Here is a 72,089-nt window from a genome sequence, read left to right as displayed (position 1 = left end):
GGCATGCCACACACTCTGTACTCAGGCAATGGGTAATAATCTAACAGATTCTCGTGTTTTACACAGCACACTCTCTCGGCTGGCTTAATACTGTAAACACCCATGTTAGGAACCAGTACAGCCTGATATTCCTGGGTAACAAAATGAACAGATGAACCCTGATGAACAAGAACTAATTTGATCTTTCCAACTACAAGCTCTTCATCATCTGAGTCTCTGATCAAAACAAACATGTTTTTTTTGTATTTTGTACCTCTCAGTGTAATATCATTGGCAACCTCAGTGTTTACAGCCTCAAAATTCATATGCAAAACTGCCGTTTTGATCTCCTCACTGTATTCAGTCGAATAAAATTCTGTGCTTTTTTCGAGAACAATATCTGGTGGAAAGAAGTTGCCAGCAGAAAGGTATGCCTGGAGAAGCTGATGTTTCTCTGCAAGTGTTCGACAAAGATTCTTGAAGTTATGTGATTTCCGAGCACACTGCTTGAAATATGTATGCTTGCTTTCAAATCTTAGCGTCCACAAACGGATTAAAGGGCCAAAGTGGAAAATCAGTTCAGGATAATGAGTAATGTAGTGGTGCTTTGGTTTCAGTGTGTGATTTGGAAATGCTTTACATCTAGTGTGCAGGTACTCATTAATCAAAACTTCTAGGTAGGCTATCTGCCCTGCAGAAATAGCTGGTGCACATATAAGCTCTACTATTTGTCTAAGCTGTAACACCAGCTGCCACACCTCATTTTCAGCTGGACTTTCAATCTTATCTCCAATCAAAACTGGAAGCATCCTAAGGAAACACCAGTTTTGCACTGCATGACCAGACAGTTTATCCCCCCCTGGAGCAAGCTCAGCAGGTTTGTCATTGGAATCACAGCCAAAGTATGAGAACTGACTTATTCTGCGATTTAATTCCTGGTAAGTGAACTGCTTATCCACAGTCACAAGGTGTTTTATGTATAATGCTACATCATATGACGCAACACCTTCAAATATGTCATGGCCAAGACAAGGTGGTAATCCAGGTTGGCATACATGAAAGTAACTTAGACTATTGAACAAAGAGTCAAATTTGATTCCTTCAACTGCACATGAAGTGGAATCACTCTCAGCATGCTCTCTATATGAATCAACAGTGCGTTTAGTACCTTTGGATAGAGGAGCTTCTCGAAAGGTCTCTCTTTCAATGTTGCAATATCTGCAGAAATGAATACTCTTGGAGAAATTCTCTACAAATCCACCTATGCAGTGTGAGCCCAGGTTGTCCCCACAAATTGCAGTTAATGTTCCCAAGAACACTTGTCCGTCAGGCAAAGTAACACCACTTATCTCAAGATCTTTAAGGTCTTTGATGAGTGCCTGGAAGATTTTTTCTTGCCCGAAAAACTTAAAATCTTGCTCCCTGCAAATCATAACAAGTTGCATCTGGTCAATGCTTGACCTATGATGCGGAGGAATGTCTGTAAGGGTGGCGTATACACAGAGTAATTTGTGTTTTTTCCTGCCAGATCCAAGAGGGTTGGCAACTTCTAATGCATCCTGGTAGAGAATTATGCCAAAGGATGAGGGCTCATTTTTGAGCAAACTACTTTCTCTCATACCGTTGCCATCCCACACGTCCCGAAAAACATCTTTACGAGGAACACTGTAGTACATTTGTTTATGGTGTTCCCTTACTGTGTCAATTTGTAACAGAGAGCTGACAGTTTCCCTGATTGGCACATATGGTGCAAAACACTCTTTGCCTGCCTCATTTTCTCCAAGACGGACTGGAACTGGTGCTATGTGGTGAAAATTACTTTTGAAGTAGGTTTTTCGTCTCTGGTCAGTATAAAGTACCTGTGAATTGTAAGTCTGAAAGAGGTCATCACTTCGCAAAACATCAATAATAGCACATATATCCCTTTCAGCAAGCTGTAATGCAACTAATTTGTCTCTTAACTTGAAAAGCAGGTGTTCCTTACTCATGTCATGAATTTCTTGAAAGTGACTAACAATTATTTGAATTACAGATGATGGAAGTAGACATTTAGCTTGTAATTTGAGATAAAATAAAGCAAGATGTCTCAAAAACAATGCTTCGTCAACACTTTCTGCATTGTCATCTTGTTCCATACTATGGCTTTCATCACATGGAGCCTCATGTAGGACTTCTGACAGGTGGTCAGAGCTCTCAGACAGGCTACCAGGATTAACAGAAACAACCAGATTTCCCTCAGAACAATCACGATGTTTTCTAGACAAGTGTGCAGTAAATGTGGAAACGTTGGAAAACACCCTGCCACATCCCTGAAATGGACATGGAACTATTTTTCCCTCCTTAATATGCAACTTTATATGCATGTAAAAGCTTTTCAATGACTCACACCTGACCCGACATAACTCAACATGACATGTTAGGTCAAATGAGGTGAAGGACCTAGCACTATACTCCGTTTGGCCCTCTCCATGTCTATAGCTGTGAGACTTAAAGGCTTCAAACTTTCGAAATGTTTTGTTGCAACCAGGCAGAGCACAACTAAAAGTTATATTAGAAACATGCCTGTGAATTCGCATGTGCCTTACAAATGCACAAATGGTACTGCATGCTTGTGCACAAAGTTTACAAGTATACATGGCGTATACTCACCAAAGATTAGGGCTGTGTATGGTCTCAGTAAAACATTAACATCAAGTGAATGATTCCTAGAAAAAAAGAAGAAAATAATTATTTCGAAATCTTTAACCAAGCAAAGAAATTCGACGTCAGAGCACGGAGAACATTGAATAGTGATGTCTCAGCTGCTGAGATTGAACTGTCTGTCAGCAAAAACGCGTTTCGCGCCTAAAAGTGCAGTCAATAATATCCACCTCGTCTTTCAAAAAACAACCTCTTTGACTTTTTAATACTATGTGCAAGTGAATCTCACAAAAACGCAGGTACTAGCACCACTAAATCGAATATATCTAACGCTATTTTGCTTTTGGGAATTTTAACAGCTTTACATTATTTGCATGGGAACTAACGTTAAACAAATTGACCACTACATTTTAATTACTATAATGGATCTGGCTATTTCGAGTAGTTTTATAATTATTCTCCATCTTGTGCATGATATTATGCGAATAAAATTAATGCATCTGGTAATTGCTAAGAAATTCGACGTCAGAGCACGGAGAACATTGAATAGTGATGTCTCAGCTGCTGAGATTGAACTGTCTGTCTGCAAAGACGCGTTTCGCGCCCAAAAGTGCAGTCAAAAATAGCCACGTCTTTCAAAAAACAACCTCTTTGACTTTTTAATACTATGTGCAAGTGAATCTCACAAAAACGCAGGTACTAGCACCACTAAATCGAACATATCTAACGCTATTTTGCTTTTGGGAATTTTAACAGCTTTACATTATTTGCATGGGAACTAACGTTAAACAAATTGACCACTACATTTTAATTACTATAATGGATCTGGCTATTTCGAGTAGTTTTATAATTATTCTCCATCTTGTGCATATTATGCGAATAAAATTAATGCATCTGGTAATTGCTAAGAAATTCGACGTCAGAGCACGGAGAACATTGAATAGTGATGTCTCAGCTGCTGAGATTGAACTGTCTGTCTGCAAAGACGCGTTTCGCGCCCAAAAGTGCAGTCAAAAATAGCCACGTCTTTCAAAAAACAACCTCTTTGACTTTTTAATACTATGTACATGTGAATCTCCCAAAAACGCAGGTACTCGCACCACTAAATCGAATACATATATATAAATATCTAACGTTATTTTGCTTTTGGGAATTTTGACAGCTTCACATTATTTGCATGGGAACTAAACAAATTGACCACTAAATTTGAATTACTATAATGGATCTGGATATTTCGAGTAGTTTTGAAATTATTCTCCATCTTATGTGCATGATATTATGCGAATAAAATTAATGCAGTAAGATTCGCATCGTGTAACGTTAGGCTACTGAATCAGAAATTAATTTTTAATCGAGGTAAGGGTTAATACAAAAGAAAGCCAAACTAATTTATAAATGGTAACTTAACTTTAACCAAGCAAAGAATTCGCAGTAATAATTGGAGCTCAGAGAACATTCATGAGCAGGCGAAAGGCCTCGACCGTTGAGAGCTCTGTCTGCAAAACGCGATTCGCACTCAGTAACTTAACGTTAGCACAGTCAAAAATACCTCGTGAAAAAGGCGATTTTACAGGTTGGGATCAACATAATAGAATAACAGCAAATAAATAAACTTACCTTAAACAGTGTCCTTCTTTAAAACAGCCTAGAGGAGTGCTGCGAAACAATTCTGCTCTTTGACGAAAATAGACGGCGTTGAATATGCCCCTCCCCCACGTGCTATTTTTTTACAGTCCAAGACTGTTTTTTCCAGGAAAAAAAATGGGTTTACACGTAAATGCTGTAAATTAACCGCAGGTAATTAATTTATGGAACATAGACTGTAAATTTACAGGATTAAACTGTTTACTGAAATAACAGTATTTTACTGTCGGAAATTGGCTGTATTTTTACAGCAATTTTGTTTTTTCCAGGAAAAAAATGGGTTTACATGTAAATGCTGTAAATTAACCGCAGGTAATTAATTTATGGAACATAGACTGTAAATTTACAGGATTAAACTGTTTATTGAAATAACAGTATTTTACTGTCGGAAATTGGCTGTATTTTTACAGCAATTTTTAACAGTGTATATATTAGGTATTTTGCATATTTTGCATTAATCTGTGCAATTAATTTTGTTGGTTTGCTATTATAATTTGCAAAGTGCTATTTTTTTATTTGTAAATTAGCAACTGAACTTTTTAACCATTGCACATGTCAGAACAAATTTAAGTTGATATTTTCCTTCACATTATGGAATTTTTAAAATAAAGTCTGTATGTTGTTATTTTGTAGATGTTTGTTGTAACTAAATATGGCTTCAATGTAATTCAAGATAATTTAGTAAAGCCATGGTTAATTTTTCTAAGGGCTGAGCCTGATACCATAAACCAGGCAATTGACTATGTCAGGGTTTGTGAAAGATGGTAACATTGGTGCTTCTGGGTCTTTCGTCCATTCTGTAGCTGGCAGGTCGTACATTCTTGATGTCAAGTAGTTTCTCTAAATAGCGCTACCTGACGTTGTTTTTTATTCTTTCTTGATAGAGCCCCTTTCCTTTTGCTTCCTCCTTCTCCATTCATTCCCAATAAACTGCGCTGTATCGCAAAATACAAACTAATATCAAGCTGCTCTCTCTCCTCCGCTATTTCTCTCGGTCTCACTGTTCTGTTGAAGTAACCATGGCAACGGGTAGCATATATCCTGCCTTCTTTTTTTTCTTTTTAATTTTCAAAAATTACAGAATTAGAAATTAAGTTATTGATACATTTCTTTTACAGATTTTAATATTAGGTAAACTTGAAACAACAATGGTGACGCCTTCTTGAAATGCAAAGCGGAGTGAAACGCGTGACGTCACATTCTCTATAAACTAATCACTCGTTGAAAAAGACGAATTGACAAACTAATGTGAGCAAAAGAATTTAACTCAATATTATTTCATTAGACAAAATTACAGTACACTGATACTGTCAGGATTCCATCTCCACCACGATCATCATCACCGCCCACTCATTCGCTTTCATCCAATCGGACATTTCCCCGTTCATTATCCCCTGATTACTAATCACCGTCACCTGTGTCCCATCACCCACATGGACTATAAAAAATTCATTCTCACTGCAGTCACTTGTCTGGTCTCGTCAATTCATGGCTCACAGACTCTCAGATTACCTACCTGTTACCTTCCGTCAAGCTCTATCCATCTGTTCTGAACCTCCGTCAAACCACCTACAACAAAGAGAAAGAGAAGAAGGACTTTATCCACAGCTAAGCTTCCTTTATGTTTCTGTGCCATTGATTTATCACCTGTTATCTCTGACTGCGATCTTTGCTGCAATAAAAGCACTAATAACTTACCACCCTGTCTGCTTCTTCTTAGAACCCTGACAGAAGACCAGACCACAATATGCAGAGCCAATCGGAGCCTGAAGAGGATCCCTCACTGAATCATCCACCGGTCGCTGCAGCGATCTTTCCACCACCTCCACTTCCGCAAGCTCCCGCTGCTTCGTTCACTGCCTCTGTGAGTCCCATGGCCCGGCCAGCGACATACTCGGGTGAGGCGGAGAACTGCAGTGGGTTTCTGTTGCAAGTATCCTTGTACATCACCATGAATGAGCATCAATTCCGTAGTGACGAAGCCCGTGTGGCTTTCATTATATCATTGTTATCTGGTCACGCGCTTCGGTGGGCTCAGTCTTTATGGGATTCAGATTCACCGGTGGTCAAATCCTTTTCTGCTTTCAAACAGCATTTCAAAGAAGTTTTTGGGCAAACAGTATCTGAACTGTCCATTCATGACCAGCTATTTAACCTTCGTCAGGGAAATTCCTCTGTGAGTTCTTATGCCCTTCAGTTCCACACTCTCGCCGCGTATAGCGGTTGGAATGAAACTGCCCTGATCTCAGCCTTCCGTCACGGAATGAATCCCAATATCCGCCACCTGTTGGTCGTGTATGAAGACAGCATGGGGTTAGAGAATCTGATTCAGACGACAATCCGGACTTCCTAGCGCCTCACTGCTTGTGATCGGTTTGTACCCACTGTAAGTTCTCCGCCTCCGGCTCCATCTGTCACTCCTCCAGCACCAGTTCCTATGGAAATAGACTCCACTCACCTTTCCGCTGTTGAACGCCAGCGCAGATTTCAACATTCCCTCTGTCTATACTGTGCGTCAGACAAGCATCTCATCAGTTCTTGCCCTGTACGTCCTCCGCGGCAGGCGGTAAGTTCTATCCAACTCACCCCGAAGATTGAATCCCTAACGCGAACCAGTGTGCATATCTTAACCTCCTGTGTTTGTCTCCCATCGCAAGCCCTCGTTGACTCCGGGTCAGCGGGGAACTTCATATCATCCCAGTTCCTCCAAAAACTGAATATCCGGCGACGTCGGCTGGTTCAAGATCTTCCCGTCCAAACCATACAAGGCAAGCCACTAGGTCGAGGTCGTATTCGCCATTATACACCCCCTCTAACTCTTTGTGTTGGCTGTTTACATTCGGAAGAGATCTCTCTTATGGTGCTGGAGGAGTCCACCGCGGATGTCATCCTGGGACGCCCCTGGTTAGTTCAACACAGTGTTCGTTGACGAAAATAACGACGAAAATTATTCGTCAACGACATTTTTTCACAGACGAAAACGAGACGATAACTAAATAAAACCTAGTTTTGGAAGACTATGACGAAAATATATTGACATTTTCGTCAACGAATAAAAACTAGACGAAAATGTTAGATAGTGACGATTTGGGAAGCGATCCGTCAGAACTGATGTCCTGCGTGTGTGGTAGATGCGCACATTTGTAGGCTACTGTAACATGATCTACCCCGCGGTCATAAAACGTTAAAAAATGTGAACGTCTGGGAGAATGAGTAGAGCAGACATATAGATCTGAATAAGAGTGACGATGCAAAAAGGAGCTCTATTCGGTGCGGACGGTTTTCTGTGCGCACACACCTAACCCGAAGCGTGCAGTCATGCACAATACACCTACAGCGCGCGAGTAGGGTACTGAATTGAGCTCTCTTTCGTGTCTGAATGGACAAATACACACAACAGTATGTCTAAATGTCCGTTTTGGAGAGTATTCATGTAAACTATGCTGGTTATGTCTTAAACTGTGAGTGTATCGGATGTGCATCAGTGCAATTGTATCCGCATGTCATTGGACATGATCCGACATCTTAAAGTGACAGTGGCAATAAACCTAATGCGGTCCGTGTCCTTAATTTTGATCAAGCAACAAAAGAAAAAGAGAAAAGCATTCACTGTTTGTTAATAGCTTTAATAAGGATTAATTATATTTAATTCATACAAATAAATATGTCTGCTTGAAAGAATAAAGAATGATGTGCAAGTAGTTATAAGGAATGCATATATCATTCATTGTAAAGAAGACTGTGTTGTACTTTAGGAAAAGTGGTCTTATTTAATTTTAAGATATTTTTTAAGTAACAGCACTTAAATCTGTATCTGTATTGCATGTTCAAACTTAAAAATCATTCATATTAATAGGTTAATAGATATTTTCTCCGGGAGTACATGGGTTTGGAAATTTTAGAGAAATTCTAAATTAACGCATTACAATTGAACTAAACCCATTATATTTTAGTCGACTAAATCTACTGTAGATTTAGTCGACTAAAATGTTATTGTATTTCGTCGACTAAAACTAGACTAAAACTAAAACAATTCAGATGACTAAAATATGACTAAAACTAAATGGCATTTTAGTCAAAAGACTAAGACTAAAACTAAATCAAAATTTGCTGACAAAATTAACACTGGTTCAACATCAGCCAGTACTCCACTGGGGAACTGGGGAAGTACTCCGTTGGGGTGGAGGTTGCCCTGTATCCTGTCTCAAGTCCATTCAGAAGAACCCTCCTTCGTCTCGTTCCAAGTCAACTACGGGTGAATCCAGAGTTCCTGTCTGTTCAACTTCGGTGGAAAGCCCTGAAGTCCAGGTTCAGGTCGAAATCCCAGTGGAGTACCGGGCGTTCCAGGACATCTTCAGTAAGGAACTGGCAACTAAATTACCACCACACCGGCCATGGGACTGCGCAATCGACTTGCTACCCAGAGCAACCCTTCATAAAGGTCGTATTTACCCTCTGTCCATCCCGGAACAGAAGGCCATGGAGGAGTATGTGGAAGAAGCTCTTAATCAGCAGTTTATTCGACCATCTACCTCCCCTGCCGCTTTGAGCTTCTTTTTTGTGGCCAAGAAGGACGGAGGCTTGGGGCCGTGCATCGATTACCGTCATCTCAACTCACAAACCGTCAAATTCAGCTATCCCCTTCCTCTGGTCCCTGCCGCCCTGGAGCAGCTGCGTGGAGCACGTGTCTTCTCCAAACTGGACCTTAGGAGTGCATATAACCTGATCCGAATCCGGCGTGGGGACGAGTGGAAAACTGCCTTCGTGACCCCCTCAGGCCACTACGAGTATCAGGTTATGCCTTTCGGATTGCCCAACGCCCCTTCCGTCTTTCAAGGGTATATGAATGAAGTCCTTCGAGAATTCCTCAACCGTTTCGTAGTCGTCTACATTGATATACTCATATACTCGTCTTCAATGTCAGAATACGTGTGATTGCTTTTGATTAGTATATATATGTATATATATATTTTTTTTTTTTCTATTTCACTGTAACCTATTTTTGGTATGGTACGTATATATTTTTGTGTATATATTTTTGTCTGTATATGAGTTTACTTGTGTTTAGTTGTGTGTTTTGGTACATATGGTATTGTTTACTTTATTTAGGGAGGAGTGTGTCACCTTTTGGGTGTCTTGTATGAATGAATGTCTTGTTTGTATGGTTTTTGGTTTATATATTTAAATACTTACTATTACTGTAACGCATGTTTTTTTTTGTTTTGTTATTTGTTATTACGTTTATTTGACTGCTGCTGCAAGGTGAATTTCTGTATCTAGAATCGAGGACCCCCTCGAAAACGAGATGGCTCATCTCAAGGGGCTATTCCTCTTCAATAAATAAAATGTCAAATAATTAAAGATTCTGTGTGTGTGCGAGGCATGAACAGTCAGCTCCTGAGGGTGCTGGCTGTGTTCATTGAGAAATATTTCGACGCGCACAGCCGTGCGTTTTCGGGTGTTTCAGCCTCGCGGCCGTTGATTTTCTTCTCGAGAGATGAAAACCAAATATATTGTGAACGACTCGAATCTCGCGTTTGCCGAGGCAGCGCGTAGAATACGGGTCTGCAATGAAAGGTACACACACGATCTGTGAAATAATACTGTTTGGCTTGCGAGGCATTCACAGTCAGCTCCTGAGGGTGCTGGCAGTTGTTCATTGAGAAATATCTCGACGCGTATATCTGTGCGCTGTCGGCTGTTTCAGCCTCGCACGTATTGACTTTCTTCTTGAGGGATGAAAGCCAAATATATTGTAATGACTCGAATCTCGCGTTTGCCGAGGCAGCGTGTATGAGATCATATAACACAAAACAGTATTCTCTGGTAATTATGGCTGCATTTAATTTTAAGAAATTAAAATTATGAAATATTATCTGACTTTAAGGAAGTTAGATATTTTAATTCAGCCTACCACTCAGACCGTGTTTTCACATGCAGTGTTCCTTCTGCACATCAAAAATCGTTTTTCGATTTTTCCCTGCCGGTCCTCCGCTTCAGGGTCGAAAACGAGACAAAAATAGCAGGGCTATCCCCCCCGTGGAGGGACGAGCGAGAATCGCTCCTCCGCGGAGCCCTCAGGAAATCGATGCTTGTATCCAGCGTCAAGTGCGCTTCGGGACACATCGGTTTTCAGCGAATGCACGCTGCAGTGTCCGCCCCAAGGGCTTGCGGCCAGGCAGTGCTCGTGTTCGCCCATCGGGAACGGTTTTCGATTATTCCCTGCCGGTCCTCCGCTTCAGGGTGTCGAGAACGAAACCGAAAGAGCCTCCCTTCAGGGAAGCCCTCAGGAAGTCGATGTCTGTATCCCGCCGTTAAGTGCGCTTCGGGACACATCGGTTTCCAGCGAACGCACGCTGCTCTGTCTTCCCCACAGGCTTGCGGCCAGGCAGCAATCGCGTCCGCCCATCAAAAATCGTTTTCGGTCGAACCCTGCCGGAGATCCGCTTCAGGGGGTCGAGAACGAATCCCGATTAATACCCGAAGCCAGCCTCGAGAGGTGGTTCCCTTAGTAGATTATCTCGGCGCATGGTCATGCCTTCCGAATATATCTGCGTGGGCCCTGCGTACTGTAGAGCTGGGTTACAGGCTGCAGTTCAGCTCCCCTCCCCCGAAGTTCAACGGGGTGGTCTGGACTGTGGTCGGCCCAGAGCAGGTTCGGGTTATGGAACAGGAAGTTCAATCCCTGTTGGTTAAGGAGGCCATAGAACGTGTTCCTCTGCCAGACAGGGAGTCCGGGTTCTACAGCCGGTACTTCATAGTTCCCAAGAAGGATGGGGGGTTGCGTCCAATAATAGATCTCAGGCACTTGAATCGGTCTCTGAGGAGATTCAGGTTCAAAATGCTCACAATTCCAGCCATCGTGAGTCAGATCCAGTTCGAGGACTGGTTCGTCACGATAGATCTGAAGGACGCATACTTCCATATTTCCATCCTTCCATGTCACAGGAGGTTCCTGAGGTTCGCTTTTGGGGGCGAAGCGTACCAATATCGGGTTCTTCCGTTCGGCCTAGCTCTCTCCCCTCGCACTTTTACAAAATGCATGGATGCAGCTCTAGCACCCCTGAGGCTCGAGGGCGTCAGGGTGCTCAACTACATCGACGACTGGCTGATACTGGCCCAGTCGTGAGAGCTGGCGATTCGGCATCGAGATGTCGTCCTCGCCCACATCCAGAGCCTGGGGTTGAGACTCAACACAAAGAAGAGTGTGTTGACGCCCTCCCAGAGGACTACGTTCCTGGGAGTTGTATGGGACTCCACGACGATGCGGGCACAAATGTCTCCCGCACGCATGGAGTCCATACGGGCGATGGTCTCCAGAGCGAAGCTAGGCCACAACCTCACTGTGAAGCAGTTTCAGAGACTGCTGGGGTTCATGGCAGCAGCGTCCAGTGTTATACCTTTTGGCCTGCTACACATGAGACCCCTACAGTGGTGGTTGAGAACCAAGGGATTTTTCCCGAGGGGAAATCCGTTCCGTATGATCAGGGTAACGCGCAGATGCCTTCGTTCTCTCGTCATATGGAGGAAACCTTGGTTCCTGTCCCAGGGACCGGTGCTGGGAGCATCATGTTGCCGGAAAGCCGTTTCAACAGATGCCTCCCTCACTGGTTGGGGCGCGGTCATGGACGGCCGCTTTGCGAGAGGTCTGTGGGAGACCCGGCATTCTTCCTGGCACATCAATTGCCTGGAAATGCTGGCGGTCTACAAAGCTCTGAGGAGTTTTTTCCCGGACCTCTGCGGTCACCATGTCCTGATACGCTCGGACAACATGTCCGTAGTCGCATATCTGAATCACCAGGGAGGTCTGAGGTCGCGCCCTCTATGCAGACTGGCACACCAGATCCTTCTGTGGTCCCAGGGGAAACTGTCGTCTCTCAGAGCGATGTATATCCCCGGGGACCAAAATCAGGGAGCAGACGTCCTGTCGAGGCAGGGGCTGAGGCCCGGGGAGTGGCGACTCCACCCCGAGGTGGTGGAGGCCATGTGCGTGAGATTCGGCCCAGTGGAAGTGGATCTGTTCGCGTCTCGAGAGACGTCCCACTGTCCACTGTGGTTCTCTCTCAGGTATCCAGCTCCGTTGGGGCTGGACGCTATGACACAGACGTGGCCGAGGCTGCGTCTGTACGCATTTCCCCCGATCGCTCTGCTCCCGGGAGTCTTGGAGCGGGTCCGCCGGGAAGGGATCAGCCTACTTTTAGTAGCACCCCGCTGGCCGATATGGTTCTCGGACATTGTAGCACTGCTAGACGGCCTCCCGTGGCAGGTCCCTCTGAGGAGGGATCTGCTGTCTCAGGCAGGGGGCACAATATTTCACCCCCGGCCAGAGCTGTGGAACCTCTGGGTCTGGCCCCTGAGGGGGCTCGGTACTTAGAGGCTGGCCTGTCAGCAGGTGTTGTCGAGACCCTACTTAGCTCCAGGGCTCCTTCCACTAGGAGACTGTACAGCCTAAAGTGGAATGTGTTTTCCACTTGGTGTAGAGAGCGTGAGGTGGACCCAGTTAACTGCCCAGTGGCTTCAGTGCTGGAGTTCCTCCAAGATCGTTTCCCCGCCGGTCTTTCCCCATCCACACTTAAGGTGTATGTGGCTGCCATTGCGGTTTTCCACTCACCTATAGGTGCTGGGCCTTTGGGAAGGCACCATTTGGTTGTACGTTTCCTCCGTGGGGCTCGGAGGATTAGGCCTGCGGCTTGCTCCAGAGTCCCAACTTGGGACCTGGCGGTGGTTCTTGAAGGGTTGGCTGAGGCCCCCTTTGAACCACTGGAGTCGGCTGAGGCAAAGAACCTGACCTTCAAGGTGGCATTTCTCCTTGCCATCACTTATCTGAGGAGAGTGGGGGATCTCCAGGCCTTGGCTATATCGCCAACTTGCCTGGAGTTTGCCCCTGGCGGAGTTAGGGCCATCTTACATCCTAGACCGGGCTATGTGCCCAAGGTGGTCAGTGGTTCTTCAGGCCTTCCATCCTCCACCTCATGGGACGGCGGAAGAGGGGAGACTTCACCTGCTCTGCCCAGTCAGAGCCCTAAGGGTTTACTTGGAGAAGTCTTCTCAGTGGAGGAAGTCAGACCAGTTGTTGGTGTGCTTTGGTTCTCCCAAGAAAGGGCTGCCTGCATCTAAACAGACAATCAGTAATTGGATTTTTTCAAGGCTATAGCCACGGCTTATCAGGTGCGCAATTTGCCTTCACCTATGGCCGTGAGGGCACATTCCACCAGGAGCATGGCCTCCTCGGTTGCCCTCCTTTCTGGCGTCTCGCTTCAGGAGATCTGCGAGGCGGCCGGGTGGGCCACCCCGCACACCTTCATACGTTTTTACAGTCTGCAACTCCCCGTGACGCCTGGCGCCAGAGTGCTCGCGTCCTAAGTGTGCCTGGTCTTCCAGCTTCACACTAGGGGCGGGCGTGATTACGGTGTGGCATAGTGGGTATTTCGTTCCCCAAAGTGTCACAACGATGACGCAGTTCGAGTTCCCTCGAAGGGGAACGTCTCGGGTTACGACTGTAACCCTTGTTCCCCGAGAAGGGAACGAGACACTGCGTCTCGTCGCCACACCTATCACAGGCAGAGCGCTAGCTTCATCGCAAAGAGCTAGTGTTTGTATTTGCCAGCGTACCTTTGTATCTTCTGGTTATGCCGTCATCTACTACGTCATGACGCAGCACCAATCAGGATTGGACAGATTTCATTCATGCTTCAGATGCGCTACGCTGGGGGCGTTCCCCAAAGTGTCACAACGATGACGCAGTGTCTCGTTCCCTTCTCGGGGAACAAGGGTTACAGTCGTAACCCGAGACGATCACTTAAGTGTAAGTTGAGGGTGAGTATATGATGACAGAATTTTCATTTTAAAGTGAACTATCCCTTTAACTCTCATTTAGAAAGAGTCTGGAGGGCAATGATGCTTATATGCACAATCATTTTCTCCCTCATACAAAGGTACCTAAACCTAAACCTATCATCACAGAAAACATTTTTGTGTTTTTACATTTTCAGAAAACATCATTCTGTATGATTTATAAGATTGTTTCCATGTAATTTACTGGTATTACTATACTTTTGGGGTAATTTGGTCCCCATAACCTAGGGATTACCAGTACAAACGTCATTTTAGAAGCAAACACACAGTACATCAAACACACAACCCATGAATTAATACAAACAAAATGTGATGTGACGTTATACTGCAAAATGTGAACACTAAGATTCAAACGGGTAATGCTTTACAACAAGGTATTATTAGTTAACTCCTTCAGTTAACATGAACTAAGAATGAATAATACTTTAAGCATTTATTAGTCTTAACTAACTAACTAGTATTAACTAACTTTAACAAACTATATTTTAATTAACTAATATTAACAAAGATTCATAAATACTGTAAAAATATGCTCATTTTTAGATCATGTTGGCTAATACATAAACTAATATTAACAAATGAGACCTAATTAAAGTGTTACCGAACCTTGTTAATTTTAGCTCTTAAACCTTTTCATAGCACCAAGATTAAACAGGACAAAATGCTTACTCCAGCATTACAGTGAATATAAGGTTGTCTAAAAAACAAAAACAAAACAAAAACTGAAGAAATCTAAAGTCACAAAAACAAGAAAACCAAAATCATTTGTCACCAAATGTTTTGAAGTAGTTGGAAACTGCTGTTTATGTCAATGTCCCGGTGCTCTCCAAAGTATATGTGAATGGATTTGTTCCAAAGAGGCAGGAAAGTCAGAAAAAAATACCTTGAGAAAAAAAAAAGTGAAGGAAAACATTTGTTTATAAAACAGATCCAGTCCATTATTATATTTGGCTCAAATGAATGAAAGTGATAGATATTTTCCCGTTAAAGTTTATATACACCTTGCAGTATCTGCACAATGTTAGTAATTTTAGCAATAAGAGGGAACACAAAAATGTATATGTTCTGTTTTTATTTAGTACTACCCTGATGAAGCAGTTTATTCTGCAAGGTGTACGTAAACTTTTGACTGCTAACTGTTGATGTGATGAATTACCTCATCAGGGTCACACCGAAGTAGAAAGCTGGGCAAGGTTCCTCTATTTCCCACAAACACCAGGATTGCACTGACCACGCCATCTTCACTGACACTGGGCTTAAAGTTATTAAAAATAGAGAACATTTATTTAGCTACTTTACAAGGAATTAAACATAACTTTATCAATTACACACATATAGGTTAATGACCCATGCAAACCCAAGACCCATGCAAATTGAAAAAGGTAATCTTGAATTTTAAGCTTGCCGCACGTATCTTCATGAAGGATGTTCCTGTATTTACCACGGTTGACACAGTAATGCGGCAGCCTTTTTCATTTGGTTTGTTACCTGTAAAATATATGATGATTATAGGGGCATTTGTAAATGCACAGGTGGGAATCTATAACTTGCAAATGGAAAAGATACAAAGCATTAAAAGCTATAGGGATACTTGGTGACTTGATAGCAGTGTTTTAGCTTGGTGTGCTGGCTGGGCAAAAATTCATAATAAATCTTGTAACATCACCTCATCAATACAGGTCTGTGATTCCACACCGCTTGCCCTGTATCTCCAATAACAAATGTGAACTGATCCTGCAAAATGAATGTTTAATCCAGATAAGCACAAAAATATTACATATTCCAAAACAAATAGTAACTGAACAACTCTCTCTTCAAATGCAAAACGAAATTAAATACATTACAAGCATTATTTCTAGAGGTGGGTGATATATTAAATATGTAACGTTATGGTGGTTAAGATTAATTAATATAAATGACTTCGAGAGTTACAATTGGATCAGCATTCAGCATGCAAATTTAACTTTAAGTCATTTAGTTTGTTTTAAATTATTTTAAAAAGTCGGTTTAAAATAAATAAATGAAAAAATATATATATAAAAAACACATTTCAGTAGACAAATTCCTCGAACACGCCCACACACGCGAGCACATTACGATGTAAGACATTATTAGAATGCAATCATAGATAAATTAGTGGAAACATGATTAATTTACTTCCCGAATCTATTGCGTATAACTTTACTATCTGCGATTAAAAAGCACTCTTAATCGCAATATCAACTGCGGTGAAAAAAAATTCAATAAAGAAAGCATCAAGATATACTTACTTGACTGATTATTTGCAGTATAACATCTCATCTGCAAACAGCCAAACGTGGCGCTCCTTTTGTTTGGGAAGCTTCAGTTTCCTCATGCACCGCCATTACAGAAACATAACGAATCGGTTACCTAACGTAACCTCGGTTCTCTCTAGATGAGGGAACGAGTATTGCGTAAGCTAGCTTACGGTGCGGGAAAGATTCATCTTTTCTGAGAAATTGAAGCCAAAAATGATCCTATAATTTTGTATCCATTGTCAACGCAGTTCAGCTGCAGCAGAGCATGAGCAGGCTAGCTAGCAGCTCATTGGCTCGCTCACAGGGAACTGCTTAAGCCTATGAGGAGACACGAATGAACTCTCGGCCAATGAGAGTCTGACCTGCTCTCATTGCGTCAGAGCCCGCCGAAACGGGCGTGGCCAGAGAGTATAAATTCGCCTCTCAGGCTGCAAACTCTGGTTTTCATAGAATGAAGAGAGAACGCTAGTAGCACAAGCACGGCCAGGAACGCAATACTCGTTCCCTCATCTAGAGAGAACCGAGGTTACGTTAGGTAACCGATTCGTTCTCTTACGAGAGGTTCTCTCGTATTGCGTAAGCTAGCTTACGCTGCGGGAACACCTGGTCAACGCCGTGCGTGCTAAGCATCCACTATGAGTCCCAGGGGGGACCCCGGGGAACCCTTATGAGTGGGAATAATATATGTACATGTGACAAAGGCCAGCAGAGCGGGCCGGGGATTGTGAAGTACATAAGCACGTGATAAGGAGGGACAGAGCGAAACCGGTCTGAGTGAATAACTCCCTATAGTGCAGCTCAACCAGAAGAGCTGTAACATACTAGACTGCTAGTAGTTTAGCCTGCAAGGCGGGAACTTCCAGATTGTAAAATCTGACAAAGGTGGAGGGGGAAGCCCATCCCGCTGCCACACAAATATCATGAATGGAAATTCCGCTGGACCACGCCCACGATGAGGCCATGCCTCTAGTGGAATGGGCCCTGATGCCCAGAGGGCATGGCAGGTCTTTTGACGCGTATGCGGCTGCAATGGCATCAACTATCCATCTGGACAGAGTCTGTTTCGAGGCGGCCAACCCCTTGGTGCGCCCACCGAACGAAACAAAAAGCTGCTCAGCTCGTCTGACCAGAGCAGTGCGAGTAAAGTATAATCTCAGGGCCCTGACCGGACACAGGAGATTAGAGTCAGATTCGCTATCGGATGCAGGCAGAGCCTGGATATCGTGCCGCGAGCTTGGGAGAGGAGATCTGTTCTGACTGGAATGGGCCACGGGGCTGTCTGTGACAGCTGAGTGAGCTCCGGAAACCAAGTCTGACCCTCCCAACGCGGGGCTATGAGGAGCACCGAGTGGCGTGTTTCCCTGATTCTCTGAAGCACCTGCGGTAGCAGAGAAACCGGAGGGAATGCATAAAGCGGGCGGCTGGGCCAGGTCTGGGCTAGCGCGTCCTCGCCTTTTGAGAAAAATTTTGGGCAGTGGGTGTTTTCTTCTGAGGCGAAGAGGTCCACCTCTGCTCTGCCGAATATTCGCCACAGCTTTTGGACTGTAAGAGTGTGCAGGGACCATTCCCCGGGGGGAATGGGGTTCCTGGACAGACTGTCTGGACCGTCGTTCAGATGGCCCGGCACGTGCGTCGCTCTGAGCGAGAGCAGGTGACACTGAGACCAAACTAAGATGCGTTCTGTCAGCCGGAAGAGATTTCTGGATCTGACTCCGCCCTGACGGTTTAGATAGGAGACCATGGCCATATTGTCCGAACGGATCAGCACATGGTGACCGTGAATGCGCGGCAGAAAGCGCGTGAGCGCGTTCTCGACCTCCAGCATCTCCAAACAGTTTATGTGGAGGAGACTCTCCTGAGTTGACCAGGGGCCGAAGGCCGGTGAGCCCTCGCAGACCGCACCCCAACCCGTGTTGGATGCGTCTGTCGAAATGACTTTTCGGCGAGAAAAGGTCCCCATGGAAACGCCCCGCTGAAACCATTCTGTCATGGTCCATGGCTGCAGAGCTGTGATACAGGTCTGCGTTACCTTTATCAGCTGGTGGCCCGTGGTCCACGCGCGGTGAGACACACGGCTCTTCAACCAGAACTGAAGCGGGCGCATGCGCAGTAACCCCAGCTGGAGCACTGCGGAGGCTGAGGCCATGTAACCCAGCGCCTTCTGAAAAGTTTTCAGAGGTGTGAGTCTGTTCATCTGAAAGGATGCGGCGAGACGCTGAACACGGCGCGCGCGCTGTGTAGACAGACGAGCCGTCATCGAGACCGAGTCTAGCTCTATACCCAAGAAGGAGATAGTCTGACTGGGATGAAGTGCGCTCTTTGTCCAGTTGACAGAGAGGCCCAAACTTTTCAGATGGTCGAGGAGATCTGTACGATGAGACAGTAGCTCTCTCTGTGATTGTGCCAAAATCAGCCAGTCGTCCAAATAGTTCAGTATTCGCAGCCCCTGACTCCGCAGGGGGGCGAGCGCCGCATCCATGCACTTCGTAAACGTGCGGGGTGCTAGGGACAGGCCGAACGGAAGGACGGTGTATTGATAAACCTGGCCTTCGAAGGCGAAACGTAAGAATGGCCTGTGAAGGGGATTTATCTGAATCTGAAAGTAAGCATCTTTCAGATCTAGTGAAATGAACCAGTCCCCCTGGCGCACATGCGCGAGGAGTTTTCTGATAGTGAGCATTTTGAACAGTCTCTTCATGAGAACTTTGTTCAGAAATCTGAGGTCTAAGATTGGTCTGAGGCCGCCGTCTTTCTTTGGAACCAGAAAATAACGGCCGTAAAACCCCGACTCGCTCATAGACAGAGGAACTCTCTCTATAGCCCTTTTGCACAATAGTTTTGCTATCTCTGAACGGAGCAGAGTCACTGCTTCTGGGTTCACAATAGTTTCTAGCCGCGCTCGGAAACGTGGAGGGCGGCGGTGAAACTGTAAGCGATAGCCTAGCCTTATTGTGTTTAGCACCCACTGGGAAATTCCCGGAATAGCTTCCCACGCTTTGAAGCGTAACGCTAAGGGGTGAATGGCTACATGGTCCCCATTGTCCTCCTCGCAGAGATCGCAGCCGCCATCGGCGAGGGCGAGCTCGGCGTGCTCCAATCCGAGGCAGAGAGCGCAGATGACGTGGCGGTCTCCAGTCTCGAGGGGAGCGCGGCAAGAACCGCAGGAGGAAAAACGAGACATCTTTACAAAGACGCTCGGCTCTTTTAGATACACACACACAAAAACAAGAAGCTTTTTGGTAAAAGGATATGAATCCGTCGGATGGCGCTAGCTTGCAGGACGGCTGAAGGTGGCGAAGACGGCCGGCTTCCTCAGTCTCCCAGATGCTCGCTAGAAGGTGCCTTTTCCACGACGGCGGCTTCTCTCAGGATCAGCAGATGCGTGTAGCCTCGCTGAAGAGATGAAAATCAGAGTTTGCAGCCTGAGAGGCGAATTTATACTCTCTGGCCACGCCCGTTTCGGCGGGCTCTGACGCAATGAGAGCAGGTCAGACTCTCATTGGCCGAGAGTTCATTCGTGTCTCCTCATAGGCTTAAGCAGTTCCCTGTGAGCGAGCCAATGAGCTGCTAGCTAGCCTGCTCATGCTCTGCTGCAGCTGAACTGCGTTGACAATGGATACAAAATTATAGGATCATTTTTGGCTTCAATTTCTCAGAAAAGATGAATCTTTCCCGCAGCGTAAGCTAGCTTACGCAATACGAGAGAACCTCTCGTAAGAGAACAGCGCATTTTTCAAACTCTAGTGAAGTAGTGCGTCATCATGACGTAGTATTTCTGGCGCATGCTCATTAAACACCATGTTCGTATAGAGTATATTTTCATTTTAGCTTTTCTGTTTAAGTTGAAGTTGTTCAAACTCAATTGTGTTGTTAGACTCTGTAAGTTCACAAAACTTTACTCTTTCATCTAACTAAAAGTCAATATTTTTGTTCAATGTAGTGTAGATTGCAATTAAATGTGTTTAATTGACTTAGAACAACATAATGATATTGAAAGTATTCTGTTCACAGATGTAAAGTACAACACATTACTGCTAAGACTCCTCTCATAAATTAAATTTTATTGTCAAATATTATGTAGAAAACTGACAAAAATGTCAACAATAGGTTGTCCTGGATTATACTGTATTGCAAATTTATTGGAAAAATACATTCCAAGTGCATTAATGCACACAGTATATATTATAGACTAAACACATTTAAAATACATGAACAAATTATTTTTGGACAACACACTTGAGTTGAAATTAAAGTGAATTACTTTCCATGTTTTCCATTAAAAATATTATTTTATTTAGTATATTAGTCCAGTGGTTTTCAAACCTGTCCTGGAGGACCCCCAACACTGCACGTGGGTTATCACATGGGTTAATGAGCTGATGAGTTGAATCAGTTGTGTTTGATTCGGGAGACAAAGAAAACGTGCAGTGTTGGGGGTCCTCCAGGACAGGTTTGAAAACCACTGGATTAGTCAATACATCTAAATAAATTTCATTTAATAACTTATAACTTTAATAACTTTAAAACACTATAAATTCATAATTATTTAACATGTATGTTTAAGTAAAACTTAGACACAATTAAAAAGTGATTTTTTTTAAAACATGCACTTAAGTGTGTTTAGAAATATTGTGATGAAAGTGTACTTACTTTAAGTTAAGCTTAATTAGATATTATTACAAAGTGCATTTGTAAAAGTGCACTTAAGTGTGTTTAGAAATATGATCATGAAAGTGTACTTTCTTTAAGTAAAACTTAATTAGACATTATTACAAAGTGCATTTTTAAAAAGTACACTATAGTGTGTTTAGAAATATTGTCATGAAAGTGTACTTACTTTAAGTTAAACTTAATTACATATTATTACAAAGTGCATTTTTAAAAGTGCACTTAAGTGTGTTTATAAATATTGTAATGAAAGTGTACTTACTTTAAGTTAAACTTAATTAGATATTATTACAAAGTGCATTTGTAAAAGTGCACTTAAGTGAGTTAATAAATATTGTCATTAAAGTGTATTCCCTTTAAGTACACTTAAGTGGTCTTTAATTTTAATTATATAATATTATCTGCAAGAACACTTTTCAAAAAGTATACTTTTATGAGTTTAAGCACACAAACAGAACGCTTTCAATACAATTAAGCACACTTCTTTTTCACAAGGGTACAGACAGACAGACAGACAGACATACAGACAGAAAGACAGACAAACATACATACAGACAGATAGACAGACTTACATACATACATACAGACAGACAGATAGACAGACATACATACATACAGACAGACAGGCAGATAGACAAACTTACATACAGACTGTCTGTCTGTATGTAAGTTTGTCTATCTGTCTGTCTGTCTGTCTGTCTGTATGTATGTATGTCTGTCTATCTGTCTGTCTGTATGTATGTATGTAAGACAGACTGTCTGATAGACAGACTTACAGACAGACAGACTTACAGACATACATACATACAGACAGACAGATAGACATACATACATACAGACAGACAGATAGACAAACTTACATACAGACAGACAGACAGACAGACAGACATACATACATACAGACAGATAGACAGACTTATATACATACATACAGACAGACAGATAGACAGACTTACAGACATACATACAGACAGACAGACAGATAGACAGACAGATAGACAGATTTACAGACATACATACATACATACATACAGACAGACAGACAGATAGACAGACTTACATACAGACAGACTTACAGACATACATACAGACAGACAGACTTACAGACAGACAGACAGACAGACAGATAGACAGACTTACAGACATACATACAGACAGACAGATAGACAGACAGACAGACAGACATACAGACAGAGACAGACAGACAGACATACAGACAGACAGACAGACAGACAGACAGACATACAGACAGACAGACAGACAGACAGACATACATACATACAGACAGATAGACAGACAGACCCTGGCAGTCAACCTCACAAAGACCAACATTATGGTCTTTCAGAAGAAGCCCAGATGTCAGGAACACAGATACCAGTTCAGTCTAGGCAGCACCGGCCTAGAGCACACGATGCAGTACACTTACCTCGGCCTGGTCATCACTGCATCGGGGAGTTTCAGTATGGCAGTGAATGCTCTCAAAGATAAAGCTCGAAGAGCTCTATACGCCATTAAGAAGAAATTCCAAAACACTGAATTACCGATTCCAATCTGGTGTAAAATCTTTGATAGTGTAATCCAGCCCATTGCGCTGTATGGAAGTGAGGTTTGGGGTCCACTCAGTGATCAGAGCTACACTAGATGGGACAGACATCCAACAGAAGCCCTACACACAGAATTCTGCAAAATGATACTAAAACTACAAAGAAAAACACCCAATAATGCATGTAGGGCAGAATTAGGCCGATTCCCATTGATTATTAATATGCAAAAAAGATCCCTCAAATTCTGGATGCATCTAAAATCAAGTCCCACAGAATCGCTACATTTTAAAGCATTACAAACCCAGCTGGTCCTGAGACTCACTAACCCGACTAACCCGACTAACACTAACCAGTCTCAGGCCAGCACTGCCTCTCACACACACATCAGAATAAACCAAATTATCAAACAGTCTAAAAATACATATTTGGAGCCAACACACCCATGTGGGGCCCAAAGGGGTTGTACTTGGGCTGATATCTGGGGCCCACCTGGGCTACCCAACTGGGACCCAGGTAATTTTGTCCTCAGTTTCCATGGAGGCCCCACATGGGTTAGCCCAGATGGGTTGATGATGGGATCTTGATGGGCTCCATATGGGTAACCTAGGTAGCTCCCATTTAGGGCCTACAGGAGTCTGCCCACATGGGTTGATGATGGGACCCAGATAGGTCTTATCTAGGGCTCTTATGGGCCACAACAGGTATATATATGGGCTACTATATTTGTTTGTTTGGGTTACCTTATTTTACAGTAAACCCCTAAATACAAACATTACATGTAATCCACTAAACTACACTAAAATGTTAAAGGTATTCAATGAACAGAAGCAGTAGTTCATGCTTTACTTTATTAAGCAAGTTATAATAACAATTTTAACATGACTATTAGAACATTGCACATTTACAACTTTATAAAACACAAGTATCAAAATGTTAACTATAAAAAAAGTTAAAGCTCCTGACAATTTCCAAAACAGCTTCTCACTCCTCTGTCGTCGCTCTCCCAACGGTCCTTTGAAAAGAGAAAATAAATGAATGAATCAACCATTATGCCACTTTTTTAAATTCCTTTTCACAGTTCAAACAGATGCGTCAGGTTAGCCTTTTGGTGCCCCACATCAAGTTTATCAAGATAAGGGGGTTTGCAAACCTGTCCTGGAACACCATCTGCACATATTGAATGCACAAAATGTACATTTTGACCCATTTTTACCTTTTGAAGTAATTTCAATATTCAAGTCATTAAATGTTCACTTTGTTGTTAAATCATTATGCTGCCTCATAAGTCTGTCTAAAATCAGTTTTGTGAGGCACCTTAGTGTGTAAACGCTGCCTGCTAAGACATTGCCTGATAAGGCAGCAAGGCAATGAGTCAGCTGCCTAAGTTTTCGGACGCAGACTTTGTATGTCTCCCACATCTAATACACCTGATTCATCACATTAGCTCATTAGTAGAAACTGCTAGATCTGAAGTGGGTGTGCAGTGCTGAGGGTTCCCAGGACAAGTTTGAAAACCCCTGATTCAATATCTTTTGGCTACAATCATTCTTGTCTTTTTAAAGTTTGTATTTCCATATAAAAACAAGCATATCTTAAGACTTTTACCCATCTTGCTCTCCACCATGTGCCCTCGCCCCTGTCCCTGGCACCGATTAGCCACTTTGACACTGCCTTTTCTGCGTCTCTTCTGACAATTTGGTTTGTAAGGGCATTTTTTTTCACGCCTCCTGAAAAATACATAAAAGAGCATTAGAGTGAGATTAAATTCCATATTTGAGCCCTTGCAGCAAAGCAGTTATCTCCACCTTGACATTTTTCACTCCACATCTGACACGATTTCTGTTCAGCAATCAACGATTGTTGTTATGCACTGGGCTAATGTTAGTTAGTTACCGAACTAAACTGCCAGTGTGAAAGCACCCTCAGTCACTTAGCCTGCGAATTCCTAGCTAGCAGTTACTAGCGTAAACAAATAGGCGCTAACGTGTACAGTAGGCTACTTCAGTTGGCTTACTTGAAAAGTCTAGGGTGCTTTCACACTGGCAGTTTAGTTCGGAACGGAGCACTGTTTGCATGAAAAATCGCTAATGTGAACGCTGTCATGCGGACCCGGGTGCGCACTGGGGTACCGAACCCGAGACTGCCTGGAGGAGGCACTCTAAGTTCGGTTGCACTCGATCCGTGCTGCGGTTCGCGTGAATGTGAAAGCAACACGGACTCGGGTACGCACTTGTTCAGGAAGTAAAGTGACCTGCGCATGCTTTTTAGCTGATTATGATGTATTTAGTTAAATAAAACACATGTAAGGGGTGATAGTGTTGATAATTTACCTTGGATAACAGCGAGAGTGAGTCCACCATGCCAACCTAGGGAAAACAACATTATCATTATGGGGGAGACAACACAAAAAATTAACCTGAATAATCGCAATTACATTTCCTCCCAAATCGTGCAGGTTAATCGATGGCTATTTTACATCAGAAGTAGTAATCTATTGTGTGTATTGTGTATCGAGTCATACACTAGATAGATACACAATACATGCAATACAATACACTGACATTATGGATTCAGAAGGCAATAAAATCACGACTTACCCCTGTAAACGTTTAAAATACTGTACATGTTTGTTACCAAATCCATCAAAAGGAATTACTAATTATTTGAAACAGTATTCTAAAGTGTAACTATATTGGGTATCTTTTGTGCAGTTGTTTTTGAATTAGCACTAAATAAAGAAAGGAAAAAATAGCACAGGAATCCAAAGGGTTGCCGAGATGGTGTTAAAGCTTCTCAGATCTCATAATTCAGTGAAAACTAGTTGTTGTGTGACAAAATAGACATTTATTTAAGATTTATTTAAAATTAAACATCAAGAATGTAGCCTAAATATTTTATTGAATGTGCACACTTTTAGAATCTAAAAGCTAAAATGATCGCTGTATGACGCTGTTCTGTGATCACAATATAGACGGTAGCAGACAGATTAAACAGGCTTGTCGGGTAACGTTAATTAAATTCGAAATATTAATAAGTCCTGCTTATATTTTGGGTGTTTAATGTGCACATCTTATAAAAATTAAGAAACTGCTGCCATTGTGGGATTTATATTGTAAAACAGTGGTACAATTTTTAAGCTGGAGTCTCAACTCCAATCAACTTGTAATAATACACAGTTCAAATAGTATTTTTTCGACTATTTTTGACTGACAAGAAACCGGCGGCCGGAAACAACAACAGCTAAAATACGGTCAATCTTAATACTGGCGTTTCCATCATAATTATGCTTTTAAACAAATGTTTGCCTCGGGTAGATTCACAAAAAGGCCATAGGTTGCATTTTTTGGGAGAGTTGACCTTTAACAATTATAAGAAACTAAGAATATTACTTGCTATAATAGCGTGCAGAGCGCCAGAAATAAGGGAAAATGGCGCGATCTGAGGGAACTCGAAATTCTAACTGAAATTCGAACGTGACAATAAGCTTTTGGTTAACATTATGTTTTGAAAACAATGTATTTTAATTAACATTTCAGTTTTTAAAAGATTGTAGTTCTTACCTTGAATACAGCAAGAATCTCCTCCCGAAAATTACAGCAGAATGAGTGAGAGTGCAATGGCGTCCGCGCGGTTCAGGGCGTGGAGTGGGGGATGGGAATTGCTAAATGAAATCTCGCGAGATCCATCCTGCCAAAGATTTGTACACTTTCAAGTCTTTTTTTTTTCTTTTCTTTTTTTCTCTGTATCCGAAGTTTCTTGGTCCTTTTAATTTGCAAAAATTGGGTACAATTGCAATTGTGTTGGCATTTATAGATTTTTAATAGATTAAAGTCACATGTTAAAGTGTCAAAATAACAATAATTTTTTTTTCAAAGGTGCAGTGTAATCAATCTTTGGGATTGACTTTTTGCACTTGTCTTGGTAAACTGAATTAGTCCCCTTGTAGCCCATTTTCAACCCATGTACTCAATTTCCCATTAGTGAACCAACTAGGTCCCATATGGGGAGCCCACCTGGGTTTGCCCATGTTGGACCTACTTAGTTGACCCAAGTGGGCCCCAGATAAGATGCCCATTTTGAGCCCATGCCCACTCTGTACCCACGTAGCCCATGTGTAACCCATGTGGGCCCCACATACACGTGTTTGCTGGGGATCAGGAAACCAAAACACAAAGTAAATTACAATTCTATAGAAATCTGAAATCAAATTATGTATTGGAAGAATATCTCCAGAGTGTGAGAGACACAAAGCAGAGACGGATCCTGAGCAAGTACAGGCTGAGTGAACACAGTCTAGCCATCGAGACCGGCAGACACAGAAAGAGCTGGTTACCCCGAGAGCAAAGGGTGTGTGTTCAGTGTAGGACAGGAGAGATCGAGACAGAGACACACTTCCTCCTTCACTGTCACAGATACAGCTCAGTCAGAGACCTCTACTTTAACAAACTTAATAACATAATACAGAACTTTACAGCCATGACTGAAGTAGAACAGATAAAGATCTTACTAGGAGAGGGACAGACCGCAACACTGGCTGCCAGATACGTGTGTGTGTGCCACAGCCTGAGAGACAGCAGGTAAATGTGTGTATGTGTGTGAGACTGACCTCAGTATGTTTCCCTAATGTCCACCACAGTGACCCTCAGTAATGTGTGTGTGTGTATATATATGTTAAAACACTGTGGTATCAAATGTTCACAGAAATTATAACCTGTTACTTTGTTAATTTGTGCAATTAATTTAATTTGTACATTTGAATTTAAGTTGTTATAATACTTTATTATTCTTTATGTCTTTATTATTATACTATGTGTTACAAGCTTTGGCAATATTGTAATATGTACAGTCATGCCAATAAAGCAATTTGAATTGAATTGAATTGAATTGAATTGACAGACAGACAGACATACAGATAAACACAGACAGACAGAGACAGACAGACAGACATACATACAAACAGACAGACAGACAGACAGACAGACATACAGATAAACACAGACAGACAGAGAAAGACAGACAGACATACATACAAACAGACAGACAGACAGACATACAGATAAACACAGACAGACAGAGACAGACATAAAGACAGACAGACAGACATACAGACAGACAGACAGACAGACATACAGACAGACAGACAGAGACAGACAGACAGACAGAGACAGACAGACAGACATACAGACAGACAGACAGACATACAGATAGACAGACATACATACAGACAGACATACATACATACATACAGACAGACATACATACAGACAGACAGACATACAGACAGACAGAGACAGACAGATATACAGACAGACAGACAGACAGACAGACAGACTTACATACATGCATACATACATACAGACAAGACAGACAGACATAGAGACAGACATACAGACAGACAGATAGACAGACTTACATACATACATACAGACAGACAGACATACTTACACACAGACAGACAGATAGACATACATACAGACAGACAGACAGACAGACAGACAGACAGACTTACATACAGACAGACTTACAGACATACATACATACAGACAGACAGACAGATAGACAAACTTACATACAGACAGACAGACAGACAGACAGACAGATAGACAGACAGACAGATAGACAGACATACATACATACAGACAGACAGACAGATAGACAAACTTACATACAGACAGACAAATAGACAGACTTACATACAGACAGACAGACTTACAGACATACATACATACAGACAGACAGATAGACATACATACATACAGACAGACAGATAGACAAACTTACATACAGACAGACAGACAGATAGACAGACTTATATACAGACATACAGACAGACATACATACATACATACAGACAGACAGACAGACAGACATACATACATACAGACAGATAGACAGACTTATATACATACATACAGACAGACAGACAGATAGACAGACTTACAGACAGACATACATACAGACAGACAGACAGACAGATAAACAGACAGATAGACAGACTTACAGACATACATACATACAGACAGACAGACAGACAGATAGACAGACTTACAGACATACATACAGACAGACAGACAGACTTACAGACAGACAGACAGATAGACAGACTTACAGACATACATACAGACAGACAGGTAGATAGACAGACAGACAGACAGACAGACAGACATACAGATAGACAGACAGACAGACAGACATACAGACAGACAGAGACAGACAGACAGACAGAGACAGACAGACAGACAGACAGACAGACAGACCGACCGACATACATACAGACAGAGACAGACAGACAGACAGACCGACAGACAGACATACATACAGACATACAGACAGGGACAGACATACAGACAGACAGACAGACATACATACATACAGACAGATAGACAGACTTATATACATACATACAGACAGACAGACAGATAGATAGACAGACTTACAGACAGACATACATACATACAGACAGACAGACAGATAGACAGACTTACAGACATACATACATACATACATACATACAGAGAGACAGATAGACAGACTTTCATACAGACAGACTTAGAGACATACATACAGACAGACAGACAGACTTACAGACAGACAGACAGATAGACAGACTTACAGACATACATACAGACAGACAGATAGACAGACAGACAGACAGACAGACAGACAGACAGACATACAGATAGACAGACAGACAGACAGAGACAGACAGACAGACAGACAGACATACAGATAGACAGACATACAGACAGACAGACAGACAGACAGACATACAGACAGACAGATAGACATACATACATACAGACAGACAGACAGATAGACATACATACATACAGACAGACAGACAGATAGACATACATACATACAGACAGACAGACAGATAGACAAACTTACATACAGACAGACAGATAGACATACATGCATACATACAGAAAGACAGACAGACTTACATACAGACAGACAGACAGACAGACAGACATACTTACATACATACAGACAGATAGACAGACTTACATACAGACAGACAGACTTACAGACTTATATCGGTAAAATAAGCACACACTGGCTTTTGCCGGTCTAGCCGCTGGCAGTGGCCATTCCCCCTCTCTCACTGCAGCCACCATCCAAAGACATGCAGATTAGGAGAATTGGCTCTATGCACGAACGCTGCTGACGTATTTCCGGTAGAATCTCAACCAGCGTATTTACTTCCGCATAGCACAATCTATAGCAGAGTGTACTAGCAGCAAAACTTTAGGCTTCCGACGCAGCACCGGATGTAACTGGGCGGGGTGAGACAAAACGCGGAAGCGATCGTGCATAGAGCCTATTGCAGTCACTAAATTGACTTCAGGTGTGTAAGTGTGAATATGTGTGAGTGTTAGATTGAAGGATAGATGGATAGATATACATACGATTGGACTATTACTCCTGACCGAAGAAGCCAGGGTTACTTCTTCAATGTCAGATCCTGATGAGTCTATATAGAAGTCCTCTCTAATTGTTACAAAATAGGTACAAAATTGAAAAATATATTTATAATTAGCATATTTTACTCAACATTTTAACAATTTAGAAAATAAAATACATCTTCAGAATTTCAGCAATACATAAAACATGTCTTGAAATGGCATCTTGCATTTAAAAACACTTATAATCATGAAACTAGCATATATACAGCTGGGGTGTACTTACTCTGGGATTGTGTTCGGGTGGGCGTTGGCGTGGGCTGCATGGCTGCCACCTGTGGAGGTGCTTTCAGTGGTGCGGGCTGCATGGCTGCCACCTGTGAAGGTGCTTTCAGTGGTGTGGGCTGCATGGCTGCCACCAGTGGAGGTGCTTTCAGTGGTGTGGGCTGCATGGCTGCCACCAGTGGAGGTGCTTTCAGTGGTGTGGGCTGCATGGCTGCCACCTCTGGAGGTGCTTTCAGTGGTGTGGGCTGCATGGCTGCCACCTGTGGAGGTGTGGGCTGCATGGCTGCCACCAGTGGAGGTGCTTTCAGTGGTGTGGGCTGCATGGCTGCCACCTCTGGAGGTGCTTTCAGTGGTGTGGGCTGCATGGCTGCCACCTGTGGAGGTGTGGGCTGCATGGCTGCCACCAGTGGAGGTGTGGGCTGCATGGCTGCCACCTCTGGAGGTGCTTTCAGTGGTGTGGGCTGCATGGCTGCCACCTCTGGAGGTGCTTTCAGTGGTGTGGGCTGCATGGCTGCCACCAGTGGAGGTGTGGGCTGCATGGCTGCCACCAGTGGAGGTGCTTTCAGTGGTGTGGGCTGCATGGCTGCCACCTGTGGAGGTGTGGGCTGCATGGCTGCCACCAGTGGAGGTGCTTTCAGTGGTGTGGGCTGCATGGCTGCCACCAGTGGAGGTGCTTTCAGTGGTGTGGGCAGCATGGTTGCCACCTGTGGAGGTGCTTTCAGTGGTGCGGGCTGCATGGCTGCCACCTGTGGAGGTGTTTTCAGTGGTGTGGGCTGCATGGAAAAATCATACAGACATAATCATACACATTGACAGAGGAGAGAATAAAAGTGAAGGATTTTTTGTTTATTTTTGTGCTTAAATTAAGATTCCAAACTTGCTGACTATCCTATAAGTGTTTGTCACACAAGTTTCATCTCATGATTCAGATTTAACAAGCAAAGGCCTATGGGAAAATACAACCATACTTTGAATATTTTTAGTATTGTACTGAATATTTTACTCACCTTCAGACGAATATAAAGGGCAGATCTCCCCAATGCATTAGTTGAATGAATCTGATTAGGACTCAAACTTTCTAACTGCAAAGGGAAGATCTGCCTTTGGCTATTAACTTTACATAGTTCAAAATCATCTGTAAGATCAGGAAATTGAACTCTCAGGGCCTGTTTAAATTCTTCCTCATCTGCATCTCGGCGCACAACCACACGACAGGGTGGAGTGGCATCTGGAAGTATAAAAAAAAAAATCACCTTTCATTTCAAAAAGCATGAAATAAAAATATTAAGAAGAAATTAATAATAATAAAAAAGGTATTCACATATGTGAACTCACCTCTGTGTGATCTATAATGGGTAATGGTTGGACTTTTTAGCACAGAAACTTTGAAAGTTAATTGTCTAGGCCTGGTTATTTGTCTTACTCTGGACCTTCTCTGACGAATCGGCCCACCACTTGTATTCCTGAACATCTGAAACCTTTATAAAAAACAATATATTAGTCATCATTGTGTTTTCTACGGGCTGTTTTTTATCTTCTTAAATAGGGCCCAAGCCATGAATGGGTGAAGGCCCTATTGTTATCCTAAGGAATATATTTTATTTATTATTTACGACTTCTCAGGGACTTGAGAGTGTGTGTGCCATTTTGTGCAAAAGTTTGATTTTGATAATACTATGTAGGTTTGGTTGCAGTACACTGTAAAAAATTCACCCGTATATTTACAGTAAAGAACTGGCAGCTGTGGTTCCAGCCCTTTACCGTAATTTTACAGTTTCAACAATACTGTAATTTCACAGTAAAGTACTGGCAGCTGTGGTTCCAGCCCTTTACCGTAATTTTACAGTTTCAACAATGCTGTAATTTCACAGTAAAATACTGGCAGCTGTGGTTCCAGCACTTTACCGTAATTTTACGGTTTCAACAATGCTGTAATTTCACAGTAAAGTACTGGCAGCTGTGGTTCCAGCCCTTTACCGTAATTTTACGGTTTCAACAATGCTGTAATTTCACAGTAAAATACTGGCAGCTGTGGTTCCAGCACTTTACCGTAATTCTACAGTTTTTAATTTTACGGCTGTGCTAAAGTACTGGCAGCAATGTTTCCAGCTTTTAATTCTACAGTATAAAAAAGTTAGAATATAAATACTGTTTTCTATTTACTCTATTGTCTGATATCTATTAGCATCCCTATATGTAGCATAATGTATACAGACATTCCAAACAGACGTTTTACTCAATGGAAAAAATAAAGACAAAATAGAGTACATTCTTTGACATTTATTTAAAACAGGTACATGTTTTAACAATACATTAACATTATTAAAGAAAATAAAAAAAATAAAACAATCACAGAAAATACATTTTAAATTCCAATGAGAGGATCCAAAAACAGAAACCTTACAAAGAGGTAAAAAAAAACACAAAAAAAACAGCCAACCTCAGCCACCATGCCAGAGAAGAAGTCTGGGACATAATCAAGTGAACCCAACATAGGAAGAGGCGAAAAACAGCCAACGCGTCCCACATCATCTTTTGACATCTGGTCTGAGGGGAAATCCAAGTCTGAGAAGAAAGAAAATCAAGAAAATCTTAGTGGTAAAATAAAGCACATGGCAAAAACTAGAGATCACATACTCTGCAAACACTTTTAAAAGATACATAAAATTATCATGTTAATGTACTTAATTAATCTTAGAGAACAAATGAGGGTGTATGTTTGTTACAGCATAGAGGATAAACAATCTTAACAAAGATTATGGGGTTAAAGGAGAACTCCGGCGCAAAATGAACCTTTGGTCTAATTACACATTGTTACCTAGTCAACCGTTATCTGAGATTTGTTTTCATGATTATCGAATGTAAATAGTTTTATCTCTAAAAACAGTTTAGTCTATAAAGCTAGTATAACGCTAGTATATTGGGCATAGTGTAATGACAAATAAAAATCGCTTGTTAATACCACTAACAAGGCTGAAAATAGCCCCACACTAACACGGTAGCATAATGAGGGTCCCTACCTTCAAACCGAAGCATTGAGAACTTTGTAAGTGTACAGACAGTTTAATAAGAAGATATTTTAAACATACAGTCAACTTCGCGTATACAGGCACAAGCCATCTTTGAAATACAGCCTTTACCAGTCGATCTACGAACGCCGATCCAAGCCTGCTGTTCGCGCTCACCTTATCATTCTCACCAGCGCACTTGGATCGGCGTTCGTAGATCGACTGGTAAAGGCTGTATTTCAAAGATGGCTTCTGCCTGTATACACGAAGTTGACTATGTTTAAAATATCTTCTTATTAAACTGTCTGTACACTTACAAAGTTCTCAATGCTTCGGTTTGAAGGTAGGGACCCTCATTATGCTACCGTGTTAGTGTGGGGCTATTTTGAGCCTTGTTAGTGGTATTAACAAGCGATTTTTATTTGTCATTACACTATGCCCAATATACTAGCGTTATACTAGCTTTATAGACTAAACTGTTTTTAGAGATAAAACTATTTACATTCGATAATCATGAAAACAAATCTCAGATAACGGTTGACTAGGTAACAATGTGTAATTAGACCAAAGGTTCATTTTGCGCCGGTGTTCTCCTTTAAGACAAGACCAGAAATTTTAGCTGCATGTGTGTAAAAGAAAGTGATTGTGTGTTTTCCAGTTAGCCGGAAAGGAGTAGATAATTAATTGATTTGAGTGTGTGTATGTATATTATTAGTGTATATATGTATAGAGATCTGATAAGTTATATGTGCAAACAAATGTTTAAAGCACATTTGAGAGTACAGTGGGGAAAGATGTTAACACTCAACCTTTTGGAATTGGTTGGTTTTCTGCATTAATTGGTCATAAAATGTCATCTGATCTTCACCAGTCACAAGTAAAGACAAACACAATGTCCTTAGAGGGATAGTTCACCCCAACAATTATCATTTACTCACTCTCATGCTATAATACATTACAATCTTTGAGTCCATACAATGGCATTGATTGGCTGTCATTCTTTTGACACCTAAAAAACAACACAGCGATCAGGACATTAAAGGAACACGCCGACATTTTGTGACTTTAACTTATTCACCGTATCCCCCAGAGTTAGATGAGTCCACACACACCCTGTAACTCTGCCTGACACACCCACCTCTAGCCTAGCTTAGCACAAAGACTGGAAGTAAATGGCTCCAGCTAGCATACTGCTCCCAATAAGTGACAAAATAATGCCAACATTTTCCTATTTATATTTTGTGATTTGTAGTCACAGTGTGTACAAATAACAAGGTCATATGAGACACAGCCATCTTTTAACAGTATACATAATGGGAACTATATTCTCAGAAAGCGTAGCACTACTTGGGCAGAGTGATTAGCGCAACACTCTGAGCGAACTCTCTGCTCCTCACCACGGGCTTCTCAGGCGCTGCAAGCAAATCACTCCGCCCCAAGTAGAAGTGATTCGCCTTCTGAGAATATAGTTCCCAGTATGTATACGGTTAAAAGATGTCTGTGTCTCATATGACCTTGTTATTTGTACACACTGTGAATATACAAATCACAACATATAAATAGGAAAATGTTGGCGTTATTTTGTCACTTATTAGGAGCAGTATGCTAGCTGGAGCCATTTACTTCCAGTCTTTGTGCTAAGCTAGGCTAGCGGTGGGTGCGTCAGGCAGCGTTACAGCACGCACAGAGATGAAAAGGGTATGGACTTATTATAACTCTGAATAAGCTAAACTCCCAAAATGTCGGCGTGTTCCTTTAATGTCTCGATCGCTGTGTTGTTGTTTTTAGGGTGTACTAGCCCTTTAAGCTAACAACACGCAAACAATTACAATCTTTCATGTCTTTACTAAACACATCTCATTAAACATTTAAATTGCTGCAGTAAGTGAACTTCTTGTTGTTACTTAATGACCCACAAATGTTTTTTTGTTTTTGTAATAGTTGTTCATGATTCCCTTGTTTGTTCTGAGCAGTTAAACTGTCCACTGTTCTTCAGAATAAAATCCTCCCCCTGGCACCCTTTTTAATAGTCCATCAGTAGTTCTCATTGTGAAAAGATGGGTCTTAAAATCATGCAGACACTATTGTAAAGGTTTCAATTGTGCAGAATATGCTGGAAAACCAAAGACTGTGCAGGACATGGTGGATAGGATTTTTTCTGAAGAACTTTGGGCAGTTTAAAGGTGCTCTAAGCGATGTCACGTGTTTTTTAGGCCAAAACTTTTTTGTCACATACAGCAAACATCTCCTCACTATCCGCTGGCTGCCTGTCCCCTGAACACACTGTAAAAAGACGCAGTCTCTGTAGACAGCCCAGGCTCCACAAACAGCAACAAAAACAAACTGGGCTTACCCGCACCACGAAACATAACAAACTGTTCCAGCCAATGACCGAAAAGAAGGGTTTGGGGGTGTGGTTTGGGGGGTTAGTGTGCGGATGAGGAGGAGGAAGGGTCTAGCTAGCCTCCGTTTTGTTTGACAATAGTTTGAACGTCAACAAGAAGTGACGTCACCCAGGATCGCTTAGAGAACCTTTAACTGCTCCGATCAAACAAAGTACTCATGAACAACCATCACAAAACAAAAAACAACATTTGTGATTCATAGAGGTAACAACAAGGTAGTCACTTACACAATTTACATTTTTATTACACAGCACTGATAGTGGCTAATGGGATGTGTTGAGTAAAGTCATGAAAGATTATAATTGTTTGTGTAGCTAGCTTAAACACTTTGTGTTTTGTCTATACATGTGACTGATGAAGATCACATGAAATTTTATGACCAATTAATGCAGAAAATCATCCAATTCCAAAGGGTTCAGATACTTTCTTACCACTGAAAATGAATGCAGTTAAGAGGTGTTGATTCTTTTAGGAAGCTGCACAAATGTGAGTGTCAGTGGGCATTTAAGTTATTTTACCTAGACAAAATCCCATTCGAAGTCGATGAGGTTCTTCAGGAGAGAAGCAACTTTGGGATTTACAGTGGCAGACTTCTTGCTGACAAGTTTTCCCGTCTTCTTTGAAATCACCTTGCCTCTGCGAGCCTTTGAACCTTTTTCAGGGTTTATCCCAACGAATCGTCTAAGGGTAATAAACACACACACACACACACACACACACACACACACACACACACACACACACACACACACACACTTTAAAAGAGAAAACTTACAAAATCTATCTTTTATCAATTTAAATAGTGGATTAAATATAAATTAGCTAAATTAGGGAGCAATAAAAAAAATATATAAACCAATTTAAAGGGTACTATAAAAGGTGATAAAATACCTTTGAATGAATTCTAATGTGCCACGAAAACTTACAAAATCTATCTTTTATCAATTTAAATAGTGGATTAAATATAAATTTGCTAAATTAGGGAGCAATAAAAAATATATAAACCAATTTAAAGGGTACTATAAAAGGTGATAAAATACCTTTGAATGAATTCTAATGTGCCACATGCCTCCTCTGGATACTGCAGATTAAAGACATAGAACATAGCAAACATTGTTGCTATTGCAGTCAGAAATCGTGGTTGTATGCCCTCACAAACAACAAGACCCTCTAGGGTAATCATCCAGCGTTCAATACAGTTGTCTGCACTCCCTGAAATGATTTTTTCAAATTATACACAACACTTATACACAAAAAATACAATTTTATGATTATTTACTCACTCTAAGGCCATCCAAGATGTGTATGACTTCGGACATCAGAACACAAATATTCTTTTTTTTTAGGAAATTAGAGCACTGTATATGCATGCAATTGAAGTGAACGGGTCCCATCCTTTTGACAATCCAAACAGCATATTATGGCAGCATTACAGTAATCCACACAATTCCCATCCATCAGTTCATGTTTTCTAATGTAAAATGATACATGTTGGTAAGAAAAAAATCCAGTATTAATATTTAATTATTAACTTTCCTGTTCAATCAAAACAATTTGTGGCGCTGTGTCAGATTAAGTCAAGTACATCTTTGATGGCCTGAGAGTAAAATATCACATCATTTTCATTTTTGAACGAAACTTTCTTTCAAAAGTACTGCCTTTGCAACCAATTATTTATCTCATTAGTTATGACATACTTACCACATAGAATAAGACGAGGGCTCGCAGGTAGATTTTCCATCTTCTCTACATCAGCAGCAGTCGCAGAAACCTGGAAGAGAACACAAAAATTAGAATGATAGATAAATAAATGAATTAGATAAAATGAAACAAGAAACAAAAGATAAAAAACACTCACATCTGCATGTAATATCAGGCCACTTTCACTCTCATTGAAATGTGCCAGAAGAAGCTTGATGACCAGGTCTGCAATTTCAAGGTGGTCTGCCTGGGACAGGACATCCTTCATGTTTTGGTCTTTTGGTCTGCTTTTAAAGTACTCAGGAATGGTCTTTCCACATTCTTCCATGGACATCTCTAAAGTGTGCAGTATGTCAATTTCAGTAAGTAAGTGAAAATGGGCACAGATGGACCTCTGGTTAAAAAGGTAAGGCCACTGGCACCTTATGTCCTCAACGGAAGGAGATGGTGTGGAATTTAAAAGCTGACGCTGCAGACAGAATGTTGTTTCCATCAGATTTTGTACTTCTACTTTCTCAAATCCAGCAGTTCCCTCCTTGCTGTAAATGTCTTGTAGTCGCTGACGTTTTGCCTCTATGGTAGGGCTGCACGATTAATCGAATTTTAATCACGATCACGATTTTGGCTTCCCACGATCAAATTCGCGTGATCGAGCGATATTTTAAATGCGTCATTCAGTTCACAGAAAGCTTTTTTTTTTGCCAATCTAGCGCACCGTAAACCAGTGTCTGATCACGTGCCTCCATGAGCCCAGGTGCGCGAGAGAGACCTACGGTCTGTGTGCGAGCGACAGTGCACGAGAGAGACCGCGAGTGTGTCTGCGTGCGAGCAACAGCGCGCGCCTACCGATTGTGTCGCGCGCGAGTGAGACTGAGTGACAGTGCGCGTGAGAGACCGAGTGTGAGCATTAGTAAATTGCATTAGTAAATTGGTACATACTACATATATATATTTACTATTTATACCATGGTCTGGGTGAATACTCGATTCTGATTGGCTGCAGGGTGTCCGTTAAAAAGTGATAGAGGACACCTAAAGTAGTTCTGGTGAAACTGCCTGTTTACCATTCGAAATTAATAAATAAATGCGCTGCCTACAACAGCTGTGTGAGTAACCATAGCAACAGGCAGTCAACGTTAGTTAGATATTACATAGCCTACTATAATGAGCGACTTCGTTCGTTATTTCATCTTCAGTCTCTCACGGACTGACGGAGCCCAGTAAGCCCGCAGACTGCTCTCGCATCGATGGCCTGTCACCGACTTTATTTGACGGCTCTCCAGTCCAGCATCGGAGAGTCGACCTACAGCGGTGCTTCGGAGGCTGTGGTTAGTGTAGACTAGTGTAACACAAAGTGTTTTATGTGCAATAAAAAAATAACTGTGCCTACCTTTGTGTTTCATGAAAAAAAAAATGCATTTTTGAACCTGAAGGGTTCTACAAGCTGAGCGGACTATAAATATCTCAAGTTGCTAAATAAATCGTCAGGCAAGTTATTATTTGAAAAAACTAGATTTAGCCTAATTAAAATATAAACTAATGTTTTAAAAATGTTTTATTTGGCAAGTGACCATGGTATAAGCGGGTTAATGCCCTTCGAGGTGACCGTTGTCAGGTTTTAATGGACTTCGGCGGAGGCAACCGTCCTCCGCTGCGCGTCGGCCGGTTTACACCTCGCCGTCGTCCATTAAAACCTGACAACGGACACCTCGTCGGGCATTAACCCTTACATAAGAGGCATGGAAGTTCGATTAATGGACTCCAATAATCAGTCCTACAAACGTCTTGTTTTGACCTATTGTTTAACAAATAGAAATAATTTGAGCACATAAACTTTCACATGGAGAATTAAATAGATTAAATTTATGCAGTAAGACTTCACAACTAATCACTGACACTGGAGGCCTACCACAACATTTTACATTTATTAAGCGTCAAATAACAATGACTCTGAATTTCATCCATTAATCGAACTTCCATAGTGCAGTTCTGCCTTGAAATGTTCTCATTTGGTTACATTCTGTTATGGAATATTTGTTTTTTTATTGATTGTATATTTTGCGTGTTTTATTCACATCCATTATGCAGGTACAATGCAACCCAGATAGCAGACGGATGTGGGCCACTTCAGGCAATGATTCGGCACTGGTGGCCTTCTTATGGCCCGGACCAAATGTGTCTGAGCCTAAAGTGGCCCACATGTAAAATGGCAAATATGGGCCAAAAAATGTAAATCACATGTGGGCCATTTTAGGCAAAGATGCGGCACTCATGGCAATGTGTAATCTGAATCTTAGCCTAAAGTGGCCCATGTGATAGATAACAAATATGGCCCAAATATGACAAACCAAATATGGGCCACCTATGGCAAAAACGTGGCACAATTGACAATGACTAATCTGTATGTAAACCAAATATGGCCCACATATGTTTCAGCAAATGTGGCCCACTTATCTTAAAACATATATGGGCCAGGTTTGGCAAAGATATGGCTCAGTGTCACTGAATCATCTATATGTGAGCCAAAAGTGGCCCACATATAATGTTGCAAATGTGGCCCAGTTATTTAAAACATATCTGGGCCAGTTTTGGCAAAGATATGGCACAGTGGCACTGGCTCATCTGGATGTGAGCCAAAAGTGGCCCACATATAATCCTAAAAATGTGGCCCAGTTATCTTAAAACATATCTGGGCCAGTTTTGGCAAAGATATGGCACAGTGGCACTGGCTCATCTTGATGTGAGCCAAAAGTGGCCCACATATAATCCTAAAAATGTGGCCCAGTTATCTTATAACACATCTGGGCCAGGTTTGGCAAAGATATGGCTCAGGGACTACTGGCTCATCTGGATGTGAGCCAAAAGTGGCCCACATATAATGTTGCAAATGTGGCCCAATTATCTTATAACACATCTGGGCCAGGTTTGGCAAATATATGGCTCAGTGAGCACTAGCTCATCTGGATGTGAAACAAAAGTGTCCCACATATAATGCTGCAAATGTGGCCCAGTTATCTTATAAAACATCTGGGCCAGGTTTGGCAAAGATATGGCTAAGTGACCACTGGCTCATCTGGATGTGAGCCAAAAGTGGCCCACATATAATGCTGCAAATGTGGCCCAGTTATCTTATAACACATCTGGGCCAGGTTTGGCAAAGATATGGCTAAGTGACCACTGGCTCATCTGGATGTGAGCCAAAAGTGGCCCACATATAATGTGGAAAATGTGGCCCAATTATCTTATAACACATCTGGGCCAGGTTTGGCAAAGATATGGCTAAGTGACCATTGGCTCATCTGGATGTGAGCCAAAAGTGGCCCACATATAATGCTGCAAATGTGGCCCAGTTATCTTATAACACATCTGGGCCAGGTTTGGCAAAGATATGGCTAAGTGACCACTGGCTCATCTGGATGTGAGCCAAAAGTGGCCCACATATAATGTGGAAAATGTGGCCCAATTATCTTATAACACATCTGGGCCAGGTTTGGCAAAGATATGGCTAAGTGACCATTGGCTCATCTGGATGTGAGCCAAAAGTGGCCGACAAATAATCCTTAAAATGTGGCCCAGTTATCTTATAACACATCTGGGCCAGGTTTGGCAAAGATATGGCTCAGTGACCACTGGCTCATCTGGATGTGAGCCAAAAGTGGCCCACATATAATGTTGCAAATGTGGCCCAGTTATCTTATAACACATCTGGGCCAGTTTTGGCAAAGATTTGGCACAGTGGCACTGGCTCACCTCGAAGTGAGCCAAAAGTGGCCCATATATAATGTTGCAAGTGTGGCCCAGTTATCTTATAACACATCTGGGCCAGGTTTGGAAAATATATGGCTCAGTAACCACTGGCTCATCTTGAAGTGAGCCAAAAGTGGCCCACATATAATGTTGCAAATGTGGCCCAGATATCTTATAACACATCTGGGCCAGGTTTGGCAAATATATGGCTCAGTGACCAATGGCTCATCTGGATGTGAGCCAAAAGTGGCCCACATATAATTTTGAAAATGTGGCTCAGTTATCTTATAACACATCTGGGCCACGTTTGACAAAGATATGGCTCATCGAGTACTGGCTCATCTGGATGTAAGCCAAAAGTGGCCCACATATAATGTTGCAAATGTGGCCCAGTTATCTCAAAACATATCTGGGCCAGGTTTGGCAAATATATGGCCGAGTGACCACTGGCTCATCTGGATGTGAGCCAAAAGTGGCCCACATATAATGTGGCAAATGTGACCCAATTATCTTATAACACATCTGGGCCAGGTTTGGCAAAGATATGGCTCAGTGACCACTGGGCCATCTGGATGTGAGCCAAAAGTGGCCCACATATAATGTTGAAAATGTGGCTCAGTTATCTTATAACACATCTGGGCCACGTTTGACAAAGAAATGGCTCATCGAGTACTGGCTCATCTGGATGTAAGCCAAAAGTGGCCCACATATAATGTTGCAAATGTGGCCCAGTTATCTCAAAACATATCTGGGCCAGGTTTGGCAAATATATGGCTGAGTGACCACTGGCTCATCTGGATGTGAGCCAAAAGTGGCCCACATATAATGTGGCAAATGTGACCCAATTATCTTATAACACATCTGGGCCAGGTTTGACAAAGATATGGCTCAGTGACCACTGGCTCATCTGGATGTGAGCCAAAAGTGGCCCTCATATAATGTTGAAAATGTGGCCCAGTTATCTTATAACACATCTGGGCCACGTTTGGCAAAGATATAGCTCATCGAGCACTGGCTCATCTGGATGTGAGCCAAAAGTGGCCCACATATAATGTTGCAAATGTGGCCCAGTTATCTTAAAACATATTTGGGCCAGGTTTGGCAAATATATGGCACAGTGGCACTGGCTCATCTAGATGTGAGCCAAAAGTGGCCCACATATAATGCTGCAAATGAGGCCCAGTTATCTTAAAATGTATTTGGGCCAGTTTTGGCAAAGATATGGTACAGTGGCACTGCCTCATCTGGGTGTGAGCCGAAAGTGCCACCCATATGACATGGCAAATATGGCCCATATAATTCATAACAATTTGTACCACATTTAGAAAATATATGGCACAGTCAGCATTGGCTAATCAGGGTGTAAGTCTAACTTGGCCCACATTCGAATCAAAATATGCCCCCCAAAAATGTAAACCTACGTGACAAGTCTGGCTTATCAACACTTCTGACAATGACTAATTTAGCTTAAAAGGACAGACTTTGAAAATGCCTTGAATTTTTTTTTAACAACATTTAACAATATTTTTTGGTATAGATGCAGCAGACACAGGCTGTGTCTCGTGTACACCAATGCATTTTTTTTTCACGTGACTGGTGTGTTTATTCAATTGTTTTCAATGGGAGTGCCGCGTTTTTAAAACGCCATGAGTGTGACGAGGTGCTGAGCGTTTTTAAAAAAATTTTATCTGGCTATAAAGCGCTGACCACTCAGCATTTTTTACAGATCGGCGAGAGTTAAAGAATGTTAAACTTTGGTTAAAACGCTCATCACTGTCACTTTCTACCAGACCGTCCAATCACAATGGACCACACATACCACACTGACCAACTGTCACAACATTCTTTCTGTACAACATCAAATAGAGTAGATGGAAAAATAATATTTCTGGTCTCCGAACATACGTGTCTATATGACATCCGTACTATACAAACATTTTTAGTATTATACAAATTATCAGGGAAATCAGTTACAAGTAAACTGTGCCACAGATATTCTGTATAGCAACAAAGCATCTCAACAAAACAACAACAACAACAACAACAAAAACGCTGCACTGCCAAAACACAATCGCTCACAGCTAGGCCTTTTCAGATTGCCATAGCATTTTCAGCTGGCTAAAAACGCTTTGGTAGACACATGGCCTAAGGCTGGATGTGAGGCCACATGTTATGACATTGTGCTCACATATGTTTTGTAGGTAGAGTGTTTAGAAAAGTTCAAGTGTCTAAGTTCAAACTTATGAAGAGGTTTTTTTATGGTTTTGGGATGTGCAAGAAGATATTTAGTTGCTATTTGTGCAAAGCTAGGGGCACAATGATTTTGCCAAGTACATGTCCCTGTATCAACATATTTTTGTTGATCTAGGAACATCATTCCGGTTCATAAAAATAGTCCTAACTCTAACCCTAACCCTAACCCTACAATCAGAGGGACATTATAATAACACTGATAGAAGCATGGTTGAAAGCCTTAACTTCGCATAACTTCAAACTTCAATTCTAATTTGTCGATATGAATGCTGTTCCAGGATCAAGAAAGATGTTGAGCCAGGAACATGTTGTAGCCTACTTTGGCTATTTTTATAACAAACGCACTGGATTTGTAGTGGAGAATAGGTCAAAAAGGTTGTGATTCACTGTTCGTGTGACCCCACAAAGGGTAATATTTGAAACCCCCTTAAAATATTCAAATATTTAAAATAGCTATAATCAAATGAAAAAATTAAAATATTGAAAATATTGAAAATATAAAAAAATATTGTAATATTTTAAATAAACATTTTAAATAAATAAATAAACATTTAATTTTATTACATTTTTGGCTTAATATAATTAACATTTATGCAACTGTCATTTTAGGCTATACATTATCTTTCTTAAAGATAAAAAAATATATAATTTTAACATTATAATTTATGAAATATAATTAAATGAACGACAAATTAGTGAAGCTCTTGTGAGAAAATATTATTATTTTGATAATTAACTTTTTCATTTTTTTTTGTTTCAGCTTACTTATTATAACAAAATATTTACTGCATGTGAAGTTGTCTTTGAAAAAAAAAAATCAAACGGACGATTCGGGCCTTTAAATTTAAACGTAGCTGTAAAGCGTGAAAAAGGCGCTCGAAACCAAAGTCAGTTAGAGGTTGAAAAAAATCAAACCGACGATTCGGGCCTTTAAATTTAAACGTAGCTGTAAAGCGCGAAAAAGGAGCTCGAAACCAAAAGGCCAGAGGATTGTCAGTTGGAGGGAGGACGAAATCTGCAAACAATCAAGGTAAGATATAATCGATACATTTATATTTTCTAGGCGATTGCTTCGTTATATCCATGTTGTGTGAGTTAATGGAATAACTTCTAATTTCGAAGTAACATAATTTTGGCAGTATAACTCTAAGCTAGATCTAGTATGGTTCTCGAATGCGAAATGAATCGATTGAACGGGCGCGCCAATATATTTATATTTGCTCATCTTGCCAATCTTCAGTCGGTTCTGCACGGTGAAAGTATTTAACTCTTGCTTATTTTGGCACAACGATGAAAAATGTATATAGCCTAGTGTAATATTTTATTCATGTTTATACATTGGGCATACAGTAATACTGCAGTAACTGCACTAGTTGTATTACTTTGTGAAAGCATTTTTCGTTAACTACAATAATGCACAAATTACTACATGCTTTTTATTACAATAAAAGCTTTTATGAGATGATTACAAAGTAATAATAGCCTAATAGATATTATTGAGCAAGTTGGTTCAGGTATTCTGTATTTCACATTTTTAGTATACCCTAGTCATTTTAAAATTAGTTTGTCTGCTTTGTTTTATTTTTTTATTTACTGTTTTGAGTCAGGATGTTTTTCACCTTAATAACACATGTCAATGTGATTTGCTACAGAAAACTGCTGGTGGGAATAAAAGCCTACAGTTTAGAATTCACTGTCACCATTAAGGTAAGCTGCTGATACATTTCATGTGGTACAAAATAAAAAAGTATCAATGTAAAAAATGTTTTTTTTTTTTCTTTTCTTTTTTCAGCGTACCTCATTAATGACTGCACTTCGTGTAATTGTAGGTGTAATTACTGTGTCATGGAGAGAGAAAAGTGGAATATCACTCGCAGCAATTTAAGGAAAAGGGCTGTTAAAAGAGTCACCCAGTTTATGAAATCTTTGAATGATGAGGATAGTATGGATTGTACTAATGAAGAGCATAGTGTTGAAAATGAAGTAGTTACTTCAAGCTTTGTTTTGCCACCAATCTGTGGATCAGAAAGTGATGGGGAAAGTGAATCAGCAAGTGACGAGGATAGCCTTGATATTACTAAAGAAGATCTAGTAGGATGTTTGAGAGACTGGGCAACACATTTTCGCATTTCATTGATTGCTTTGTCTGCCCTTTTGTCGATACTGAAAGTCCATCACCCATCTTTGCCAAAAGATGCAAGAACATTACTCAAAACACAGACTCATTATAGTGTTGTTTCCTTGGCGAGTGGATCATTCCATTACTTTGGTATACAGAAAATGTTCAGCCACATATTTCAGAAGCTTACATTAGTTGTCCGGAATCATCACAGCTTCAAATTACAATTAAACATGGATGGTCTTCCAATTTTTAAAAGTTCAGGTGTACAGTTCTGGCCAATTTTAGGAATGCTCCAGGCTTACACTAGGAAACCTGTGCTGATTGCTCTTTACTGTGGGAACTCGAAGCCTCAGTCATTGTCAGAATATCTGAAGGATCTGGTCTGTGAGTTGAAATCCTTGAGCACTGGTTTTGTTGTTAATGGAAAGACCTTCTTCTTGAATGTGTGCTCGGTAATCTGTGATGCTCCTGCAAGGGCTTTTATTAAGGGTATTAAGTCACACAATGGATACAGTGGCTGCGATAAATGTGTACAGTCTGGCATTTACATTAATAATCGCATGACATTCCCAGAACTTAATTCTAGGGTAAGAACCAATGTTTCATTTTCAAATGCAGAGGATGAAGACCACCATGTACAACATTCCCCATTTTGTGAAACATCTGTTCCCATGGTTAGTGGATTTCCACATGACTATATGCATTTAGTGTGCTTAGGCGTGGTGCGTCGTCTGCTTGATTTGTGGATGGGAACTCGCGGCAAGTTGAGTTACCGTATTTCATCCAGGCAAGTGTCTATCATTTCTGGCAAACTGCTTGCTCTCAAGAGTTACATACCCTCTGAATTTGCTAGAAGACCAAGGGCACTTGATGAAAGGTTACGATGGAAAGCAACAGAACTTAGGCAGTTCTTACTTTACACTGGTCCAGTAGTTTTGAGGGATGTGCTGACTACTGAGGTTTACCAAAATTTTATATTGTTGTCTGTGGGCATATATATCTTGGCAAGTCCAACATATTGTTTGCTGTTAAATGACTTTGCAAACACACTACTTAGATCATTTGTTAAGCATTTTGGTGAACTCTATGGTCACTGTTTTGTAGTGTACAACATACATGGTCTAACTCATCTCAGTGATGATGTGAAGGTGCATGGCCACTTAGATTTAATATCAGGGTTTCCTTTTGAAAACTACTTAAAAAAAATTAAAGGAATGGTTAGAAAACCTAGCTCTCCACTACAGCAAGTTATACGCAGAATTTCAGAACTTGATTCAACAAGTTTAAATGATGAGGAAACCCAGAAAGCTCACAAAAAATTGAAAATGCTGCACTCAGATGGACCTGTTCCAGAAGGATTCACAGGAGCGGTCTCCCAATTTAAGGAACTGTCGATAGATGAGTTTGTCATCAACACATCAGAGAGGGACAGATGTATAAAAATGAACAATAAGATACTATTGGTTCAGAATATAATTGTCTTTGAAAATGAGGAATATATTGTCTGCAAAGAATATAGACACATTGCAAAGTTCTTTGATTATCCCATTGTGTCCACTGATTTGGGAATTTGTTTTGTGTCAGATCTGTCACCAAAGCTGATGTGCTTAACATTAGATGCCAAAATGCAGAAGTGTGTCCGGTTGCCTGTGGAGGTTGGATTTGTTGTCATTCCACTTCTTCATGCAGACCCATCCTAAATGTCATTCATAGCGTGGTGTTTTGGTAGACTTTAAAGCTGAATTTTAGATAGTCCAATCTTTTTCAAAATGAATTTATGTGCAGACTGGCATCACAATTAGACAGCAGTGACAGAGTCCAGCCTGCCTTGGTTTATCTCAGTAGGTGTGTACCATATTTATACTTCTAATAACTTGCATTGGTTCTGAAACATGTGTTAATAAGGACATTTATGTGCACTTAAATCATCATTCACCTTTTAAAGCCCTTATTATGATTATCATAAAAAAAAATGGTTTCTAATTATGTTCATTTGTTTAAATTAAAAAAGTCCAAAAGTTATAAGTGCATACTCTTAATGTTAGTTACTTTGTGCCTCTTTCTGTTCTAGGTCATGTTTTACATTGTAGAGTTTCTAGAAACCCAAGAAGTTGAAGTGGTACCAGCACTTTGGGTTGAAGAAGAAATATGTCAATGGCCTGCTCAATACAGACGTGATGAATTAGTAAAGGCCATAAGAAGTGAGGAGCAACCTGGAAACATGTGGGACGCATATTCTGTTAGAATTTTATATAAAGCTGGTATGGACATATTATTATTTACCAATAGGCTTCACTTGTTAAAAAAAAGATCTAATGATATTTCTTTACAGCAACCTACAAAGCTGCTCGTCTGAAACTTCCTCAAGCGGAAACACAAACCGACCTTCAGACAGCAGAGGAAGAAGCTGTGGACGAAATTCCGAAGAAAAAGCGAAAAAGGCTGTAAGTATTAAAGTGCCATTCTACTACTATTGCTGTAGGCATAAAAAAAAAAGATGTTTATTGCTTGTAATATGTTTTTGTTCCTATTTAATATTTACTTGCTTTTATGTTTATGTTTTGAAGCTATATTCGTTTATATAAGCTACATTTAAAAAGTGTAATTTAAAGTGTAAAACTTATTTTTTAAAGTGTCATTATTTAAAAAAAAAAAAAAGTTTTTATAAATACATACAGTATGTAATTCCATCAAAAACATTTTTTGAGGTGACTTAATCATGATCATGAGGTGACTAAAGATTCCCAGTTTCCAGCCATATTATACAATGATTTATTGCTTGTCTTTGTTGAATAATACAGAAGATAAAGAGCTTAAAAATAGTCAATTAAATCGCATTATTAGTAAAAAACAAAACAAAAACACACATTTTGATTATTTTCCTAACATTATTACATGTTCGGCCTCAAACTCTGACCATGATGACGTGTCACTACTTAAAGAGATCTTAGATTTGTTAGTGCATTAACATTTCTGCTAAATGTTTAGATTGGTTGGGGGGTAATATGCTTGTAATATATGCTTAGGGAAACCTTGGACATTGGCTTTAAATACAAGCTTAAATCTAAAAAAGGGTACAGCTGGGCAGATAAAGGCAGGAACACAAAACATTGACGATTCTTAAGGGAAACAGTTGGGCAACTAGGAGATAGTGGTGACAGAAGCGATAAACAGGGCAGGCAGGGAGGAACAGGAACAGCAGAAATTTGAGACACTACCAGACTAGACTGAGACTGATCTTTGAAATTGATTAAAATAAACTTTGATTTTATTTTCTGTGCCCCCTGACAAGACCAAACATTCGTTTTGAGAGTGACGACGAAGATTTGGTCAAACAAACAGGATCGTTGCCTCCAGCCCCAAAGATAACAGGACCAAACTTTGCAATTGAGTCTGCAATAAAGAGAAGAGTTCAAAATAAGCCTCAAACCCCAAAGCAGATGACAAGTCCTGAGCCCTGGCGTGCTGAAAAAAGCCCCGAACCCAGTCGGTCTATGGGAAGTTCTGAAGCACAACAGTCGGGAACAGTTACTTTAAGTGGTCTTGCTCGTAAGTGATTTATTAAATAAGTCCTCATGTCTCTTTCTAGATTTGTTTTCACAGGTGAATACAATTAATTATCTGTCAAAATTGCATAAATCACATGTTTGTCTTTTATTTTTAGCTCTTCTGCATAGAATTCTTACAAATCAGGAAATGATGATGGATCAACTAAAAGTCATCCTGATGAACATGCAGAAAATGGGCGAACCTGCTCATGGGCAGGATCCCATCGACAGAGACTTACTGCCGCTGAAAGATCTTACCTCCCTGCTGGCTGTGGAAAAACGTCTGAGGGAAGAGGCTGACCTCAAAAAAAAAATGGTAACTAACACTTTGCCTTACCAATATTGCATAAACTACTCCAACATACATTCAATTTGACTAAATTTTAATCAGACAATATATTAATATTCCACTTTATTAGACCATGGAAAACTAAAATTTATATTTTAAACTCGTTTTTTTTTTTTTTTTTTTTTTTTTTTTTATTGATATTTTTGTTTTGTTTTACTGTGGTGTAAAATCTTGTGTTTAAACCTCAAGGACACTGCAACTTCATGTTTTCAGTTGAATATGGAACTGCATCAGTGATAGATTGACAGTCCTACAGTAGATAACAGGTTAAGAAAGCAAGTATCCAACAAAGAGATTGTTCTAAATGCCAACTAAGTGTGAAGTGATTTTATGTATTTTTTATTTTATTCTGAATTGGGTAACTGTGAGTAGTGTTTATATAAAACATTTATCCCTGTTTTTTTAAATGATCTTTTTTAGATTACTGCATTGAGCTTCATTGGAGGAGTCGATGTTAAGGATAGCGTTTGGCGGGTTATGGGGCACTGTATTACCAACTCCCTTGGCAAACAACTTAACTGGCGTGGCATCAATGGCAAAACAGCTTTCCACAAACTGCAGCTGAAAGATGTCATTACTGGTAAGTGTTACAGTACATTGCATCTTCAGTCTAATAAGTCCATTCTCTATTGCTTGCATGCTTGATGCATATTTGCTCAAATTACGTAATTATTAAAAAAGGTTGATTAAAAAAAGTAAACACTTAAATGCATACTTATGCACGGGTATGACAGCCAGCAGTTTGTCACTAAAAGCTTTATTGTGGAAACAATCCCAAACATAGCTGTCCATCTCCACACATGGAGCTCTCATACAATAAGAAACTGATGCAACAGGCAATCCATATTACCTGATGCATCCCTTACTAAAAAGAAGTATACTTTACAGTTAGGTCTGGGCGATAAAACGATAATGAAAATTATCGCAATATAAATTTTCTCAATAAAACAATATCAAGTGTTTGATAAATGTTCGATAATGTTCGATAAATCGATAATCGTGCCACACTGAACATTTATTAGCTCGGCTCAAAGTCCAAACTGCAGCGCAGCGTTTATCAGATCAGATGTTTACTTGCTGAATACAATTAAATATATATATCTCACATTTCATAGTGCAGTTAATATTAGTAGGCTAACATTACAGTAAATCCGTGGTAAATGATGAGAATTTGTACGGAAAAGCCTTCTGACTGTATCGTTGCGCACAGTGTTTCTCCTGTTTGTCAGCGCTGTTTCATCTGCCTTTAAACTGGTTTAAATCACTGAAACATTTGTGTTCTTCGCTGAATTCAAGCGCTTCTCACTGGATCTCACAGCGCTGTTTAGTGGTCGTGTGATTAAGACACCTGTCAAGTTTGAAATCCACCGGACTAACGGTTCAAGAGATAAGTGGTTAACAGACAGACAAACGTTTCTGTAATTTATAGATAGTTAACAAAAAGAACAGATAAAAATACTGTTAAAGTACCGGACCGATAAGCAGTATCGGTAAGAGTGGTAATACCATTAAAACCTTAACAATATCCCTACCACAACGTGCGTGCACTTTCCTTCTCTCAAAAAATATAACTGCTATCTGCCACATAATGAAACATCCTAACAAAAGCTCTCGTTTATACAGGCTGTATATTTTTCTTTACTTTCAAAGCTATGGGTTAACTTTTGTCCAGCCGATCTAGGCGTTTTAAAACAAACACACAAAAAACCCAGAGAGCCTAAAAAACAATCCTAATAATAATGTAGGACCGCATATAGGTTTATTTTCGTTTTGTTACATTATTTAGGCTATTTTCAAATACTTCAAGTGTACAAATAAAAACAAAAATATATCAAGAAAACACAATCTATTGAGTCAGCATGATAAAGCCGTTAAAGGGACTGCTCACGTCTTTTGCGCGCTCAAGTTCGATTTCAAATGTAGGCGCGCGGTGTGCGCGCTCATGATGGAAGCAACGCGGTCGCGGTGCGACGCGCTCTTTTTTTTTTCGAGTGCGTCCACGCCGCATCGAGATAAAACATATAGTGTATAAAACCGAAACAAGTAGCGTTCTAACTGAATGAATACAGCTAAACTACCTATATCCCTTAGTGAGCACGAAGCAGCAGCGCAGCCAGCCACCGAGTGTTCTATGTGTGTGTGCTAAACTGTGGCGCTGTTACAAAATAGCCTAAATTAAAGCATTTAAAGTTGGGGATAAACCATAGGCTAATTATATTTAGATTTATATTATACAGTAATATATAACTGCTTATAAAGGAATACAAATCAAGGAGTAAATCATTGAAAATTTCTTTCTATTGGTAAAAAAAAAAAAAAAAAAAAAAAAAAAAAAAAACCGGTCGACCAATAAGAATGTCAGTCGACCAAGACGGCATCGACCGATTACTCGACTAAACGACTAAAGTTGACAGCCCTACAAACTTTCCTCCTCACCGTGTCTATATTGTCTTAATTTAAGACAAATATAGACATGTCCTCTTCCTGGCAGATTTTTTGTAACATCTTTAATTGATTGAAACTTCTGAATTATTTTCAAATAATTTAGCTATTTTCTTACAGCCAGTTTCTATTTTGTGATGCTCAACAATCTTTTGCTGCACATCAGAATTATATTCTTTGGTTTTACTCATTGTGATGGATAGGGATGTCAATTTTCACAAATTCCCATGATCGATCATAATTTAAATTAACAATCAATTAATTGATTGATCTGTTAGCCTTTATAGTGCGATATGCATCTACTGCAGTGGCTATGGCCAACAGCATGACAGCGTCTGCAAATGCTGCTCAAAACGCTATGTTCCTCACCAAATCAATGAGAAGGGTTTTAAATATAATTAAAGGGCTAGTAGGATTGTAAAATGTTTTGATGTGGTTGATAATTAAATTAATTATTTAATAATCAAAAATAACTACTAATACAACGTGTCACCAACGCGCCTCATATGCGCTTAGAATGTGTGACTGTTGTGGACGAGCTCTTCCTGGAACAACTGCACGCGCTGAATGAATCTGCTACCATTAAACTGGAGCACTTTGCTAGCACGTTGTTTATCTACAAGAAACGCATCCTATATGAGATTAATCATATATATTCAAAATAAACATAATATTACAAATTATATCTGCCCAAAATGACGCATGCACAAGTGAACTTTAAGTTATGTGCCATTCATTCAGAACTACTCATGTTGTGGACGCGCTCTTCCTGGAGCAACGCGACACGGCAGTAAACCCAAATAATTCACAATGTTTTATTACAATATTGTTCTCTTTATAATGTTATGTAATATTACAGTCCCAATAGTCATTATTAGTCGTGCACTGCCGTTTGAGCTGCACGTGCTGAAGCTGACGCTTTACTATAGAGTTAATTCTTAACCAAATGCATCCAATATGAGATAAATCAGATATAGATAGGCATCCACAAAATAAACAATATTACAACTTACATTTGCACAAAACAAAAGGCTGCGAATGCACACACAAACTAATAGTCTTGATGAAAGTGTAAAATGGTCCCAAACATAACTCCGGCACGCTTTCGCGGTTGAGCAGCACGCACGCGCATGAACCTGCTTAATCAATGATCGATAAGTTGTATCGATTAAATGTATTATCGGCAATTGTATTATCGTTGACATCCCTAGTGATGGATGATTAAGGGAATTTGGCCTTTGTGTTTCTTCATATTTAAACTCCTCTGAAACAAGAAAACATATCTATACAATTACATGTTCCTAGTCACCCTTGTTTGCTAAAAAAAAAGGTTAAACTTGTGCCTTTTGGGCATCCGGAAACAAAAAGTGTCCTTGTCCGTGGCCAAAATGTTATTTAGAGTGGCACTGGCAAAGTATGCATTTGGCTAATGCTTGTCTTCCTGCTAATTGTGTCCTAAGATTTTAAAAGTTGTCTAATCCATCCTTGCATTTACAATGTTATATATTTTTAGGAACGGTCAGAACCAATAGACTGACAGCTGCGGCCACTGATCAAGAAATTGAAACATTTATTAAAAAATGGCTTCATCTGTCAAGTGACCGAGACGGAGGGAGAAGAGAAAGGGAGAAACGGAGGAGGTCCCAAGACACCTGTAAGTCAGTTGTGTTTTTGCTATATGTGTATAATTCCATGGTCTGTCTGAATACTTGATTATGGCCCTAGAAAATCTGTTTTATTTTTTCCCAAATTCCGTTTTTTCCTTTTTCATTTTTGCTAATTCCGTTTTTTCCATTTCCATGTTTGGGAATTCAGTTTTTTTTTTTACCCTTACTGTTATTTTAGTCGTAAAAAGAGTGTGCTTGTAATGCTAATGATTAAAATGTACACAAATAAAATAGGAATGACCTTACATTTATTGAGGTAACAGACATTTACTCTTACTTTTCTGCACAAATACTGCATGATGCAACATAACACTGCACTCTAAGTTCTTCAAGTAACAATAAAATATGGTTATGAGCTTTAAAATGTCCAGTAAAATAAATTATATTAGTTTATGCCAGGTAAGCAGCCGAAAATGAATAGTTGAATAAAGTCGTTATTTTTGTTTGTTTTTTTGCGCACGAAAAGTATTCTCGTCGCTTGATAAACTTAAGATTGAGCCACTGTAGTCACTCAGACTATTTTAACAATGTTTTTAATACGTTTTCTGGGCTGGCAAGTTTCAATCCCTTAGAAGCCTATGGAGGAGTGATCCAGCTCTCAGATTTAATCAAAAATATCTTAATTTTTGTTCCGAAGATGAACGAAAGTCTTACGGGGTTGGAACAACATGAGGGAGAGTAATTACTGACAGAATTTTCATTTTTGGGTGAACTATCCCTTTAACTACTTTAGTTGACATGAGGCATGAACAATTCTTTTACAGCATTTATAAATCTTAGTTAATGTTCTCCCAAATGCATTATTTAAATCAAAAGTTGTGAACTAACATGAACAAACAGTGAATGACTGAAAAATTAAAAAAGCTTAATAAATAATGCAGTTCATGTTAGTTAATACTAGTTAATACATTAATTAATGTTAACAATTAAGGCCTTTAGGCCTCATTATACTTCTGCGTCGGACCTACGCCGGAGCTTCTACGCTGTAGGCAACGCGTTGGTTTTCATTTATACTTTTGCGTCGTTGTCCGCGTTGACGCGCTATTACACTTGTAGAGGGAGCATGTGAAACCCTAGGGAGCGGTCCTGGCAGACAAATCACAGCGCTTGCGTCCACATAGAGTTGACGTGTTGTTACATTTTTGGAGAGGTGCACGTCAGGGTACGCTGAAGGGTACGCGCGCTACACACAGCCTACGACGCAGCTACGGCGTGAGTTCGACGCAGAAGTATAAATAGGCCTTTAGAGTTACCAAACTGTTTAATGCACTGGTAGGTCCAGTCCATTTTTTCCCCATTCAGTATTAATGTGCTATTGCTAGTAAAACACTATTGTAAAATCAGCATTCTGTTACTGAGTCAACAGTTTTTGTTTTTTTGTGTATCCAATAAAGGCTTGCAAGATTGCCATGATGACGCAGATGGGCCCAGTCAAGGAGGTCAAATTCTTTAATTTTGGATGGCTCCATTTGTCAGTGTTTTAAAAGTGTGTTTACTTCTGCGTTGTCTTTTTTTTGGGATGACCAACTGGAAACATATTTTGTTTTTTGTTTAGTTTTAAGATATTTTATATGCACATATTTTGTGTTTGTTTATTATTACTATTTTTTTTTAGATTGCTTTCCAGTTTTGAAAATTGAAACTTGCACTTGGTTGTTCTTTGAAAATATTAATAAATAATGCAAATGTTTTCAGAAATGTGTTTAAATCATCTGTTGTAACTTTTTTTAACATAGAAAGGGGGCATTTTTAAATTTCTCTTTAGTGTATATTTCTCTTAGTGTCAGGCACAGCATGCACACACAAAAACACACAGTTATGGTTTATTTATGTAATTCTTGACACACATGTGGCTGAACAAATGGCCTGCTTGTGGACCAGATCTGGCAAACCGGAGTGAATTGCAAAAGTGCCACCATTCCATTCTGCATGAGGAATGTTGGGAAAGACCAGGGTTTGTATAAAAATCAACTGTGGCCAGGTGTGGTTTATTTGGTTTGTGTTTGGGTTACATGTGGCATTGCTATGGCTTAATTGTGGCCCAAATCTGGCAAACAGGAGGGGACTGCCTTAAGTGCCATAATTTGCATCTGGCCCACATACCGCGTGAAATGATGGCACTTGAACGGTCCGTTCCTGTTTGCCAGATTTGGACCACAATTAGCCCAAAGCAATGCCGCATGTCAGCCATAAACAAAACAAATGAAGCAGAACTGGCCCACATCTGGCCCAGACACCAAAATTGCTGTGGCCCACACTTGACACTTTCATCTGGCCCACATACCGCATGGAATGATGGCACTTGGGCGGTCTGCTCCTGTTTGCCAGATTTGGGGCACAATTAAGCCATAGCAATGCCGCATGTCAGCCGTAAACAAAACAAATGAAGCAGAACTGGCCCACATCTGGCCCAGACACCAAAATTGCTGTGGCCCAGATCTGGCCCACACTTGACACTTTCATCTGGCCCACATACCGCGTGGAATGATGGCACTTGAGCGGTCCGCTCCTGTTTGCCAGATTTGGGCCACAATTAAGCCATAGCAATGCCGCATGTCAGCCATAAACAAAACAAATGAAGCAGAACTGGCCCACATCTGGCCCAGACACCAAAATTGCTGTGGCCCACACTTGACACTTTCATCTGGCCCACATACCGCATGGAATGATGGCACTTGGGCGGTCTGCTCCTGTTTGCCAGATTTGGGGCACAATTAAGCCATAGCAATGCCGCATGTCAGCCGTAAACAAAACAAATGAAGCAGAACTGGCCCACATCTGGCCCAGACACCAAAATTGCTGTGGCCCAGATCTGGCCCACACTTGACACTTTCATCTGGCCCACATACCGCGTGGAATGATGGCACTTGAGCGGTCCGCTCCTGTTTGCCAGATTTGGGCCACAATTAAGCCATAGCAATGCCGCATGTCAGCCATAAACAAAACAAATGAAGCAGAACTGGCCCACATCTGGCCCAGACACCAAAATTGCTGTGGCCCAGATCTGGCCCACACTTGACACTTTCATCTGGCCCACATACCACGTGGAATGATGGCACTTGGGCGGTCCGCTCCTGTTTGCCAGATTTGGGCCACAATTAAGCCATAGTAATGCCGCATGTCAGCCGTAAACAAAACAAATGAAGCAGAACTGGCCCACATCTGGCCCAGACACCAAAATTGCTGTGGCCCAGATCTGGCCCACACTTGACACTTTCATCTGGCCCACATACCGCGTGGAATGATGGCACTTGGGCGGTCCGCTCCTGTTTGCCAGATTTGGGCCACAATTAAGCCATAGCAATGCCGCATGTCAGCCGTAAACAAAACAAATGAAGCAGAACTGGCCCACATCTGGCCCAGACACCAAAATTGCTGTGGCCCAATTCCGGCCCACACTTGACACTTTCATCTGGCCCACATACCGCGTGGAATGATGGCACTTGGGCGGTCCGCTCCTGTTTGCCAGATTTGGGCCACAATTAAGCCATAGTAATGCCGCATGTCAGCCGTAAACAAAACAAATGAAGCAGAACTGGCCCACATCTGGCCCAGACACCAAAATTGCTGTGGCCCAGATCCGGCCAACAGTTGACACTTTCATCTGGCCCACATACCCTTTGAACTTTAAACTGTGGGCTAGATGTGGGCCAGTTCTGCTTCATTTGTTTTGTTTATGGCTGACATGCGGCATTGCTATGGCTTAATTGTGGCCCAAATCTGGCAAACAGGAGCGGACCGCCCAAGTGCCATCATTCCACGCGGTATGTGGGCCAGATGAAAGTGTCAAGTGTGGGCCGGAATTGGGCCACAGCAATTTTGGTGTCTGGGCCAGATGTGGGCCAGTTCTGCTTCATTTGTTTTGTTTACGGCTGACATGCGGCATTGCTATGGCTTAATTGTGGCCCAAATCTGGCAAACAGGAGCGGACCGCCCAAGTGCCATCATTCCACGCGGTATGTGGGCCAGATGAAAGTGTCAACTGTGGGCCGGATCTGGGCCACAACAATTTTGCTATCTGGGAAGTTTATATTTTGCTTCCTAAAATAGATTTACACAATGTAAATTGTAAAATAGTGCCCTGTTGAAGTTTTGCTACATTTTCTTTATTGTTTTCTTTATTCTTTAAGGAGATGCACTGAATTTTGGTGAATAAGAGGACCTATTTTATTTAGATACACATACATTAGCAGAAATGTAGCACAATATGGATGTGAAAGCAGTTATAATTAGCCTATGTGGCAATAAAATTTGTTTTGGTTAAAATCAACAAATAATCGTGATAATTAATCGTGATCGCAATATTGATCAAAATAATCGTGATTATCATTTTGGCCCAAATCGTGCAGCCCTACTCTATGGATTCCGTGGTTTCTTCTGGTGGGAGATGTGGCTGAAATCTCACACACCCGTAAGTGTCAGTGGGTCCTCGTTTGCATCCAGACTTTGTCATGGTTCGTCTATGATGGCCAAAACTACTCTCACGATTAAGATTTTCCACACGTGTCTTCACTTGCAGTAAGAGAGATGTATACCCTCCTGCTATTAAAGCACCATTTGGAAACTGGTCCGCAAAGCTGTTAGGGTACTGCCTAACAATATTTTGGCAGACTGTAATACATTGAGAGCGCGTGGGGCAAAGCTCATATTTGCGCATTTCATCAACTAGGACTCTCACCATCTGGCGCCGTTCAGCAGGTTTGGGCCTCTTGCCTGCAACAATAGCTGATTGGATCTCTGGTGGCATTCGGTCCCAAGAGACCTGGAAAGTTGTGGGCCATGTCTTGGAAATGGTAAAAGTATGTGAAGAGGATGTTCCTGGGTTGGCTGTCTCTGGGGAAAAGGACATGCAAGCTTGGCTGTCAGGTGTTGGACTTGAAAGAGGAGAGGATGAACTTGACTGACTGTAACGTGAACATGGGCTGGAGATGGCTTGTAGGTCTAGAGTAATCACTTCAGTTTCTGATAAAAGTACAGAGAATTAACATTATTTACAAACTCTAATGATGATACCATGCACAGTGTCACTATTTACTATTTTGTCTCAAACTATTTTTACATTTATTTACACATTCATGTAAACTTAAATTTTACTTGGCAAAACACATTAAAAGGACCTTATATATATAAAAAACAGTATTTTAAATCTTACTGTCTGTAACATTTACATTTGTATAGGCAGGTAACGCTCATTAACTTCATAACTTTAAAATGTCTTTGCTACATTACCTGATTTAAAAACTTGAAGAAGCTTTCTAAGCTGGATAACTGGCAAGAGATCTTGAAGATCATCTTTCTGAACATACTGCAAATCATTTTTGCTTTCTAGCCCAGAGCTCTGAAGTTTTGAAACAATCTGTTGTAAAACATCTGAGGATAGGTTAGGCAATGCCTGCAAAATGATGTCTTTAACCTCATTACTCCAGTCAGACATTGGTCTATAGAAAGAGAAAAGAGTGATGAAGAATTAGTAAAGGCATGCCACACACTCTGTACTCAGGCAATGGGTAATAATCTAACAGATTCTCGTGTTTTACACAGCACACTCTCTCGGCTGGCTTAATACTGTAAACACCCATGTTAGGAACCAGTACAGCCTGATATTCCTGGGTAACAAAATGAACAGATGAACCCTGATGAACAAGAACTAATTTGATCTTTCCAACTACAAGCTCTTCATCATCTGAGTCTCTGATCAAAACAAACATGTTTTTTTTGTATTTTGTACCTCTCAGTGTAATATCATTGGCAACCTCAGTGTTTACAGCCTCAAAATTCATATGCAAAACTGCCGTTTTGATCTCCTCACTGTATTCAGTCGAATAAAATTCTGTGCTTTTTTCGAGAACAATATCTGGTGGAAAGAAGTTGCCAGCAGAAAGGTATGCCTGGAGAAGCTGATGTTTCTCTGCAAGTGTTCGACAAAGATTCTTGAAGTTATGTGATTTCCGAGCACACTGCTTGAAATATGTATGCTTGCTTTCAAATCTTAGCGTCCACAAACGGATTAAAGGGCCAAAGTGGAAAATCAGTTCAGGATAATGAGTAATGTAGTGGTGCTTTGGTTTCAGTGTGTGATTTGGAAATGCTTTACATCTAGTGTGCAGGTACTCATTAATCAAAACTTCTAGGTAGGCTATCTGCCCTGCAGAAATAGCTGGTGCACATATAAGCTCTACTATTTGTCTAAGCTGTAACACCAGCTGCCACACCTCATTTTCAGCTGGACTTTCAATCTTATCTCCAATCAAAACTGGAAGCATCCTAAGGAAACACCAGTTTTGCACTGCATGACCAGACAGTTTATCCCCCCCTGGAGCAAGCTCAGCAGGTTTGTCATTGGAATCACAGCCAAAGTATGAGAACTGACTTATTCTGCGATTTAATTCCTGGTAAGTGAACTGCTTATCCACAGTCACAAGGTGTTTTATGTATAATGCTACATCATATGACGCAACACCTTCAAATATGTCATGGCCAAGACAAGGTGGTAATCCAGGTTGGCATACATGAAAGTAACTTAGACTATTGAACAAAGAGTCAAATTTGATTCCTTCAACTGCACATGAAGTGGAATCACTCTCAGCATGCTCTCTATATGAATCAACAGTGCGTTTAGTACCTTTGGATAGAGGAGCTTCTCGAAAGGTCTCTCTTTCAATGTTGCAATATCTGCAGAAATGAATACTCTTGGAGAAATTCTCTACAAATCCACCTATGCAGTGTGAGCCCAGGTTGTCCCCACAAATTGCAGTTAATGTTCCCAAGAACACTTGTCCGTCAGGCAAAGTAACACCACTTATCTCAAGATCTTTAAGGTCTTTGATGAGTGCCTGGAAGATTTTTTCTTGCCCGAAAAACTTAAAATCTTGCTCCCTGCAAATCATAACAAGTTGCATCTGGTCAATGCTTGACCTATGATGCGGAGGAATGTCTGTAAGGGTGGCGTATACACAGAGTAATTTGTGTTTTTTCCTGCCAGATCCAAGAGGGTTGGCAACTTCTAATGCATCCTGGTAGAGAATTATGCCAAAGGATGAGGGCTCATTTTTGAGCAAACTACTTTCTCTCATACCGTTGCCATCCCACACGTCCCGAAAAACATCTTTACGAGGAACACTGTAGTACATTTGTTTATGGTGTTCCCTTACTGTGTCAATTTGTAACAGAGAGCTGACAGTTTCCCTGATTGGCACATATGGTGCAAAACACTCTTTGCCTGCCTCATTTTCTCCAAGACGGACTGGAACTGGTGCTATGTGGTGAAAATTACTTTTGAAGTAGGTTTTTCGTCTCTGGTCAGTATAAAGTACCTGTGAATTGTAAGTCTGAAAGAGGTCATCACTTCGCAAAACATCAATAATAGCACATATATCCCTTTCAGCAAGCTGTAATGCAACTAATTTGTCTCTTAACTTGAAAAGCAGGTGTTCCTTACTCATGTCATGAATTTCTTGAAAGTGACTAACAATTATTTGAATTACAGATGATGGAAGTAGACATTTAGCTTGTAATTTGAGATAAAATAAAGCAAGATGTCTCAAAAACAATGCTTCGTCAACACTTTCTGCATTGTCATCTTGTTCCATACTATGGCTTTCATCACATGGAGCCTCATGTAGGACTTCTGACAGGTGGTCAGAGCTCTCAGACAGGCTACCAGGATTAACAGAAACAACCAGATTTCCCTCAGAACAATCACGATGTTTTCTAGACAAGTGTGCAGTAAATGTGGAAACGTTGGAAAACACCCTGCCACATCCCTGAAATGGACATGGAACTATTTTTCCCTCCTTAATATGCAACTTTATATGCATGTAAAAGCTTTTCAATGACTCACACCTGACCCGACATAACTCAACATGACATGTTAGGTCAAATGAGGTGAAGGACCTAGCACTATACTCCGTTTGGCCCTCTCCATGTCTATAGCTGTGAGACTTAAAGGCTTCAAACTTTCGAAATGTTTTGTTGCAACCAGGCAGAGCACAACTAAAAGTTATATTAGAAACATGCCTGTGAATTCGCATGTGCCTTACAAATGCACAAATGGTACTGCATGCTTGTGCACAAAGTTTACAAGTATACATGGCGTATACTCACCAAAGATTAGGGCTGTGTATGGTCTCAGTAAAACATTAACATCAAGTGAATGATTCCTAGAAAAAAAGAAGAAAATAATTATTTCGAAATCTTTAACCAAGCAAAGAAATTCGACGTCAGAGCACGGAGAACATTGAATAGTGATGTCTCAGCTGCTGAGATTGAACTGTCTGTCAGCAAAAACGCGTTTCGCGCCTAAAAGTGCAGTCAATAATATCCACCTCGTCTTTCAAAAAACAACCTCTTTGACTTTTTAATACTATGTGCAAGTGAATCTCACAAAAACGCAGGTACTAGCACCACTAAATCGAATATATCTAACGCTATTTTGCTTTTGGGAATTTTAACAGCTTTACATTATTTGCATGGGAACTAACGTTAAACAAATTGACCACTACATTTTAATTACTATAATGGATCTGGCTATTTCGAGTAGTTTTATAATTATTCTCCATCTTGTGCATGATATTATGCGAATAAAATTAATGCATCTGGTAATTGCTAAGAAATTCGACGTCAGAGCACGGAGAACATTGAATAGTGATGTCTCAGCTGCTGAGATTGAACTGTCTGTCTGCAAAGACGCGTTTCGCGCCCAAAAGTGCAGTCAAAAATAGCCACGTCTTTCAAAAAACAACCTCTTTGACTTTTTAATACTATGTGCAAGTGAATCTCACAAAAACGCAGGTACTAGCACCACTAAATCGAACATATCTAACGCTATTTTGCTTTTGGGAATTTTAACAGCTTTACATTATTTGCATGGGAACTAACGTTAAACAAATTGACCACTACATTTTAATTACTATAATGGATCTGGCTATTTCGAGTAGTTTTATAATTATTCTCCATCTTGTGCATATTATGCGAATAAAATTAATGCATCTGGTAATTGCTAAGAAATTCAACGTCAGAGCACGGAGAACATTGAATAGTGATGTCTCAGCTGCTGAGATTGAACTGTCTGTCTGCAAAGACGCGTTTCGCGCCCAAAAGTGCAGTCAAAAATAGCCACGTCTTTCAAAAAACAACCTCTTTGACTTTTTAATACTATGTACATGTGAATCTCCCAAAAACGCAGGTACTCGCACCACTAAATCGAATACATATATATAAATATCTAACGTTATTTTGCTTTTGGGAATTTTGACAGCTTCACATTATTTGCATGGGAACTAAACAAATTGACCACTAAATTTGAATTACTATAATGGATCTGGATATTTCGAGTAGTTTTGAAATTATTCTCCATCTTATGTGCATGATATTATGCGAATAAAATTAATGCAGTAAGATTCGCATCGTGTAACGTTAGGCTACTGAATCAGAAATTAATTTTTAATCGAGGTAAGGGTTAATACAAAAGAAAGCCAAACTAATTTATAAATGGTAACTTAACTTTAACCAAGCAAAGAATTCGCAGTAATAATTGGAGCTCAGAGAACATTCATGAGCAGGCGAAAGGCCTCGACCGTTGAGAGCTCTGTCTGCAAAACGCGATTCGCACTCAGTAACTTAACGTTAGCACAGTCAAAAATACCTCGTGAAAAAGGCGATTTTACAGGTTGGGATCAACATAATAGAATAACAGCAAATAAATAAACTTACCTTAAACAGTGTCCTTCTTTAAAACAGCCTAGAGGAGTGCTGCGAAACAATTCTGCTCTTTGACGAAAATAGACGGCGTTGAATATGCCCCTCCCCCACGTGCTATTTTTTTACAGTCCAAGACTGTTTTTTCCAGGAAAAAAAATGGGTTTACACGTAAATGCTGTAAATTAACCGCAGGTAATTAATTTATGGAACATAGACTGTAAATTTACAGGATTAAACTGTTTACTGAAATAACAGTATTTTACTGTCGGAAATTGGCTGTATTTTTACAGCAATTTTGTTTTTTCCAGGAAAAAAATGGGTTTACATGTAAATGCTGTAAATTAACCGCAGGTAATTAATTTATGGAACATAGACTGTAAATTTACAGGATTAAACTGTTTATTGAAATAACAGTATTTTACTGTCGGAAATTGGCTGTATTTTTACAGCAATTTTTAACAGTGTATATATTAGGTATTTTGCATATTTTGCATTAATCTGTGCAATTAATTTTGTTGGTTTGCTATTATAATTTGCAAAGTGCTATTTTTTTATTTGTAAATTAGCAACTGAACTTTTTAACCATTGCACATGTCAGAACAAATTTAAGTTGATATTTTCCTTCACATTATGGAATTTTTAAAATAAAGTCTGTATGTTGTTATTTTGTAGATGTTTGTTGTAACTAAATATGGCTTCAATGTAATTCAAGATAATTTAGTAAAGCCATGGTTAATTTTTCTAAGGGCTGAGCCTGATACCATAAACCAGGCAATTGACTATGTCAGGGTTTGTGAAAGATGGTAACATTGGTGCTTCTGGGTCTTTCGTCCATTCTGTAGCTGGCAGGTCGTACATTCTTGATGTCAAGTAGTTTCTCTAAATAGCGCTACCTGACGTTGTTTTTTATTCTTTCTTGATAGAGCCCCTTTCCTTTTGCTTCCTCCTTCTCCATTCATTCCCAATAAACTGCGCTGTATCGCAAAATACAAACTAATATCAAGCTGCTCTCTCTCCTCCGCTATTTCTCTCGGTCTCACTGTTCTGTTGAAGTAACCATGGCAACGGGTAGCATATATCCTGCCTTCTTTTTTTTCTTTTTAATTTTCAAAAATTACAGAATTAGAAATTAAGTTATTGATACATTTCTTTTACAGATTTTAATATTAGGTAAACTTGAAACAACAATGGTGACGCCTTCTTGAAATGCAAAGCGGAGTGAAACGCGTGACGTCACATTCTCTATAAACTAATCACTCGTTGAAAAAGACGAATTGACAAACTAATGTGAGCAAAAGAATTTAACTCAATATTATTTCATTAGACAAAATTACAGTACACTGATACTGTCAGGATTCCATCTCCACCACGATCATCATCACCGCCCACTCATTCGCTTTCATCCAATCGGACATTTCCCCGTTCATTATCCCCTGATTACTAATCACCGTCACCTGTGTCCCATCACCCACATGGACTATAAAAAATTCATTCTCACTGCAGTCATTTGTCTGGTCTCGTCAATTCATGGCTCACAGACTCTCAGATTACCTACCTGTTACCTTCCGTCAAGCTCTATCCATCTGTTCTGAACCTCCGTCAAACCACCTACAACAAAGAGAAAGAGAAGAAGGACTTTATCCACAGCTAAGCTTCCTTTATGTTTCTGTGCCATTGATTTATCACCTGTTATCTCTGACTGCGATCTTTGCTGCAATAAAAGCACTAATAACTTACCACCCTGTCTGCTTCTTCTTAGAACCCTGACAGAAGACCAGACCACAATATGCAGAGCCAATCGGAGCCTGAAGAGGATCCCTCACTGAATCATCCACCGGTCGCTGCAGCGATCTTTCCACCACCTCCACTTCCGCAAGCTCCCGCTGCTTCGTTCACTGCCTCTGTGAGTCCCATGGCCCGGCCAGCGACATACTCGGGTGAGGCGGAGAACTGCAGTGGGTTTCTGTTGCAAGTATCCTTGTACATCACCATGAATGAGCATCAATTCCGTAGTGACGAAGCCCGTGTGGCTTTCATTATATCATTGTTATCTGGTCACGCGCTTCGGTGGGCTCAGTCTTTATGGGATTCAGATTCACCGGTGGTCAAATCCTTTTCTGCTTTCAAACAGCATTTCAAAGAAGTTTTTGGGCAAACAGTATCTGAACTGTCCATTCATGACCAGCTATTTAACCTTCGTCAGGGAAATTCCTCTGTGAGTTCTTATGCCCTTCAGTTCCACACTCTCGCCGCGTATAGCGGTTGGAATGAAACTGCCCTGATCTCAGCCTTCCGTCACGGAATGAATCCCAATATCCGCCACCTGTTGGTCGTGTATGAAGACAGCATGGGGTTAGAGAATCTGATTCAGACGACAATCCGGACTTCCTAGCGCCTCACTGCTTGTGATCGGTTTGTACCCACTGTAAGTTCTCCGCCTCCGGCTCCATCTGTCACTCCTCCAGCACCAGTTCCTATGGAAATAGACTCCACTCACCTTTCCGCTGTTGAACGCCAGCGCAGATTTCAACATTCCCTCTGTCTATACTGTGCGTCAGACAAGCATCTCATCAGTTCTTGCCCTGTACGTCCTCCGCGGCAGGCGGTAAGTTCTATCCAACTCACCCCGAAGATTGAATCCCTAACGCGAACCAGTGTGCATATCTTAACCTCCTGTGTTTGTCTCCCATCGCAAGCCCTCGTTGACTCCGGGTCAGCGGGGAACTTCATATCATCCCAGTTCCTCCAAAAACTGAATATCCGGCGACGTCGGCTGGTTCAAGATCTTCCCGTCCAAACCATACAAGGCAAGCCACTAGGTCGAGGTCGTATTCGCCATTATACACCCCCTCTAACTCTTTGTGTTGGCTGTTTACATTCGGAAGAGATCTCTCTTATGGTGCTGGAGGAGTCCACCGCGGATGTCATCCTGGGACGCCCCTGGTTAGTTCAACACAGTGTTCGTTGACGAAAATAACGACGAAAATTATTCGTCAACGACATTTTTTCACAGACGAAAACGAGACGATAACTAAATAAAACCTAGTTTTGGAAGACTATGACGAAAATATATTGACATTTTCGTCAACGAATAAAAACTAGACGAAAATGTTAGATAGTGACGATTTGGGAAGCGATCCGTCAGAACTGATGTCCTGCGTGTGTGGTAGATGCGCACATTTGTAGGCTACTGTAACATGATCTACCCCGCGGTCATAAAACGTTAAAAAATGTGAACGTCTGGGAGAATGAGTAGAGCAGACATATAGATCTGAATAAGAGTGACGATGCAAAAAGGAGCTCTATTCGGTGCGGACGGTTTTCTGTGCGCACACACCTAACCCGAAGCGTGCAGTCATGCACAATACACCTACAGCGCGCGAGTAGGGTACTGAATTGAGCTCTCTTTCGTGTCTGAATGGACAAATACACACAACAGTATGTCTAAATGTCCGTTTTGGAGAGTATTCATGTAAACTATGCTGGTTATGTCTTAAACTGTGAGTGTATCGGATGTGCATCAGTGCAATTGTATCCGCATGTCATTGGACATGATCCGACATCTTAAAGTGACAGTGGCAATAAACCTAATGCGGTCCGTGTCCTTAATTTTGATCAAGCAACAAAAGAAAAAGAGAAAAGCATTCACTGTTTGTTAATAGCTTTAATAAGGATTAATTATATTTAATTCATACAAATAAATATGTCTGCTTGAAAGAATAAAGAATGATGTGCAAGTAGTTATAAGGAATGCATATATCATTCATTGTAAAGAAGACTGTGTTGTACTTTAGGAAAAGTGGTCTTATTTAATTTTAAGATATTTTTTAAGTAACAGCACTTAAATCTGTATCTGTATTGCATGTTCAAACTTAAAAATCATTCATATTAATAGGTTAATAGATATTTTCTCCGGGAGTACATGGGTTTGGAAATTTTAGAGAAATTCTAAATTAACGCATTACAATTGAACTAAACCCATTATATTTTAGTCGACTAAATCTACTGTAGATTTAGTCGACTAAAATGTTATTGTATTTCGTCGACTAAAACTAGACTAAAACTAAAACAATTCAGATGACTAAAATATGACTAAAACTAAATGGCATTTTAGTCAAAAGACTAAGACTAAAACTAAATCAAAATTTGCTGACAAAATTAACACTGGTTCAACATCAGCCAGTACTCCACTGGGGAACTGGGGAAGTACTCCGTTGGGGTGGAGGTTGCCCTGTATCCTGTCTCAAGTCCATTCAGAAGAACCCTCCTTCGTCTCGTTCCAAGTCAACTACGGGTGAATCCAGAGTTCCTGTCTGTTCAACTTCGGTGGAAAGCCCTGAAGTCCAGGTTCAGGTCGAAATCCCAGTGGAGTACCGGGCGTTCCAGGACATCTTCAGTAAGGAACTGGCAACTAAATTACCACCACACCGGCCATGGGACTGCGCAATCGACTTGCTACCCAGAGCAACCCTTCATAAAGGTCGTATTTACCCTCTGTCCATCCCGGAACAGAAGGCCATGGAGGAGTATGTGGAAGAAGCTCTTAATCAGCAGTTTATTCGACCATCTACCTCCCCTGCCGCTTTGAGCTTCTTTTTTGTGGCCAAGAAGGACGGAGGCTTGGGGCCGTGCATCGATTACCGTCATCTCAACTCACAAACCGTCAAATTCAGCTATCCCCTTCCTCTGGTCCCTGCCGCCCTGGAGCAGCTGCGTGGAGCACGTGTCTTCTCCAAACTGGACCTTAGGAGTGCATATAACCTGATCCGAATCCGGCGTGGGGACGAGTGGAAAACTGCCTTCGTGACCCCCTCAGGCCACTACGAGTATCAGGTTATGCCTTTCGGATTGCCCAACGCCCCTTCCGTCTTTCAAGGGTATATGAATGAAGTCCTTCGAGAATTCCTCAACCGTTTCGTAGTCGTCTACATTGATATACTCATATACTCGTCTTCAATGTCTGAACACCATCAACATGTCATCCAGGTCCTCGAAAAACTGAGAGCACACAGATTATATTTGAAACTGGAGAAGTGCGAATTCCACACCTCTACCGTACACTTTCTGGGTTACGTAATCAACCAACGAGGCATTCAGATGGACCAGAGGAAGGTGGAAACCATCCAGAACTGGCCACAACCAACCTCCGTAAAAGAACTGCAACGTTTTCTTGGTTTTGCTAACTTCTATAGAAGATTCATCCGAAATTACAGTCTGATCAGTGCTCCCCTCACCTCAGCTCTCAAGGGCCGGCCCAAGTCTCTGTCCTTGTCTCCCACTGCAGTCCAGGCCTTCCAGCGCTTAAAGGAAACATTCATCACTGCTCCCATCCTCGTTCATCCCAACCCGGACCTTCCGTTTGTAGTAGAGGTGGATGCCTCTTCCACCGTAGTGGGAGCAGTTCTATCTCAGCGGCAGGGTGAGCCACCTAAACTCCTTCCATGCGCCTTCTTTTCCAAGAAGTTAACCCCGGCGGAGCGGAATTATGACATCGGAAACCGGGAGCTGCTGGCCATCAAACTGGCCCTCGAGGAGTGGAGACACTGGCTGGAGGGAGCCAACTATCAATTTGAGGTGATAACTGATCATCGTAATCTTGAGTACCTAAGAGAGGCTAAAAGACTGAACCCTAGGCAGGCCCGCTGGGCGCTGTTTATCACACGCTTCGACTTTGTGGTGTAATACCGACCTGGGAGTAAGAACTGCAAGGCAGATGCGCTATCTCGACTCTATCATGCCTCCGTTGAAGACCTTCATCCAGAACCTATCCTCCCTCCAGCCGTAATCCTCAGTCCCATCGTCTGGGAACTCGACCAACAGATCACCCAGGAACTTACACGCCAACCCGCTCCGCCGGGAGGTCCAGAAGGGTGTCTCTTCGTACCTCCACATCTTTGTACTCCCCTTCTGGACTCTGCTCACACAGTTCCGGGCTCTGGACATCCGGGTAGCAAGCGTACCCTCTCGCTCCTCAGTCAACGGTACTGGTGGCCGTCCATCTCGGAGGATGTTTCCAGGTTCGTCCGCGGGTGTTCAGTCTGTGCCATAACCAACACCCCGAGGAGACTCCCTGAGGGCAAGCTTGTGCCATTACCTCTTCCTCGACGACCGTGGTCACATATCGGGATCGATTTCATGACTGATCTACCCAAGTCAGGAGGCTTTACCTGTGTACTCGTCGTTGTGGACCGGTTTTCCAAAGGCTGCAAGCTGATTCCCTTACCTGGTCTTCCCACAGCCTTGGAAGCAGCAGAAGCTCTCTTCCACAACGTCTTCAGGAACTTCGGCCTCCCAGAGGATATTGTTTCGGACAGGGGACCTCAGTTCATCTCTCGAGTATGGCACACCTTTTTCAAACTCCTCGGGGTCACCATCAGCCTCTCCTCAGGCTACCATTCGCAGACGAATGGCCAGACTGAACGGAAGATTCAGGAGATTGGACGTTACCTGCGAACATACTGCCATCAGTACCAGGACAGCTGGAACCGTTACCTCCCCTGGGCAGAATATGCTCAGAACTCAGGATACTGTCAGGATTCCATCTCCACCACGATCATCATCACCGCCCACTCATTCCCTTTCATCCAATCGGACATTTCCCCGTTCATTATCCCCTGATTACTAATCACCGTCACCTGTGTCCCATCACCCACATGGACTATAAAACATTCATTCTCACTGCAGTCACTTGTCTGGTCTCGTCAATTCATGGCTCACAGACTCTCAGATTACCTACCTGTTACCTTCCGTCAAGCTCTATCCATCTGTTCTGAACCTCCGTCAAACCACCTACAACAAAGAGAAAGAGAAGGACTTTATCCACAGCTAAGCTTCCTTTATGTTTCTGTGCCTTTGATTTCTCACCTGTTATCTCTGACTGCGATCTTTGCTGCAATAAAAGCACTAATAACTTTGACAACAGTGGATAAGCTGGAAGCGTTGATAAGTTCATACATCAGGAAATGGTTGGGAGTTCCACGCTGCCTCAGCAGAGTAGGACTTTATAGTAAAGGAATATTGCAGCTGCCAGTCTCTGCTTTAACCGAGGAGTTCAAGTGTGCCAAGGTCAGACTGGAAATGACCTTAGTAGAGTCACGCGACAAATGTGTAAGGGAGGCAGCCCCTGTGTTAAAAACTGGTAGAAAGTGGTCAGCAAAGAAATCTGAAGTAGAGGCAAAGGCTGCCCTTCAAATTAGGGATATCGTGGGACAGGTACAGCATGGAAGAGGGGGTTTTGGGCTCAGTTTAGCTCCTCCTAAATGGCACAAGGCAGGCCCAGCTCAAAGGAGGAAGCTGGTAGTCAACGAGGTGCGACAGCAGGAGGAGAGGATGAGTTGTATAAAGGCCATTTCCCAGGCCAAGCAGGGAGAGTGGATAAGATGGGAGAGTGTGGAACAACGTAAGATGGGCTGGCATGACCTTTGGTCAATGGAAGAGAGTAGGATCAGTTTCCTTATCAGGTCAACATATGATGTTCTCCCATCACCGCAGAACCTAAACCTCTGGGTAGGAGAGGATCCCTCTTGTCCTTTGTGTTCATCACCTGCCACATTAAGGCACATTTTGACAGGATGTAAGGTGGCTCTTAGCCAAGGTCGGTTTACTTGGCGCCATGACCAAGTACTGTGATGTTTGGCTTTAGCATTAGAAGGCAAGCGTAACATGACCAATAAGTTGCCACCTGTTCTAGCAAAACATTACACGCAGAAGACAATATTCCTCCGCCCAGGCGAGCAACCACCAAGAAAAGGTGTTAACACCAATTCTCGCCCAGGACAACTGGAAGCTGCTAGGGACTGGAAGATGCTGGCTGATCTTGACCAACGGCTTATTTTTCCACCTGAGATTGCCACCACTAACCTACGACCAGATATTGTTTTGTGGTCTGGATCAGCATGCATTGTTCAACTGATAGAGTTAACAGTGCCATGGGAGGATGAGGTAGATGAGGCATATGAGAGGAAGAAACTGCGGTATGCTCATCTGGCCACTGAAGCAGAACAGCGAGGATGGAGAGTCCAGGTTTATCCAGTGGAAGTGGGTTGTCGAGGTTTTGTGGCACACTCTACAACCCGGTTCCTCAGAGACATCGGATTCAGCGGCCAAGAGTTGCGTCGCACAGTAAAGAACTTATCTGAAGCAGCAGAGAGGAGCAGCAACTGGCTGTGGTTGAGACGGAAAGATTCTAGCTGGCTGTGTACAGGCCGCCACGCTACAGTTTCGTAGAATTCTTGAAAACTTGAAGAGTCTGTTGGTTTGTTTGTATACGTTCCTGAGGATATTGCGTGAATGACGGGTGGTTGGGCAGATATTGTGTTTTGCAGTAGGTGGTATGCCATACGGAACCGTTGTCCACTGAAACTGCATATTAACGCACCAGTGGGGCTCGACAGCCTTAGTCAACGGGTTGGCCCGTATGGTTGGGTTGCGGAGAGATTGTGAGATAGTGGTTAGGTCTCAGCAGCAGGAGGGATGTAGAGGTCAGTAAGCTGGGCTGAGTTGAGTGGGGGACGGAGGGGGGTGACTCTGGGACGCCAGAGTCACTGTCGAGCCCTCTTGAGGTGTCGTGGGATAGTCGACGAAACACTGAGGACGGAAGGTGCCCACTTGAAGACCCTAAAGATGTCCCCTACTCGGCTCAATCCAGACGGTTGTCGTAATGGTCCTGTAGTTGCAGCCGTCGCGTGCGCTGACGCGCCAAGTACACTGCTGCCGTTAACGCCGGACAGAAGGGGAGTCACACCACCTTATGGAAAGAAGCGTAAATGGATGGAGAAGCATAGTTTACTGTAAAGCTACGTCTTAGTTTTGCTTATCTTGGCGAAAGCCGAGTACAAATCAGCATGAA

The 72,089-nt window shown here is 41.3% G+C and overlaps 1 protein-coding gene and 1 long non-coding RNA gene across 3 annotated transcripts; one reads left to right on the top strand and one right to left on the bottom strand.

Annotated features, from left to right (window-relative positions):
• Positions 1-14,953: 14,953 nt before the first annotated feature.
• LOC130088818 (uncharacterized) lies at positions 14,954-16,452 on the bottom strand. The gene is made up of 4 exons (XR_008807501.1): positions 16,389-16,452; positions 15,785-15,852; positions 15,275-15,373; positions 14,954-15,001 (listed from the first exon to the last, which is right to left on the bottom strand). It is a non-coding gene; the product is annotated as an uncharacterized LOC130088818 (long non-coding RNA).
• A 30,070-nt stretch (positions 16,453-46,522) lies between these two features.
• On the top strand, positions 46,523-55,023 carry LOC130088879 (uncharacterized). Of its 2 annotated transcripts, XM_056255854.1 has the most exons (8): positions 46,523-47,381; positions 47,608-47,797; positions 47,869-47,980; positions 48,829-49,085; positions 49,201-49,400; positions 49,854-50,013; positions 53,389-53,529; positions 54,937-55,023. In XM_056255854.1, exons 2-8 carry the CDS (start codon positions 47,611-47,613, stop codon positions 54,993-54,995), a joined length of 1,116 nt encoding a protein of 371 aa, XP_056111829.1. In that variant the 5' UTR covers positions 46,523-47,381; positions 47,608-47,610; the 3' UTR covers positions 54,996-55,023. The 2 variants fall into 2 exon arrangements, with proteins under 2 accessions (XP_056111829.1, XP_056111830.1); XM_056255855.1 differs by lacking the exon at positions 46,523-47,381 and having other exon boundaries at positions 47,536-47,797.
• Positions 55,024-72,089: the final 17,066 nt, after the last annotated feature.

This window comes from Rhinichthys klamathensis, unplaced genomic scaffold (assembly GCF_029890125.1).
Source record: "Rhinichthys klamathensis goyatoka isolate OS25496 unplaced genomic scaffold, OSU_Roscu_1.1 h1tg000123l_1, whole genome shotgun sequence".
NCBI classification, from domain to species: Eukaryota; Metazoa; Chordata; class Actinopteri; order Cypriniformes; family Leuciscidae; genus Rhinichthys; species Rhinichthys klamathensis.
The sequence above is the reverse complement of the archived record's forward strand: the minus strand, read 5'-3'. Positions and strand labels throughout refer to the sequence as shown.

What these genes read in the sequence shown, in the direction of transcription:
- LOC130088879 (XM_056255854.1), top strand. Translation starts at nt 47,611, where the DNA reads ATGTTTTACATTGTAGAGTTTCTAGAAACCCAAGAAGTTGAAGTGGTA. An exon ending in CTGACCTCAAAAAAAAAATG is followed by an intron (nt 49,401 to 49,853) that starts GTAACTAACACT and finishes GATCTTTTTTAG; the next exon opens with ATTACTGCATTGAGCTTCAT. An exon ending in GAGGAGGTCCCAAGACACCT is followed by an intron (nt 53,530 to 54,936) that starts GTAAGTCAGTTG and finishes TATCCAATAAAG; the next exon opens with GCTTGCAAGATTGCCATGAT.